Raw genomic sequence first — 72,089 nt, 5'->3', positions numbered from 1 at the left:
AGAGTGGGCCTAAGCGTGTTTCAATCAGCTCAATCTCATAGAAGGCAAGAGATTGGCAGCTATGAGCCACGAGTGCCTGTATCAAAGACGAGTGAAGAATGTTTTTGACAAAAAGGTACGCCTGCGCAGGTTCAACGAAGGGGATCTTGTCTTCAAGAAAGTATCCCAGGCCTTAAAAGACAATAGGGGAAAGTGGGCTCTAAACTACAAAGGATCATTCGTCATGAAGAAAGCATTCTCAGGAGGAGCACTGGTGCTTTCTAGCATGGACGATGAAGAGTTGCCTTCACCCGTGAACACCGATATCGCAAGCGATATTATGCTTAGCACTTAGGGCAGCTAGGGGAGTCAATACATGATTGTACTCTGAGGCTCCCTAAAGTTTTCCGGTCCTTTGTAAAATTTGATTGCAACATTTAATAAACATTGGATTGATGATTTGCATTTCAACCCTTGCATTGTGTCTGTTATTGCTTTAGAATGCATACTCTCAATCTATAGGGGTGCCACCAGCGTTTAAGTAAAACTGAACATAATAAACATTTGTTTAAAATGTTACACTTGAACTGCTTGATCATGAGCATGCATGCATATGCATTTTGATCATCCTGTGAGTCGGAGGATAAGCAAAGATTTGGTCAATACCACGCTGAGTTCAAAGCAAAGGTAAACAAAGGTAAGTGGTAGCGTAGTCATATTTTACTGCGTAATGTCATTTCTTGGCTTAGGGGCAAGTACGAGCAGGTGCTAGGCCCATGATCAACAGATCATCGTTCCGCATCCAACTCAAGACGTTAAAGAAGTGCTACTAGGAGGCAGCCAAGTAGGATAGTTAAAAAAAAAAACAAGTGCAAACCCGTAGGATAGTTAAGTTTGCAAAGAAGTTTTTTTAAAAAAAAAAAAATAATTAATGCAAAGTTAGCTCGCCTGGGCGAGCACCCTCTGCACGAAAATGATTAAAAGGGGGGAGGGTGAAGTTTTCTTCACCCAAACATCTTCCCCCTCATTTTCAAAAACACAATGCTCATGGGAACTATGAAAATTGTAGCCCCCAAGCTTCCACTGTTGAGTTTTTGCTTCCCTTTTCACGCTTTGATTCACTCCCAATAAGAAAGTACATCATTCTTTGGTTCTCTAGCTTTCCATTGATGTATTTTGGTGCTCCCAAATTGTATGTATTTGCTTGAATCTGAGAACCAATTCATCCTTGAATTTGTGCTTGTTTGGTTGAATTAGGGAGTTGTAGGGATGGCCTTAGGCCTAAGGAGTGTTCTGAAATAATGGGGCGTGACACATTGCCCCCATTTCCCTTTTGTCCATGTCTAAATGTGCACCCACCACGTGTTCGGTGAAATGCCTCAATGGCATTTGCGCATGATTTCGTGAATTTTGCTAATGGAAATGACTTGGGCATGAGTGGTTGCCATTGATGAGTTTAAGGACAACTTTTAGAAGCTAGGATAGGTGCCCACATATACCTTAGGCCTAGGAACCCAAGCTTGCGTTTTGAGTGCGAGAGTACATGAAAATGAGAGCATATTAGGTGAAGCTCCCCTTTGGGCCAGCATTTGATAGGCGCTGCACCATGACGGTTTTCTTTGTGCCTAAATGATGTGAAACACCTGTTGATAGGCGCTGCACGTATGTTCATAAATGTATCTCCTCAAGGAAATATGTGTAAATATATGTGCGTCCTAGAAAAACATGTGCATCGATGTATGAGTTTGCTCTAAATTTACATTGATATTTGTGTTTTATTGGAAAAGGGTTATATGCCGTTTTTTGTTTGATTTTATGTTAAAAGGGCATTTCCTTGTGAAGTGACTTTAAAAAATGTGTTTTTGCTGGAGATGGCCCCGAAAAAGCTTCCCGCAAAAAGGTCCAAGAAGGACACCACCGGAGAAGGCTCCAGCACTGCCTCGCAAGCTGACATGGACTTCAATCGGCACCAATTCTGGAGTGCCAAGCATCAGCAACACTTTGAGACCATCAAGGGGTGGTCATTCGTCAGAGAAAGATGGGTCCAGCTGAGCAACGATGAGTTCTCTGACTTTCAGGAGGAGATAGCCCGCAGGCACTGGGCACCACTTGTGACACCCATGGCTAAATTCGACCTGGAGATACTCATGGAGTTTTATGCCAATGCCTGGCCTACCGAGGAGGGAGTCGAAGATATGCGCTCCTGGGTAAGGGGCCAATGGATTCCCTTCGACGCAAACGCCCTTAGCCTATACCTAGGCCACCCATTGGTCTTGGCAGAGGGCCAGCAGTGTGAGTACAACCAGAGGAGGAGGCAGGTCTCTAGCTTTGATGAGGAGGCCATTGCCCAGCTATTGTGCATACCGGGGCAAGATTTCACCCAGACCATTGTAGGGAGATGGGTGTGGATCATGCGCACCAGCATGACCACCCTTACCCAGATATAGATGATGTTGCTACTCAGCAACATTCTGCCCAACGACCATAACTATGACCTCCCCCTGCCGAAGTGTCAATTGGTTTATGCCAATCTGACGTAGGTGAGTGTGCACGTGGCTCAACTGATTTCTGATGCCATTTATCCGTTTGCAGGGACGGCACCTATGAGACACCCTATGGACTCGGAGAAGTCCAACAGGGCCCTAGGGTTTCCTGCTCTGATTACAGGCCTCTATCAGTTCTACAGAGTGCCTGTCGCCCCCAGCAAGGTCATCTGGTCGCCCATTACCAGAGCCTTCATCGAGAAGTACTACACCCCAAGTAGGCGCAGGGCGAGGCACCACAGCAGCCTGGAGACGGCCAGCCGTAGGCAACCGATGCATCACCATCACCCCCGAAGTCCACCTCAGCTCACTTATGGAGGTTAGAGCATTGCATATGACATGTGGCTAGCCAGCAAGAAGCCAACCACAGGGGTCAAGTACGGCTGAACGAGAGTTTCTATCAGTACACTCTCCGCCAGTAGGGCCAAGATTCCAGCCCTTACACATGGCCTACTCCAGAGCAGTTTGAGGCTGCCATAGCATGGCCTAAAGATTGGCCCGATTTTGAGGTGCATGCAGGGCCCGCGGGGACCTTTGGAGATGGAGATGAAGCCCAACATGATGAGGACATGGCCGACCTGATAGACTTCCTCCTGTGAGGAGACGGGGCTGTACGACCAGGTCGCCGAACTTGTGATTTGTCTTCTTTCGACATTATTTCTTTTAATTATTTTGTTATTTCTATCGTGATTTGACATTATTGCTTTTAGTTTATTTTGTTATTTCCATTGTGATTTGACATTATTGCTTTTAGTTATTTTGTTATTTCCATTGTGATTTGACATTATTGCTTTAGTTATTTTGTTATTTTCGTTGTGATTTGACATTAATTCTTTTGGTTATTTCGTTATTTCCATTGTGATTTGACATTATATGCTTCCACTTATTATGTCTGTTATGTTTGGACTGAACATGTCGTTGTCGCTTTCAGTTATCTGTTACTCGTCGTGAGTATTTTTACCGCGTCTAGCATATTGTCGTATGAATTTTGCGATGGTTTGTTTGAAACGCCCTTTAGATGATAAATTGTAATCTCAGATACCAACCGTGCCTGGATTGCAAGTTGTTTTTAATCCTTTCTCTTTTTTGCTTGATGAAAATTGATTGGAAAAAATAGCTAAAAAGAAAAAAAACAAAAAATAATAATTAATCAATTAACCCAAAAGAAAAAAGAAAGGCCAACACGCTTTTGGAAAGAAATAACTGCCAGTTCTTCTTTGAAGAAAATCACCGGTCTGAACGCAAGTGGTTTTTTTTAAAGAATGTGTGTGTACAACAGAAGGGTGAATGTCGTGAAAGTTTTCCCGAATGCCTAAATGGACTTGGATGTGTGCATAAATTGATAAAAGAGCATCTTTTGGGAACACTGACATGATTTAAATAGGGAAAATGAACCATAAGCCTTAGTGTTACATGGCCACAAAGCTTGATGCTTGAGTGTCCACATGGGTGCAGGCATGATCAGTTTTGCATAATTTTCTAAATCATCATTGTTATATGCATGTCATGGAAATAATATGGGGCATTCACTTATCCCTGAACCACTTGCCAAGCAAATACCCTGACATACGCCATGTCTTGCCTTCTGCAAGCCTTTAAGCCAAAACCTCAACCCTTTGGCCATAAACCTTGATCCAGGATAAGAGTTTTTACCCTTACCCTCGGAAGAAAGAACAGGAGGTGCTCCCAAAAAGGAGTTTCATTTACTTTTAAGTTGAGAATGTGCTTCAGAAAGCAAAGGAAAAAGAGAAAATTCCCAATCAAAGATTGGAGGAAAACCAAAAGTAAAGAGAAAATTCCCAATCAAAGATTGTAGGAAAGCAAAAGAAGAGGAAAATTCCCGGTCAAAGATTGGAAGAAAGCAAAAGCAAAATATGCATAATGGTCACCAACAAGAAAGAAAAGAAAAACAACCATGACTTGGGATGCGTGAAGCAATCACCTCCTTGGTTACCAACCCAATCTTTATGCCCACGTTTCTTTCATGTCGCACCAAAAAGAAAATAGAAAAAGAAAAGGCCGAAACACCCAAAGCCATATTTCCCACCAAAATCCAGCTTCTTAAATGTCCTATTGATATATGATTTTGCATGTTATCTTTGATTTGATAGGAAATGATTGGCAAAGTCAAGTCATGACATATCTATGGTTCGGAATTAGGATGAAACACTTGCCTATGTGAGATTTATACACTTTGAGTGACTTTCCTTTATTTTCAGTTGGACCCAGTGTTTCTTCTAAGTAATCATTTAGAAATGAAATGCTAATATCCTAAATCTCATTTGTGGTTATGAGAAAATTCTATCATCATACTTTCCTTCCCCAATAGACACATTTTTTTTCTTCAAAATATATGTTGCTCTGATCAGTTGGAGGTTTGTTTCTTTGCTAAAGCGTGTTCGCATTTTAGTGAAAGAACATTGAGGCTACTTTAGTCTCTCCCATTCGTCAACCAGAGGCAAGCGAGCCTGTTGACACGCAAAGACAAATTGTGGTCATCCACCGCATTCATCATCCAGAGACGATAAAGTCCGATGACACGCAGAGACCAACATGGTCATCTGCACCCTTTGTCAAAGACTCAATGTTTATCGACCAAGACTACTTTAGTCACTTTTTTTCATCAACTAGAGGCAAGCGAGCCCGTTGACACCCAGAGACCGACATGGTCATCAGCGCCCTTTGTCGAAGACTCAATGTCTATCAACTAAGACTACTGCGGTGTCCATTACGCCATCCAGAGACGATCAAGTCTGATGACACATAGAGACCGACATGGTTGTCTGTGCCCTTTGTCGAAGACTCAATGTCTATCAACTGAGGCTACTTTAGTCTCCCCTTCGTCAACCAGAGGCAAGTGAGCCCGTTGACATATAAAGACCAAATAAAATCATTTTTTCCTTTTCGGAGACCGCAGTGCCTTTTGACCGAGGCTACTACGGTCTCCATTACGTCATCCAGAGACTATCAAGTCTGATGGCATGCGAAGACCATGATGATCACTCGCTGTCGTTGCTCCGAGACTATCAAAGTCCCCTTATCATCTAGAAACAAGCAGGTCCGATGGTATGCGGGGACGATGATGGTCATCCATTTCTAATTGTTTATTGAGATTGTTGCAATTCCTTTTGCTATCTAGAGACTATCAAGTCTGATGGCATACAGAGATAAACATAGTCATCTATTTCCCTTGTCGAGAGACCCAATGTCTGTTGACCAAAGCTACTGAAGTCTCCCCTGCTATCTCAAACAAGTGAGTCTGATAGCATGTGGAGACCATCATGGTTATCCGTTTTTGTCACCTTCAAGGCACCAAGGCTTTTGTTGATGCACCTGATGTCTTTTATGCTCTTTCTTTTGATAGGTTTCGTTGATTGAGCAGATCGTTAGTCAGGAGGGAATTTAGCTTGAATGAAATTAGTGTCATCTCTTTACTTCCTTTTTATCTCCAATAAAAGATAAGTAAAAAAGGGCAATTGTCATACCCTAATTTCGTCCAGGGATAATTGTTTTTCGACATACGGATTTTTGCCGGTCATGTTGAGCTGCTTAAAGCCAATTGTCGCGTGATCCGTAAGGTTTCGTGATGTTTCAGAAGGAAATAAGCCAAAAAAAACTCAAAATGGGGGTGAACTAATCAATTTAGGAGGTGTTCTTCAGCCCTGGACCCATCAGGAATCTTCTGGAGGAAGCAACATGCTCGCCTAGGCGAGCTGTTGCTTCAAGCTTAAGCCACCAGCTCGCCTGGGCAAGTTGGGCGGCAAGCTCCTCCTCCATTTTTCCTATAAATGGCATTGGGGGCTTAGGGGAAGGGGTTCATCCCCTTTGGCAATCAGATTTCACTTAAAAGTAGTGAGGATAAGAAGAAAGAAGGAGAAAATCAAGGCCGAGGCGCTTCCGTAATGCTTCCATGACATTTTCGTAATCAATTACGTGAACGTTCTTCGTCATTCTTCATTCGTTCTTCGTCGTTCGTCAATCTTCAACCGGTTAGTTTTTTATTTCGAAGCTTTGAATTCATTCTATGCACCCTTAGGGGGCCATTCGTGCATTATATGGTTTCATCTTCATCTCGTCTACTTTCAGTATTCTTTTTCTTTGTTTTAAGCGAGTTTCGACCGATCGTTTAAGCCGTAACCTCACTTAATCAATGTTAAAATGAATTTCGACCAGTCGTTTGCATAGTAATCTCATTTAATTGCATTTAAAATAAAATTCAACTAATCGTTCATGTTGTAACCTCGGTTAATCATCAAAAAAGACAAGTTTCAACCGGACATTTACTTTGAAAGTTCTCTCTAAATGAGTTTAGATATAACCAAGTGAAATTAAGGCTAAAATTAACTCATAAATCAAGCTTTTGGCCGCAAAAAGGTCATTTAAAACTATTTCAAGGTCCAACACCTTAACAGTCCTGTTTACTTTTATCAGTTAAAACGAACCGTTTAAAAGTCTAAAATCAACACTCTGCATAACTTTCTTGTTTTTCAAAGAACTACGTAGGTCTGAGTTCCTCATCGTAATTGAGGATACATAGGAGCAAAAGCTCTGCTTTTGTCAACCCCAAAAGATAAAAAAAAACATAAAAAAGGGGAAACAAAAATAAGTTAAAAGTCATGATTTCACACATTTGATTAAAGGTTGTCGTCCCCTGTGACGGACGCGTGGGGTGCTAATACCTTCCCCGTGCGTAAAAACAACTCCCGAACCTTTTATTCTCAAAGTTTGTAGACCCGCTTTCGGTTTTTTCTAACATTATCCTCAAATAAATGTTGATGGCGACTCCTCGCGTTTTCCTTGGAAGACGCACCCGTGAGCCTCGAGTCGCCCTCCTGCCGAAGGGTAGGTTGCGACAAGGCCCAAGATGAATGGGACAATTGAGGCTGCCAATAAGAACATCAAGAAGATCGTTCAGAAGATGACCATATCAAACAAGGATTGACACAAGATGTTCCCCTTCGCACTGCATGGTTATCGAACTTCTATATGCACATCTACTGGGGCAACCCCGTTCTCTTTGGTGTATGGGATGGAAGTTGTGCTCCTGTTTGAGGTGGAAATTCCTTCTTTAAGAATCCTAGCAGAGTCGGGATTCGAAGAAGCAGAGTGGGCCTAGGCACGCTTTGATCAATTAAATCTTATCGAGGGTAAGAGATTGGCTGCCATGAGCCATAGGCGACTATATCAGAGTAGAATGAAAATTGCTTTTGACAAAAGAGTGTGCCCATGTAAGTTCAGCGAGGGGGATCTTGTCCTGAAGAAAGTGTCACAGGTTCATCCGTTGTTGCTCACGAACATGGATGATGAAGAGTTGCCTTCGCCTGTGAATTCTGACATCATCAAACGATATTACGCGTGATACTTGGGGCATTTCAAAGGCTTAATGACCTATTACAGAAGTGGCTCCCCTGGTCACTAATAATGGCTCTAGGCACACCAAACCTGCAAAAAAAAGTTAGATCTCATAAAATTCACAACAACTTTAGAATCATTAGTTCTGGAGGCCTTAGCTTCAACCCACCTAGAAACATAACCAACAACAAGATATATGAAAAACCATGAGAAACACGAAAAGAACCCAAAAAATCAATACCCCCAAACATAAAAAATCTCACAAAAGATAATGGGTTGTTGGGGCATCTCATGCCTATGTGTAATGGTCCCTCCCACTCTTTGACACTGCTCACAAGTGGTGGAAAAATGATGAGCATCTCTAAAAAAGGTGGGCCAATAAAACCCATAGTCTAAAATCCTTATAGTAGTCCGTTGAGGACCAAAATGATCGTCGGTAGGTATGCCATGACAAAACTATAGAATAGACTGAATCTCATAATCGGGCACGCACCTGCGGATCACTTGGTCACTACCAAACCTCCACAAATAAGGATCTTCCCACACTTAGTATTTGGCATCACTCTTAAGTTCATTTATTTGAGACCTAAATGCATATGGTGGGACAACAGATGCAACAATGAAATTCAGAATATCAGCAAACTAAGGTGTGACATGTGATGGATGCAACTGCATCAAATGCTTGTCAGGGAGGTTATCCCTAATAGGGAGGGAATCAATAGGTCCCTTGATCCTACTCAAATGATCAGCCACCATGTTTTTTGCACCACTCCTATCTATGATCTCAATATCAAACTCCTGAAGAAAAAGCATCCACCTAATCAATCTAGGTTTAGCATCAGGCTTCTTTAACAGGTACCTCAAGGCTACACGGTCATTATAGACAGTAATTTGGGAGACAAGCAAATAAGATCTAAATATATCTAATGCAAAATCTATATCTAAATGCTCTTTTCAGTGGTGGTGTAGTTGACTTGGGCTGCATCAAGAGTGCGTGAGGCGTAAGCAATGAAATGTGATAGTCTATCAACTCTCTACGACAAAACAACCCCAAGTGCATAATTTGAGGCATCACATATGAACTCAAATGGAAGCTCCCAATCTGGTGGCTGCATGATGGGAGAGGTGGTAAGCCTCCTCCTCGGCTCCTCAAATGCCTCTCTACAAGGTTGGTCAAGCACGGAATCTATGTCCTTCTGAAAAAGCTTGGACAATGGCAGCACAATCATGCTAAAATCTTGGATGAACCTCCTATAAAAACCTGCATGTCCAAAAAAAGAGCATACTTCCTGATGCAATCCTTCCAAGGAGGGGACCCATCACCAGAGCCATGGCTAGGAGACTCCAAGAAGATTGAGCCAAAGATGCAGGATAAAGCCCTAGGGTTCTCATAAGCCTTAGGGAAGATTTTGCGCCAATGGGCTAAGTATGAGCCCACTTATCTATGTATATATTTGATTAGGGTTTCATTAATTTTGGATCTTATATTTAGGGCTCCATAGTGTAGGTAGGGTACCCTAGTAATGTAGGATTATTTTAGGGTGCCTAGACTAGTTTTTGTATTGGGGGTAGTTTTGTAATTTCACATGCATTAAGTGCACTATTTGATATGTGTGTTGGGAGAGAAATTTAATTGAATTGGGAAAACCCCAATCCAATTAAATTTTGGACCAGCCTAAGGGGGAGGTGAACATTGCTTGCTACACCCCATTGTCACATCATATAGTCACACTTTGTGCATGTCCTTCATGCTTTACATGCCTCATGACACCTAAGCACACTTAGTGGAGAATCTTGGACTTGATCTTGGATTAGTAAGCTGAACCACAGCTGAAATTCACTAATCATAATTAGTGAAATTTTGGCTCCAAATTTGGCTCCACAAATTCAAATTCATATTCAAGTGAAATTTGAATAGAAATTCAAATTTTCCTCCAATTTTGTGTGACACTTAGACTATAAATAGAGGCCTTGTGTGTGAATTTTTCAACTTTTATCATTTTATAAATTAGACTTCAAAGTTTAGACCTCATTTGAGGCATAAATTTTGTGCCCCTCCCTCTCCCTCTCCCTCCACTCATCTTCTCCTACCTTCAAGCTCTTATATGTGGCTTCCTATGTTAGTGAGCTTGTTCTTGACTCATCTTCTCCTTAAAGTGGCATCTCCAATCACCTTTCCTCCTTATCCATTCCATTACCATTGATCTTCAATAAGCAAAGGACTCTCCATTAATGAAGAAGATCCAAGGCCTACAAGCTCTACATGAAGCTACATCATGTGGTATCAGAGCATCTTCCTCTAGGTGATGTTTTGTTGCTTCCTCTATCTTTTTTGTTTAGTTAATTCACTTTAATTCCTTGTTCTTTATCTTCTTCTCCATGTATCTCCTCCATTGTCTTGTGGTTTGGTGTTGTTTAGAGTAGATTCAAAAAAATAAACTGATTAAATCTTAGAGCTACACTTGTTCTTGCATTTCTATGGTTCAAATTTTATAGATCTACTCTTGAATCATGATTGGTGTTGATTTTAGGTTCTATCTTTTTTTAGTCATAATCTTCTTGTGATGAACCTTTATATCTCAATTTTCTTGCAAAATATTGATTAGAAAATAAAACACAAAAATCTAAGTGTAAATTACTTCATTCATGTTGTCTTAGAGTCATGTTTAGTCAAAATAATTGTCACATTATGTTCTAAGTTTGTGTTGAATGTTGATTTTGTTGATTGAATTCTAGATACATTTGTTCCTGTATTCTTGCAATTCTTAGCCTATCATTATAATTTTGAGTCTAATTCATGCATGTTATTTCGTTCATAACGTGTTCTAAATCATTTCCTAGAAGTAGTCTTGTTGTTGAACTTTTTTTTTTTGTTTTCTAAGTTTCCTATATGATGCCTATAAAGAAATTGAGTTGTGGTATTGAGTTGTGGCTGGATTTGTGAATCAAAATAAGTCTTAAGCTCTTTTGAATTGTGGTATCCAAGACAATTGAGCATAAGAAAACACAAATTGTAACTTTCCAAGCCTTAAGCAACATAAACACTACTTTTGATTTCTAGGTTGAAATTATGGTTGCTGTCAGTTTTGGCACACTGTCTTCTTAACTCCACTATGGCTTGAATACTTCTATTTTTGAGCTGAAATTTTAACTAGATAAAATATACATCTGGAAAAAAACAATGGAAAAATAATGAACAAAAACGAAAAATAAATTAGCAACAAAAGGTGATAAAGATTAATGTCAAAATACACGTCCAGAACATCAAAAAAATGTGTATGCTTGATTTGCTTGAAAATTGTTCATTATTTTGAGTTGTATTACAAGCCTATTTGACTTCTTGGGGTTGTTCATCTTTTATATGTGTTTCCAAATTGACATAACTAGAATTTTGCTTTGAATCTTGTTTTTAATTTGTTAAGCTAATCTAGTGCCACTCTAGGACTTCCTTTGTGTTCCACCTTGGCTTGTGGTGCTGTCCTTTTGCTTTATTTTTCCTTGAATCTCATTGAATTAATCTCATGTTAAATTTCCTTTTGGTTTAGATTTCATTTCATCTTTTGGTTTCTTGTTTGTCTTTTTTCTGTTTAAGTGTTGCTTACAATAAGGATTAGAAGAGGAAATTGGTGCATTGCTTGAAGGAAGATTTTTTAGTCTTGGAGGTTAACCATCCTAGGAGCACCATTGGATTTGAAGCAACCAAAGCCTCACCAAATTTTGATTGAAACACTTAAGAAAACAAACTAGCATTGAAGACAAATTTGAAGACCTTATTTGCTTTGTTAAATTTGTTGTGATAGAACAATTAAATGCTGAATTTTTTATATTGCAATTCCTTGTATTTGGACATTCTTCGAGGGTGTATTGGGAGTCTCCAAGAGACCACCCAAACCTCTATTTGCATGTAATAACTTAGTGTAAACCGTGTAGACTAAGTGAAGATCCAATTGGGACCTCCAAAGGGTCATCCAAGCCTTCACATAGGAATCCATCTAGCTTGCTTTAAATTTCCTTTACCTTCCATTGTCAAACCGCCTAGATAGCTTGCTTTTTACCAATTAGTTTTTACCTTATCTTTCACACCTATTTTAGTGTTTATTTTGGCTCATTTCAACCATAGTTTCTTTTACCTTTTGTTTTCAAAGACCCAAAAAGAAAGAACCACAACCTAGGAACCAACATGAGTCTTCATTCTTCATCTAGTGTTAATGGTGAGGGTTCTACTCCTAAGGACCCCTTGTATAGGATATTAGATAATTGAGATCCCTTAAATGTGGAAAGAAAAACAAGAGAGAAAAGAAAAGGAAAAAAAGGGTGGAAGAAATAAGTCAAGATGAAAGAGAGAAAATAAGAGAGGAAGAAAGAAGAAAAATAATGTAATAAATGAAAAGAGAAAAACATGCCTCCTATAGTAGTCATGACTCTTGCAAGATTTTAAGTGAAGAACATAGCAAGGACTATAGAGAAATCCACCCTTTCTTTCAAGAAAGGACCAAGCCCAAGGAATTTTAGGAGCTACACCTTCAAAACCCAAGGAAGATAAGGGTAAGACCATAGAGAAATCCACCCCTAAGACTAGTTCCCAAGCAAGGACTAGCAACATTAAATGCTTCAAATGTATTGGGAGAGGTCACATTACCTATCAATTCCCCACAAAAAAAAACCATGATTATGAGGGGTCAAGACATTTATAGCAGTGAAGAGGAGACTACTTCTTCCCCTTCCTCTAGTGGAAGTGGATATGAAGTAATGGGTGAAGAGTCTAGTGAAGAAGTCTACCCCCATGAATAAGGTGACCGCCTAAAGGTTAAGAGGCTCTTTGGAGGTCAATCTTGTGATCTATCCCAATCCCAAAGAGAGAACATCTTTCATACAAGATGCAAAATTTTAGATAAAACTTGTTCTCTCATTATGGATAGTGGATCTTGTTGCAATTGCTGTAGCACAAGATTAGTTTCCAAGTTGAACCTCACTATCATTCCCCACCCAAAACCTTATAAACTTCAATGGCTCAATGAGCAAGGGGAAATGGTAGTCAACCTACAAGTGAAGGTACCTTTCTCCATTGGGACATATAAGGATTAAGTTAATTGTGATATAGTTCCCATGGTGGTAGGGCATATTCTTTTAGAAAGGCCATGTCAATTTGATAAGAAGATCATTTATAATATTCTTTTAGGGCACCTAGACAAGTTTTTTATTAGGAGTAGTTTTGTAATTTCACACGCATTAAGTGCACTATTTGATGTGTGTGTTGGGAGAGAAATTTAATTGAATTGGGAAAAGCCCAATCCAATTAAATTTTGGACCAGCCTATGAGGGAGGTGAGCATTTGCTTGCTACACCCCATTGACACATCATATAGTCACACTTTGTGCATGTCCTTCATGTTTTACATGCCTCATGACACCTAAGCACACTTAGTGGAGAATCTTGGACTTGATCTTGGATTAGTGGGCTGAACCATAGCTGAAATTCAGTAATCATAATTAGTGAAATTTTGGCTCCACAAGTTCAAATTCAAATTCAAGTGAAATTTGAATAGAAATTCAAATTTCCCTCCAATTTTGTGTGACATGTGTGCATTTTTTCAACTTTGATCATTTGAGAAATTAGACTTCAAAGTTCAGACCTCATTTGAGGCATAAATCCCGTGCCCCCCTCTCTCCCTCTCCCTACACTCATCTTCTCCTATCTTTAAGCTCTTATCCATGGCTTCCTATGGTGGTGAGCTTGTTCTTGACTCATCTTCTCCTTGAAGTGGCATCTCCAATCACCTTTTGATGCAATCCTACCCCCACAAGGGCATTGGATAGAAGACTCCAAGTAGATTGGGCCAGAGATCCAAGGGAAGACCCTAGGGTTCTCATGAGCCTTAGGGTAGATTTCGAGCCCTTGGGCTAAGTATGAGCCCGATTATCTTTGTAAATATTAGAATAGGTTTTTCCTTCTTTTGGGCCTTGTATTTTGGCCATTCTAGTAGTATAGGGTTTTAGCCTTGTATTTCGAGGCATTTTGAGTACTCTTTGTAGTAAGGACTTTTTTTTGTATTTTCATGTTTTTTGGCATAGGGTTGAGCTTAGCTATTATAGGAGGTGTGTAGCTAAGCTCTAGCTTTTCATCTCAAGGAGGTGAGCTTAGCTATTAGAGAGGTGTGTGTAGCTAAGCTCTAGCTTCTTTAGGAATCTTCTTAAGCAAGCTTCTCAAGGAGGTGAGCTTAGTTATGAGAGGGTGTGTGTAACTAAGCTCTAGCTTCTCAAGGAAGTTTTCTCAAAGAAGCTTCTCAAGGAAGTTTTCTCAAGAAAGCTTCTCAAGGAAGTTTTCTCAAGAAAGCTTCTCAAGGAAGCTACCTAGTCTATAAATAGAAGCATGTGTTACACTTGTTGTAACTTTGATGAATGAGAGTCTTGTGAGACACAACTCAAAGTTCAACTTCTCTCCCTTTTTCTTCCTTCAATTTCGTGCTCCCCCCTCTCCCTTTCTCTCCCTCTTTCTTTTCCTCCATTCAAGCATCTTCTCCTAGCATCTTCTCCTAGCTTCTTATCCAAGGCTCATCTTGGTGGTGAAGCTCCTTCTTCCATGGCTTATTCCCTAGTGGATGGCGCCTCCTCTCACCTCTTCTCCTTTGTCTTCCGCTGCATCTCCATGGTGGAAATTCACCATTAAAGGACCTCATTGAAGCTCAAAGATACAGCCTCCATAGAAGCCCCACAAGCAAGCTTCCATCAAGTGGTAATCAGAGCACAAGAGCTTCAAGTAGGTGCTCCTTAAACCTCCATTATTTTTTTTGCTTTACCTTCTCTTCCATTGTTGTTTCTTCATTTTTTCTCCATGTATATCCTCACATGTCTTGTGCTAAATGTTGTTAACATGATTCTTTAGAGTTTCCACCAATTAAACTTGCTATAGAAGGTAGACTTGATTTTCTATGGTTCAAATTTCTTGTTCTTGTTCTTGAACCATGAATTGTGTTGAGTTTAGGTTCCTTTGAGTTTTGTCTTGTTATTTTTTTGTGGCTGAAACCTAAACCATAAAATTCTTACAAAAATATTAAAGTATAAGAAAACCTCAAAAATCTAGAGTGACTTGTTCACCTATTGTAGTTTTGTCATAGAAGTCATGTCTAGTCATGAAACTTGTCACATAAGATTTCTTATGTTGTGCTGAATTTTATTTTCTTGTTTCTTTGTCTAACTCATTTGTTCATGAGTGTATGAAATTCTTTTAGCCTATTATTTGATTTGAGTCAAATCTTTCATGTTAATTAGTCCTTAACATGTTCATGCAAAATTCTTAGAGAGTCTTTGATTGTGAACCTTTTCTTGAACTTTTAGGTTTCCTTATGATTGTGTCTATTGTGAATTTGAGTTTTGGTGATTGAATTGCTGGCTGAAATGTTGATCCTAAGTGAATATTGAACTCCTAAAACTGTGGTAAGCAATACTATTGAGTTCAACATACATAGGAAGGTTGAAAGTAAGCCCAAGGAAATCAATATACCATGCTTAAAAAAATCGCTTGGACATACAAACTTGTAAAAATTACTGAGAATTGGTTACTTCGAATTTTGAGCTGAAATTTTTACTGAATTTTCTAGACATCTGGAAAAAGTTAGAAAAACAGAAACAAGTGATTTGGATAAAAGTAAAAAATAATAAAAATCACACAAGTTGGTAGGAAAATCAGTATCCAGAAAAAAAAAGTGAAAGGGAAGTGTGCTTGTTGTTTTGGCTCAAAATTTATTCTATAATTGGTGTCTATGTTATACCAATCTTAGTTCCGAAATTTCAATTGAAAATTGCTGTGAAAACAAGTGCCAAAGCTAGAGGTTTGTTGAGTCTTTTTTTATATTTTTTTTACTCTACTCTAGAGCCATTCTAAGTTTCTCTTAGAGTCCTAGCTTGATTCTATGTCCTTTTCATTGCTTTAATTGTTGAATAATCCTTGAAAAATTGTCTTGTTAAAAATCCATTGGTTTAGCTTTCATTTCATTTTTTTGTTCTTTGGTTATTGCTTGTCTCTTTGTTTCCTTGTTTGTGGGTTGCCATATATGGAATTGGAAAGAGGATTGGTGCCATCCCTTGAAGAATTTGAGTCACAAAGAAAGGGGCCAACCACCTTAAGAGCTATTGGACTAAGAAGCATTCCAAATTGAGTGAATCACCAAAGAGAGAACAACCACCAAAATTGAGGACCATTTTGTAATTTTGTAATTTGCAATTTACTTACCTTCATTGCTTTCAAATTTTGTAACAAAAAGGCCTTTCATTGGAAGTGTGTTGGGAGCCTCCAATAGGTTACCAAACTTCTATTTGTGTGTGATAATTTTAGGCAATTTTTCCTTAGGATAGTGAGTGTTTTGTTGGGAACCTTGAATGTGGTGATCCAAACACTCTTAGGATTCACCTAGTTTACATTTCTTGCTTACTTTCATAGCTTATTTCCTTTACCTTCCATTGTCAAACCGCCTAGATAGCTTTCCTTTTACCAATTAGTTTATTTACCTTATCTTTCACACCTCTTTTAGTGTTTATTTTGGCTAGTTTCAACCATAGTTTCTTTTACCTTTTGTTTTCAAACCTCCAACAAGAAAGAACCACAACTTAGGAACCAACATGAGTCATCATTCATCTAGTGTTAATGGCGAGGGTACTAGTCATAAAGACCCTTTATCTAGAATCTTAGATGAGTTTAGTTCCCTCATGTTATGGAAAGAAAAACAAGAGAGAAAAGAAAAAGGAAAAAAAAGTGGAAGAAATAAGTCAAGATGAAAGACAGAAAATAAGAGAGGAAGAAAGAAGAAAAATAATGAAAGAAATGAAAAGAGAAAAATATGCCTCCTATAGTAGTCATAACTCTTGCAAGAGCCTAAGTGAAGAACTTCGTGACTATTACGAAGGAAGGCATAGGTCACATCTTAGACCTCACTCCCATAGGAGAGAAAAGTAAAGAAAGCCTCAAGAGGCTAACATTAACCTCCCATACTTCCATAGGAAGGACAATGTAGAGGCTAACTTAGATTGGGAAATAAGGGTAGAGCAACAACTTAAAAGAAGTCTATGTCAAAATCTTATGGCTCTTACTCTTATCCAAAGAAAGACCAAGGTCAAGGCATCTTAGGGGTGACACCTTCTAAGCCCAAAGATGATAAGGGGAAGACAATAGAAAAGCAAGACCCTAAGGCTAGTATGCAAGAGAAAACTAGCTCCATAAAGTGCTTTAAATGTCTTGGAAGAGGACACATTACTTCTCAATGCCCCACCACAAAAACCATGATTATGAGGGGCCAAGACATTTATAGTAGCCAAGATAAGGCTACTACTTCACCTTCCTCTAGTGAAACTGAAGAAGCAAAAGGGGAAGAATCTAGTGAAGAAATCTACCCCCAAGAAGAAGGACAACCATTAGTGGTTAAAGAGAAGTGTAAGGAGGTAAGTGTTTCCTCCAAGAGTTTAGCTAAGAAGGAAACTCATTTTACAATAAAGACAAACATTAAAGAAACTTCCCCTCTTTTGTAAAATCACTCGTACACCTAACATAGGTGGTATGATGAATGTTTTGAGTGGTGCAACCCTCTTTTGTAAAATCACTCGTACACCTAACATCTTCATGGTGTGTGTACATAGGGACCCATTAGGTAGGTTTGTTCTTATTTTTAGTTTCAATACAAACTTAGGTACTCATATGGGACACCTTAGGTTTGTCATACTTTTTGGGGGAAATAATCAATATGAAAATACAGAAAAAGGTATGTTTTATTGCGTTACTTTTCTTAATTTTTCAAATAGTGATGAAGGGGTTCCCATTAACCCTAAGAGAATAAAGGTCATTCCTGAGTGGCTCACTCCACCAAGTATAAGAAAAATTTGGGGCTTCCATGACTTTACAAACTTTTACAAAAGGTTTGTCCCATATTTTTCTATACTTGTAGCACCACTCATTGAGTTGGTGATGAACCATGTTCCTTCATGGGAAGATGCCCGGGAAATGTGTTTTCAGACCTTACCTTACTTCAACATACCAAACACTACTAATACATATGTTTTTGTTCTTTTTACAGGTGTCGAGGGAAGGAGCCCAGAGTATGAAGAACCTCGGGATTTGAGGTCAAATCTTTTCCAAGGTGGAGGGAATGATGTAATCCTACCCCACAAGGGCATTGGATAGAAGACTCCAAGTAGATTGTGCCAGAGATCCAAGGGAAGGCCCTAGGGTTCTCATGAGCCTTAGGGTAGATTTCGAGCCCATGGGCTAAGTATGAGCCTATGGGCTAAGTATGAGCCCGCTTATCTTTGTAAATATTAAAATAGGTTTTTCCTTCGTTTGGGCCTTGTATTTTGGCCATTCTAGTAGTATAGGGTTTTAGCCTTGTATTTCGGGGCATTTTGAGTAGTCTTTGTAGTAAGGAATTTTTTTGTATGTTCATGTTTTTTGGCATAGGGGTGAGCTTAGCTATTATAGGAGGTGTGTAGCAAAGCTCTAGCTTTTCATCTCAAGGAGGTGAGCTTAGCTATTAGAGAGGTGTGTGTAGCTAAGCTCTAGCTTCTCAAGGAAGTTTTCACAAAGAAGCTTCTCAAGGAAGTTTTCTCAAGAAAGCTTCTCAAGGAAGCTACCTAGTCTATAAATAGAAGCATGTGTAACACTTGTTGTAACTTTGATGAATGAGAGTCTTGTGAGACACAACTTAAAGTTCAACTTCTCTCCCTTTTTCTTCCTTCAATTTCGTGCTCCCCCCTCTCTCTTTCTCTCCCTCTTTTTTTTCCTCCATTGAAGCATCCTCTCCAAGCTTCTTATCCAAGGCTCATCTTGGTGGTGAAGCTCCTTCTTCCATGGCTTATTCCCTAGTGGATGGCGCCTCCTCTCACCTCTTCTCCTTTGTCTTTTGCTGCATCTCTGTGGTGGAAAATCACCATTAAAGGACCTCATTGAAGCTCAAAGATCCAGCCTCCATAGAAGCCCCACAAGAAAGCTTCCATCACCTTTCCTCCTTCTTTATTCTGCTGCCATTGATCTTCAAGAAACGAAGGACTCCATTGGTGAAGAAGATCTAAGGCCTACAAGCTCTACATGGAGCTACATCATTTCCCGCACAGAAGTAAGGTAAGGAAGAGAAGTAATAACATCGATCTCGGCCTTATCAACCTCAACACCTTTACTAGAGACCAAATGCCCTAAGACTATACCTTCATGGACCATAGAATGACATTTTTCAAAGTTAAGAACAGGGTTAGTCTCAATGAGTCGGTCAAGAACTTTAGAGAGGCTATCCAAACATGCATCAAAGGAAGAATCATAAACAGTGAAATCATCCATAAACAGCTCCAGGCAACTCCCTAATAAATCAAAAAAGATACTCGCCACACACCTTTTGAAGGTGCCAGGAGCGTTGCATAGGCCAAGAGGCATCCTGGTGTAGGCAAATGTGACAAATGGACAGGTGAATGTGGTCTTGTGCTAGTCCTCTAGTGCAATATGAATTTGCATGTAACCTAAAAAACCATCAAGAAAGCAATAATGTGATTTACCTGCTGATGAGGACATGACCAAGAGCAAGGGCAAGGATCCACTTGAAGGACTTGGAGGACCTATGACAAGGGCTAGAGCAAGGAAAGCCAAGGAAGCTCTTCAACAAGTGATGTCCATACTATTTGAATACAAGCCTAAGTTTCAAGGAGATAAGTCCAAGGTTGTGAGTTGTATCATGGCCCAAATGGAGGAGGACTAAATGGCACCACTTTGTCTCAATTTTAGAGTGTTTAGTTTGTCTAAATAATGGCCCAATCCTTGTAAAGTTGGCTGACCAAAAATATGTTTTGGGTTAATCAACTAAAAGGGCTTTAGTTAGATTTAGTTCAAGTTGTAATAAGGGCCCAATTGGCAACCTAGGCATCAGCCTTTTGGGAGACCAAATGGTGGCTGACTTGTTGGCTGTTGGGGGTGACTTTTGGTTGCCACAATTTCAGTTACACTCAGCCATTAAGTTCTTTTAATTCCCTAGGTTAATGGCATTAAGTTATTTTTAATTCTAGGTTAGTGGGTCATTACTAAAATCTGCTGTAAAACTCCTAAATTCTTGAGTGATTCAAGAACACCCTGGCTGTATCAAAGGACTTTCACAACCTTTGTGTGTTGCCGTCACTGGAAAAAGTGATTCTTTCCTTCCTTTCATCTTCAACCTTGTTCTTTCAAATCATAATTCCAGAAAACTCACTTCTTCCCAGAATTATCTCGTGGCCATAACTTCCGTTTTACGCACTCAAATTAAGTGATTCTTGAGCCTAAATTGAATTTCAAGACGAGACCTTTCACCTCGTCTTGGAATCACCTCATTTGGAGCCCTGTAGCTTGAGTTATTGCCATTTCTATATTTTTGTCCAGCCACCACTTAACCTACGTTTTCTCATCTCATTATTCCATTTTATGCCAAGAACCACCGTATTAAGACCCACGAAATTAACCACCTTATTTTCCATCCTTTCCTTAATCAATTTCTGCATTTTCCATCAAGGTTCATATCATTTGGTAATCGGAGCTCTGGTTCTAGGGTCAACACTTCCTTTGCTGGAAATATTGGGTAACATGCTTCTTTATTCTCTTTGCCATTTATATTATCTTTTTATTCTTTTTTTTTTAGGATGAACCATTGCAAAAGTTAAGCCTTTTGATCTCTTTGTTAAAAAAAATCTGAATTTCGTATAAGCAAAATTAAAAAAAAAATTGTGCTGAATGGTTCATGCTTGAAGAACTTTAAAAAATCTCTTTAAGGTAATATATTGGTTGCATGAAGGATTGTTACTTGAATTCCTAAATTCTGAATTTTATTTCCTTCATTTGTGCCTAAAAACATTGTTAGCCTTTTCTTGGTTAATCTTTTCCTTGTCTCTCTAGTCTTACCTTACACATATTGGTGAACTGTTCTTTGTTGTGGCCATAATCTCTTGAATTGCCTAAGAACTCTAGGGGAATTAGAGTGGTAAAAGGCAAGAGTGTTTCATTAGAGAAAAGCCATAATTGTGTGATACATTTGAGTGGGTGAGGTATTCAAACAGCAACTATAATTGTCTTGTTAAGTTTGATTTGTTTGTTTGATATGTCAGGTACTAATCCTAATGATGGAGTGGGGCTTTCGCAATTCCAAATGCAAGCTTTGATGCAACATTTGGAGAGGTTAATGAAACAACGAGATGATGCGCTCCATGAGAAGTTGGATCAAATGGAGAATAGAGATCATAATGAAGAAGAAAGGAGGAGAAGAGGGAATGAGGGGTTCCTAGACAAAACCAAATTGATGGTATTAAACTCAACATTCCTCCCTTTAAAGGAAAGAATGATCCAGAGGCCTACTTGGAGTGGGAGATGAAAATAGAGCATGCTTTCTCATGCAACAACTATGAGGAGGACCAAAAGGTGAAGCTTGCCGCCACGGAGTTTTCCGACTATGCTCTTGTGTGGTGGAACAAGCTACAAAAGGAGAGAGCAAGAAATGAAGAGCCAATGGTTGATACATGGACGGAGATGAAAAAGATCATGAGGAAGCGGTATGTGCCGGCTAGTTACTCAAGGGACTTGAAATTCAAGCTCCAAAAACTAACCCAAGGCAACAAGGGGGTTGAGGAGTATTTCAAGGAAATGGATGTGCTCATGATTCAAGCAAAGATTGAAGAAGATGAGGAGGTAACTATGGCTCAATTTCTTAATGGTTTGACCAATGATATCCGTGATATTGTTGAGCTGCAGGAGTTTGTTGAAATGGATGATTTGCTTCACAAAGCAATCCAAGTAGAGCAACAATTAAAACGGAAAGGAGTGGCTAAGAGGAGTTTTACCAACTTTGGTTCTTCTAGTTGGAAAGACAAAGGTAAGAAAGATGGGGCTGCTACTTCTAGTAGTTCCACACCTACCCCATCAAAAACTCGCTCAAAGTCCCAAGAGGAACCCTCTAAAAGGAGTAGAGATGTGAAGTGTTTCAAGTGCCAAGGCCTAGGACACTATGCTTATGAGTGCCCTAACAAAAGGTCCATGGTTCTTAGAGATGGAGAATATATAAGTGAATCCGATGTTGAAGAGGAAGAGGAGAGTGAGTATGTAGAGGAAGAGGAGACTCCGGAGGGAGATTTGTTGATGATTAGACGGTTACTTGGTGGTCAATTGAAGCATGAGGAGGAGAGCCAAAGAGAAAACATCTTTTCACACTAGATGTTTAATCAATGGCAAGGTGTGCATGGTGATCATTGATGGAGGTAGCTGCACCAATGTGGCTAGTGCTAGATTAGTGTCAAAGGCTAAATTTAGCTACTAAACCACATCCTAGGCCATACAAACTTCAATGGCTTAGTAAGGATGGGGAGGTGCAAGTGAGGCAGCAAGTTGAAGTGGACGTTTCCATTGGGAAATACAATGATAAGGTACTTTGTGATGTTGTTCCTATGGAGGCCAGTCACTTACTTTTGGGGAGACCATGGCAATTTGATAAAAGAGCTAATCATGACGGTTACACCAACAAGATCTCTTTCATGCACCAAGACAAAAAGATTGTGCTCAAGCCATTGAGTCCACAAGAAGTGTGTGAGGATCAAAAGAAAATGAGAGAAAAACTTCTTCAAGAGAAAAGAGAAAAAGAAAAAATGAGCAAAACACTTGAGAGTGAGAAAAAAAGGGAAACACTTGAGAGGAAAAAGAGTGAACAAAAGAAGAGTGAAACACTTGAAGTGAGGGAGAGCTATTTCGCCACAAAAAGTGAGGTCAAGAGGTTGTTTTGTGCTAAACAGTCACTATATATCCTCTTTTGCAAAAATCAGATTTTGACCACTAACACTTTTGATGATTTTGAAGTGCCTTCTAGTGTTAAAACTCTTTTCCAGGATTTTCAAGACATGTTTCCACCAAATGTGCCAAGTGGACTACCACCTTTGAGGGGAATTGAGCATCAAATTGATCTCATTTCGGGAGCTTCTTTGCCCAATAGGTCAGCCTATAGAAGTAATCCACAAGAAACCAAAGAGATTCAAAGACAAGTGGATGAACTCATTAGCAAAAGTTGGGTAAGAGATAGTATGAGTCCTTGTGTTGTCCCAGTGATTTTGGTCCCTAAAAAGGATGGGACATGGCGAATATGTTTCGATTGTAAAGCCCTTAATAACATCACCATTAAATATAGGCATCCTATACCTAGGCTTGATGATTTGCTTGATGAATTGCATGGTGCATGTTACTTCTCTAAAATTGATTTAAAAAGTGGATACAATCAAATTAGGATTAGAGAAAGGGATGAATGGAAAACTGCTTTTAAAACAAAATATGGTTTGTATGGATGGTTGGTTATGCCTTTTGGCCTAACTAACGCTCCTAGCATTTTCATGAAATTAATGAACCATATCTTGAGAGAGTTCATAGGAAAGTTCGTTGTGGTGTACTTTGATGATATTCTTATCTATAGCACTTCACTTTATTTGCATATTGATCATTTAAAATATGTCTTGACTGTGCTTAGAGAAGAACAATTGTATGCCAATCTTGAAAAATGCATCTTTTGTACTAACCATGTTGTGTTTCTTGGTTTTGTTGTGAGTTCAAAAGGAGTGCAAGTTGATGAGGAGAAGGTTAGGGCTATTCAAGAATGGCCTACACCTAAGTTTGTGACCAATGTGAGGAGTTTTCATGGCTTAGCAAGTTTTTATAGATGATTTGTGAAGGATTTTAGCACATTGGCAGCACCTCTCAATGAAGTGCTCAAGAAAAATGTTTGTTTCAAATGGGGAGAGAAACAAGAAGAAGCTTTCAATGTTCTTAAGCAAAAGCTAACTAATGCCCCCATACTTGCGTTGCCAAACTTTCAAAAATCTTTTGAAATTGAGTGTGATGCTTCAAATGTTGGGATTGGGGCTGTGTTGATGCAAGAAGGCCATCCAATTGCTTATTTTAGTGAAAATTTAAGTGGTCCTACCCTTAACTATTCAACTTATGATAAGGAGTTGTATGTCTTAGTACGAGCTTTGAAAACATGGCAACACTACCTTTATCCCAAGGAATTTGTCATTCATAGTGACCATGAGTCCCTCAAATATATCAAGGGGCAAGGCAAGCTTAACAAAAGGCATGCGAAGTGGGTGGAATTCCTAGAGCAATTCCCTTATGTTATCAAACATAAAAAGGGAAAAGGTAATATTGTAGCCGATGCTCTTTCTCAGCGTCATGCATTACTTTCTATGCTTGAAACAAAATTGATTTGTCTTGAATGTTTGAAAAACATGTATGAAAATGATGAAACTTTTGGAGAAATTTTTAAAAATTGTGAAAAATTTTCAGAAAATGGTTTCTTTAGACATGAAGGCTTTCTTTTCAAAGAAAACAAATTGTGTGTGCCTAAATGTTCTACTAGAAATTTGCTTGTTTGTGAAGCACATGAAGGAGGTTTAATGGGGCATTTTAGGGTCCAAAAGACTCTAGAAACATTACAAGAACATTTTTATTGGCCTCATATGAAAAAGGATGTGCAGAAATTTTGTGAACATTGCATTGTATGTAAAAAGACAAAGTCTAAGGTAAAGCCTCATGGATTGTATACTCCATTGCCAATTCCGGAGTATCCTTGGATTGATTTATCCATGGACTTTGTTTTGGGGCTGCCAAAAACAAGCAATGGTAGAGATTCCATTTTTGTGGTTGTTGATAGGTTTTCTAAAATGGCTCATTTTATTCCATGTAAAAAAGTTAATGATGTTTCCCATGTGGCTGATTTGTTTTTCAAGGAGATTGTGAGACTCCATGGTCTGCCAAGGGACTCTAAGTTCCTAAGCCATTTTTGGAGGACTTTGTGGAGCAAGTTGGGCACTAAATTTTTATTTTCAACCACTTGTCACCCACAAACCGATGGGCAAACGGAAGTTGTTAATAGGACTTTGGGAACTTTGCTTAGGATAGTTTTGAGGAAGAACTTAAAACCTTGGGAAGCTTGTTTACCCCATGTTGAATTTGCTTACAATAGAGTTGTTCATAGCACCACTAATTGTTCTCCTTTTGAAGTTGTTAATGGTTTTAACCCACTAACTCCTCTTGATCTTTTGCCTATGCCTAATGTTTCTGTTTTTAAGCATAAAGAAGGTCAAGCAAAGGCGGACTATGTGAAGAAGCTTCATGAGAGAGTCAAAGATCAAATTGAGAGGAAAAATAAAAGCTATGCTAAACAAGCCAACAAAGGGAGAAAGAAGGTTGTCTTCGAACCCAGAGATTGGGTTTGGGTGCACATGAGAAAAGAAAGGTTTCCGGAACAAAGGAAATCAAAGCTTCAACCAAGGGGAGATGGACCATTTCAAGTGCTAGAAAGAATCAATGACAATGATTACAAAGTTGAGCTTCCCGGTGAGTATAATGTTAGTTCCACCTTCAATGTCTCTAACTTATCTCTTTTTGATGCAGATGGAGAATCCGATTTGAGGACAAATCCTTCTCAAGAGGGAGAGAATGATGAGGACATGACCAAGAGCAAGGGCAAGGATCCACTTGAATGACTTGGAGGACCTATGACAAGGGCTAGAGCAAGGAAAGCCAAGGAAGCTCTTCAACAAGTATTGTCCATACTATTTGAATACAAGCCTAAGTTTCAAGGAGATAAGTCCAAGGTTGTGAGTTGTATCATGGCCCAAATGGAGGAGGACTAAATGGCACCACTTTGTCTCAATTTTAGAGTGTTTAGTTTGTCTAAATAATGGCCCAATCCTTGTAAAGTTTGCTGACCAAAAATATGTTTTGGGTTAATCAACTAAAAGGGCTTTAGTTAGGTTTAGTTAAAGTTGTAATAAGGGCCCAATTGGCAACCTAGGCATCTGCCTTTTGGGAGACCAAATGGTGGCTGACTTGTTGGCTGTTGGGGGTGACTTTTGGTTGCCACAATTTCAGTTACACTCAGCCATTAAGTTCTTTTAATTCCCTAGGTTAATGGCATTAAGTTATTTTTAATTCTAGGTTAGTGGGTCATTACTAAAATCTGTTGTAAAACTTCTATATAAGCTGAACCATTTTATCAATAAACACAAGTTGAGTTTTATTCATAAAATTAGAGTTTATCTCTTTTATCTTAGTGAGAGTGATTCTCCTAAATTCTTGAGTGATTCAAGAACACCCTGGCTGTATCAAAGGACTTTCACAACCTTTGTGTGTTGCCCTCGCCAGAAAGAGTGATTCTTTCCTTCCTTTCATCTTCAACCTTGTTCTTTCAAACCACAATTCCAGAAAACCCACTTCTGCCCAGAATTATCTCGTGGCCATAACTTTACGCACTCAAATTAAGTGATTCTTGAGCCTAAATTGAATTTTAAGACGAGACCTTTCACCTCGTTTTGGAATCACCTCATTTGGAGCCTTGTAGCTTGAGTTATTGCCATTTCTATATTTTTGTCCAGCCACCACTTAACCTACGTTTTCTCATCTCATTATTCCATTTTAAGCCAAGAACCACCTTATTAAGACCCACGAAATTAACCACCTTATTTTCCATCCTTTCCTTAATCAATTTCCGCATTTTCCATCAAGGTTCATATCACCTGCCAACATCTCCAGAACCTGATCAATGAATAGGAGATGGAAGTGAGCCTTACGAGTTGCTTGGTTCAGTCTCTTATAATCAATGCAAATTTGCCAACTGTTGGCCACTTTAGTCGAGATCAACCTCCTTTGTGGCTACCTTACAGGCCTGGAATCATCCTCCAAAAGTAGTTGATGCATGCATATGGAAGGATTTATTCTAAGCCTTTTTGTGATTCTCCCTAGGTCAGCAAGTGTCCACCCAATGGCCTTTTTGTGGCCTCTCAAAACATGCAGCAACTTATCCTCGTGCTCAAGTGAAAGGCTGCTAAATATGATGACTGGAAGCTTCTAAGAATCATCTAAATATGCATACTTAAGGTGCTTAGGTAGCGGTTTCAACTCCAAGGAAGGTGGCAGAAAGGTGGAAGGCAAGGGATGGTTGACGGCTGGTGAAAGAGAACTAGGAGGATCAGAACTTGCACCTGCATAACAATCAAAATGAATTGAAAAAGAAATATTTGCACAAATACTAAATACAATAGCAGACTCAACAGAATCATCACAGGTACAATCAAAAGAACCAAGATCAAAATCAGAAAGTAAATTTGTAAAATATCTACACTATCTACTACATCATTAATAATATCTTCAAGGAAAACAGAATGCTCCTCTGCTGGATGTCCCATGGCCTCAAAAATCTTGAAATGCACAACATAATCACCAAACTCCATGGAAAGAGTCCCTGCATGCAAATGAATTTTGGTCCTGGCTATAAAAAATGGTCTCCCTAGGATCAATGTGGACCATGGCTAGAAGACTCATTCTCCATATCCAAAATGTAAAAATCTACTGGAAAAATCAAATCCTTAACTCGCACCAACACATCTTCAATGACTCTAAGTGGAATCACAACACTCCGGTTGGCTAGATGGATGACAACACCAACAGGTTTTAAATCACCCAGATGTAATGATATGTAAATTGATGTGGCCATGACATCTATGAAAGTGCAATCTCCAATGGTACAAGGGACAGTAAAACTGCCAGGATCTTTGCACTTTTGTGGCAAGGTGGATGGTGGAATGGCAGCAACACTTTTGCTATGTATAAGTGCGGAAACATTCTACCCAACTTCACTTGCTCATTTCCCTTCAACTTCCTCTTATGAGTGCACAAATCCTTCAAGAACTTTGCATACTTTAGAATTTGTTCAATAGCATCTAAGAAGGGAATATTGACTTCCACCCTTCTGAAAGTCTCAAGAAGATCAAAATCAAGTTGTACTTTCTTTGCAGGAATGGATCTAGAAGGAAATGGTAGAGGAATCTGTTTTGGTACTATCATCAATTTTGGCACCAACATCTGTTGGCTTTGGAAGCTCTCTACCACTCCTCAACTTCACTTGCTCATTTCCCTTCAACTTCCTCTTATGAGTGCACAAATCCTTCAAGAACTTTGCATACTTTGGAATTTGTTTAATAGCATCCAAGAGGAGAATATTGACTTCCACCCTCCTGAAAGTCTCAAGAAGATTAGAATGAAGCTCCACTTTCTTTGTAGGAATGGATCTAGAAGGAAATGGCAGAGGAATATGTTTTGGTGCACAATCTATTTTGGTACTATCATCAATTTTGGCACTAGCATTTGTTGGCTTTGGAAGCTCTCTACCACTCCTCAAGATAATAGCACTCACATTCCCCTTTGGATTGATAATTGGTTGTGTGGGAATGTTGCAAAACCCTATTGTTGCAATTGGTTGGCAGTTGTAGCAAACTATCCAATCTGAGTCTACAAGTCTTGGATGGTGGTGCTCACATTCTGTTGAAACTGAATGTTGTTGGTGTCCATTTGCTTCATCACCTCCTCTAAGGAAGGTCCAGAAACAAGTTGTATAGGTGGAGGTGTAAACTATTAGAATTGTTGTGGTTGTTGTCTGAAAGGAGAAGCTTGATATTTGCTAGTGGAGAGTTGAAATTGTTGTTGTCTAAATGGTTGTTGTTGTTGTGTGTTGTTGTTGCTATTGTGGACCAAAACCATACCTCAACTTCAGATGATCTCTCCAACCAAGATTATAGGTGTTGGAGTAAGGATTATATTCTCGTTGTTGAGGTCTGAATGGGTGTCCAAGTTGCATGGCAGAAACATCAGCAGCTTGTTCTATTTCCTGGAGTGTGGGACATGCATCTGTTGGATGATCAGGAGCACAACATATACCACATAGCCTTGGTTGTTTGGCTGCCATCACATTTTATTGTTGACCAATGGCTAGCTGCCTCACAAAGGATGTCAACTCTGTAAGCTTATTCTCCAACCTCTAATTATTAGCCACCATAGAAATAGAAACTTCACTTGCAACAATTCTAGATGGTGTAGCAACTCTAGTACCAAATTGCTGATAATTTATTGCCATGTTGGAAATCAATTGTCTGACAGCAATAGGAGCCTTGTCCATTAAAGCACCTCCACTGGTTGTATCAATCATACTTTTGACCATTAACATCAGCCCCTCATAGAAATATTGGAATAACAATTGCTCACTAATTTGATGGTGAGGACAGGAAGCACACAGTTTGTTGAATCTCTCCCAGTACTCATAATGTCTCTCCAGGTTGTTGCCTTATGCCACAAGTTTCTTTCCGGATAGATGTTGTTCTTGATGCAGGGAAGAATTTCTCTAAGAATCTTCTCTTCACATCTGTCAAGGTGTTGATGGTATCTAGTTGAAGGTACAACCAGTCCTTAGCCACACCATCTTGAGAGAATGGAAATTCCTTCATCTTCACATAATCTTCATGAATGTCATGTGATCGCATGGTGGAACACACTACATGAAACTCCTTAAGATGCTTGTGTGGATCGTCACCTGCAAGACCATGAAACTTTGGCAACAGATGGATTAGTCCAGACTTTAGCTCATAACTAACCTTAGTCTCAGGATATTGAATATACCAAGGTTGATACACAACATCTGGTGTAGCCAATTCCTTAAGAGTTCAGTTATTGTCAACCAATATACCAACATTATTTTTTTTAGAATCAGAAGCAATAAAAATAGGCTCAGAAACAAAATCAGAAATATAGTCATCAATGAGTTCAGTATGCACTACACTACTATCCACAATTACACTATCATGCACAGTTACACTATCATGCACAACTACACTTCTACTCCTATTATTTCAATTCTGCCTATGAAATGTCTTATCTATCTCAGGATCATATGGATGCAAGTAACCTGATTCGGACCTAGTCATGCATAGATAAGCTCATAGATAGAAATACAGACAACTACCCTACACATAACATTATTCACAGTATATGTTGAAATGCTACAAAAAATGGAAAACTGCCACAAAAAAATTTAAAAAAAAAATCCAAAACACCATTATAAATGTCTAAAAATCATTTTTGATTTTTGGTTATTTTTAAAAATCATGAAAATAGAAAAAAAATCAAAAAGTGGTCCAGATCAATGAATTTGGCCAAAATGACCCCCAATGCCCGTCTTTGATCCTCACAGGGCACCTTTTTGTATGAATTTTTTCTACATTCTAGAAAAGTTTCAGCCCATTTGATGTAAGCTCCATTGGAGCTTGTAGGCCTAGGATCTTTTTCATCAATGGATTCCTTTGCTTCTTGGAAGATGAATGGCAGCGGAATGGAGAAGGAAGAGAGAGAGGAGACGCCACTTCAAGGAGAAGATGAGTCTAGAAGAAGCTCACCACCATAGGAGGCCATGGATAAGAGCTTAGAGGAAGAAGGAGATGAATGAAAGGAGAGGAAGAGAAGGAGCAAGAAATTTAGTTCCTCAAAAGAGGTCTGAACTTTGAAGTTTAATTTTCAAATGATCAAAGTTGAAAAAATGCACAAACATGGCCTCTATTTATAGCCTAAGTGTCACACAAAATTGGAGGGAAATTTGAATTTCTATTCAAATTTCACTTGAATTTGAAATTGAATTTGTGGAGCCAAATTTTGGAGCCAAAATTTCACTAATTATGATTAGTGAATTTTAGCTATGGTTCAGCCCACTAATCCAAGATCAAGTCCAAGATTCTCCACTAAGTGTGCTTAAGTGTCATGAGGCATGTAAAGCATGAAAGACATGCACAAAGTGTGACTATATGATGTGGCAATGGGGTGTAGCAAGCAAATGCTAACCTCCCCCTCTAAAATTTAATTGGATTGGGCTTCTTGCAATTCAATTAAATTCATTTCCAACCACACACATCAAATATTCACTTAATGCATATGAAATTACAAAACTACCCCTAATACAAAACACTAGTCTAGGTGCCCTAAAATACAAAGGCTGAAAAATCTTACATTTCTAGGGTACCTTACGTATATTATGGAGCCCTAAATACAAGGCCCAAAAATAATGAAGCCTTAATCTAATATGCACAAAGATAAGTGGGTTCATACTTAGCCCATGGGCCTGAAATCTACCCTAATGCTCATGAGAACCCTAGGGCCTTCTCTTGCATCTCTGGCCCAATCTTCTTGGAGTCTTCTATCCAATGCCCTTGCGGTATAGGATTGCATCATTCCCTCCCCCTTGAAAAGGATTTGACCTCAAATCCTGAGGTTCTTGAAACTCTGGGCTTTTTTTCCTCAACACCTGTAAAAAGAACAAAAACATATATATTAGTGGTGTTTGGTATATTGAAGTAAGGTAAGGTCTGAAAACCCATTTCCTGGGCATCTTCCCATGAAGGAACATGGTTCCTCACCAACTCAATGAGTGGTGCTACAAGTATAGAAAAATATGGGATAAACCTTTTGTAAAAGTTTGTCAAGTCATGGAAGCCTCAAATCTTTCTTATACTTGGTGGAGTGGGCCACTCCGGAATGACCTTTATTCTCTTAGGGTTCATGGGAACCCCTTGATCACTCTTTAAAAAATTAAGAAAAGTAATGCAATAAAACATACCTTTTTGTGTATATTCATGTTGATTATTCCTACCAAAAAGTATGACAAACCTAAGGTGTTCCATATGAGTACCTAAGTTTGTATTGAAACTAAAAATAAGAACAAACCTACCTAATGAGTCCCTATGTACACAAATGATGAAGATGTTGGGTGCACGAGTGATTTTACAAAAGAGTGTTGCACCACTCAAAACATTCATCATACCACCTATTTTACGGATTTGGTGCCTAATAATACCTATTTTGGGCACCAACAAAGCACAAGGATTTAAGCTCTTGCAAACCAAACCCTCATCCAACAACTCCTTTACTTGAGGAATAAACTCAAGCCTAAGAGGTGTGGCGTTTTACAAAGGAGAAAATGTGGAGATTGTCTAAGAGGGCAAATTTCTTTAATATTTGTCTTTATTTCAAAATGTCTTTCCTTCTTAGCTAACCTCTTGGAGGAGACACTTACCTCCTTACAGTCCTCCTTAACCATTAAAGGTTGTCCTTCTTCTTGGGGGTAGATCTCTTTACTAGATTCTTCCCCTTTTTCTTTTTCACTTTCATAAGAGGAAGGTGAAGTAGTAGCCTCATCTTGACTACTATAAATTTCTTGGCCCCTCATAATCATGGTTTTCTTGGTGGGGCATTGAGAAGTAATGTGTCCTCTTCTAAGAAATTTAAAGCACTTCATGGAGCTAGTCTTCTCTTGCATACTAGCCTTAAGGGGTTGCTTTTCTATTGTCTTCCCCTTATCATCTTTGGGATTAGAAGTTGTCACCCCTAAGATGCCTTGACCTTGGTCTTTCTTTGGATAAGAGTGAGAGCCATAAGATTTTGAAGTAAACTTTCTTTTAAGTTGTTGCTCTACCCTTATTTCCCTATCTAAGTTAGCCTCTACATTGTCCTTCTCATGGAAGTATGGGAGGTTAATGTTAGCCTCTTGAGGCTTTCTTTCCTTTTCTCTCCAATGGGAGTGAGGTCTAAGATGTGACCTATGCCTTCCTTCATAATAGTCACGAAATTCTTCACTTAGGCTCTTGCAAGAGTTATGACTACTATAGGAGGCATGCTTTTCTTTTCTTAACTTTCTTAGTATTTTCCTTCTTTCTTCTTCCCTTGTTTTCTCTTTTTCATCTTGACTTATTTCTTCCACTCTTTCTTTTCCTTTTTCTTTTCTCTCTTGTTTTTCTTTCCACAACTTAAGGGATCTCAACTCATCTAATATCTTATACAAGGGGTCCTTAGGAGTAGAACCCTCACCATTAATACTAGATGAAGAATGAAGACTCATGTTGGTTTATAAGTTGGAGTTCTTGCTTGTTGGGGGTTTGAAAACAAAAGGTAAAAGAAACTATGGTTGAAACTAGCCAAAGTAAACACTAAAAGAGGTGTGAAAGATAAGGTAAAAACTAATTGGTAAAAGGAAAGCTATCTAGGCGGTTTGACAATGGAAGGTAAAGGAAATAAGCTATGAAAGTAAGCAAGAAATGTAAACTAGGTGAATCCTAAGAGTGTTTAGATGACCACATTTAAGGTTCCCAACAAAACACTCACAATCCTAAGGAAAAATTGCCTAAAATTATTACATACAAATGAAAGTAGGGTGACCTATTGGAGGCTCCCAACTTACTTCCAATTAAAGGCCTTTTTGTTACAAAATTAGAAAGCAATGAAAGTAAGTAAATTGTCAATTACAAAATTACCAAAAGGTCCTCAATTTTGGTGGTTGTTCTCTCTTTGGTGATTCACTTAATATGGAGTGCTTCTTAGTCGAATAGCTCTTAAGGTGGTTTTCCCCTTACTTCTTGACTCAAGGGATGGCACCAATCCTCCTTTCCAATTCCCTATATGGCAACTCACAAACAAGGAAACAAAGAGACAAGCAATAACCAAAGACCAAAAAAATGAAATGAAAGCTAAACCAATAGAGTTTTAACAAGACAAATTTTCAAGGATTATTCAACAATTAAAGCAATGAAAAGCACATAAAAGCAAGCAAGGACTCAAAGAGAAACTTAGAATGGCTCTAAAGTATAGTAAAAAAAACTAAAAAAAAAAGACTCAAGAAACCTCTAGTTTTTGAACTTGCATTCACAGTAATTTTCAATTGAAATTTCAGAAATAGGATTGGTATAAAATAGGCACCAATTATAGAACAAATTTCGTGCCAAAACAACAAGCACACTTCCCTTTCACTTTTTTTTTCATGGACACTGATTTTTCTGCCAACTTGTGTGATTTTTATTATTTTTTCCTTTAATCCAAATCGCTTGGTTCTTTTTTCATAATTTTAATCCAGATGTCTATAAAATTCATTAAAAATTTAAGCTCAAAAAAAGTAGTGACCAATTCCTAGTAATTTATATAAGTTTGTATGTTCAAGCTGCCAGCACCAGCGATTTCAACCTAGAAATCAAGAGTAGTGTTTATGTTGCTTAAGGCTTGGATAGTTACAATTTGTGTTTGCTTATGATCAATTATATTGAATAACACAATTCAAGAGAGCTTAAGACTTATTTGATTCACAAATCCAGCCACAACTCAGCACCACAACTCAACTTCATCATAGGCATCATGTAGGAATCTTACAAAACAAAAAAAGAGTTCAACAACAAGACTACTTCTAGGAATTGATTTAGAACATGTTATGAACTAAATAACATGCATGAATTACACTCAAAATTCAAAAGATAGGCTAAGAATGACAATAATACATGAAAAAATGTATCTAGAATTCAATAAACAAGATAAAAATTCAACACAAACTTAGAGCATAATGTGACAATTACTATGACTAAACATGACTCTAAGACAACATGGATTAAGTGATTTACACTTAGATTTTTTTGTTTTTTTTTCTAATCAATATTTTGGAAGAAAATTTAGATCTAAAGGTTCAGCACAAGAATATTATGAATGAAAAATGATAGAACCTAAAATCAACACAAAAACATGATTCAGGAGTAGATCTACAAAATTTGAACCATTGAAATGCAAGAACAAGTGTAGATCTAAGATTTAATCGGTTTATTTTTTTTTTAATCTACTTTAAAGAGCACCAAACTACAAGACAATGGAGGATGTACATGGAGAATAAGATGAAGAACAAGGAATTAAAGATAATTCACCGAACAAAAAGATAGAGGAAGCAAAAGAACATCACCTAGATGAAGATGCTCTTGATACCACATTATGTAAGCTCCATTGGAGCTTGTAGGCCTAGGATCTTCTTCATCAATGGATTCCTTTGCTTCTTGGAAGATGAATGGCAACAGAATTGAGAAAAAAGAGAGAGATGAGACGCCGCTTCAAGGAGAAGATGAGTCTAGAAGAAGCTCACCACCACAGGAGGCCATGGATAAGAGCTTGGAGGAAGAATGAGATGAATAAAGGGAGAGGGAGAGAAGAGCCCGAAATTTTGTGCTCTAAGAGAGCTTTGAAATCTGAAGTTTAATTTTCAAATGATCAAAGTTCCAAAAAATGCACAGACATGACCTCTATTTATAGCCTAAGTGTCATACAAAATTGGAGGGAAATTTGAATTTCAATTCAAATTTCACTTGAATTTGAAATTGAATTTGTGGAGCCAAACTTTTGAGCCAATATTTTAATAATTATGATTAGTGAATTTTAGTTATGGTTCAGCCCACTAATCCAAGATCAATTCCAATATTCTCCACTAAGTGTGCTTAGGTGTCATGAGACATGTAAAGCATGAAGGACATACACAAAATGTGACTATATGATGTGGCAATGGTGTGTAGTAAGCAAATGCTCACCTCCCCCTCTAAAATTTAATTGGATTGGGTTTCTTCCAATTCAATTAAATTTATTTCCAACCACACACATCAAATATTCACTTAGTGCATGTGAAATTACAAAACTGCCCCTAATACAAAACACTAGTCTAGGTGCCCTAAAATACAAGGGCTGAAAAATCTTACATTTCTAGGGTACCTTACCTATATTATGGAGTCGTAAATACAAGGCCCAAAAATAATGAAACCTTAATCTAATGTGTACAAAGATAAGTGGGCTCATACTTAGCCCATGGGCCTGAAATCTATCCTAAGGCTCATGAGAACCCTAGGGCCTTCTCTTGCATCTCTGGCCCAATCTTCTTGGAGTCTTCTATCCAATGCCCTTGCGGGGTCGGATTGCATCACCATTCTGAGATAGTTGCTATGAAATGATCAAATTGCTCTTATCAGTAAGACTTAGTTACATGAAGAATTTTCCAATTTTAACCCAAACAAAACCCCAAAGGAGTTATTTTTGCTCAAAATAGGGGATAAACTTTGGACACCAAGTTTCTCAAACAAACTCCATAGAACAGATCACATTGGCGACACAAATATATCACATCCCATTAGTTAAAAACATAGTTTTTCTTGAAAACCAGCATGCATAGGGATAGACATACATCCCCATAATTGGATTCCCTAATCCCAACTATGGTATCAAAAGCTGTAAACAAACGATAAACTCCCCTTACCTATCTATATCTCTTTATTTTTTCCTTGCGGTGTTGTTCTGAGATCTCTTAGATTCATGTCCGTTCATCTAAACAAAGAGGTCTATATACCAAATTGAAGATAATTTAGTATAGATTTCAAAGACAAGGTTAATATAAAATTTTGGGGTCAAATACCCATTCAATTTTAAAAGGAGCTAAAGGGGTGATTTGAGATCCACATCAAAGATATGTCATTTTGAAATTCTGACCACACCACTATGACCAGGGTTCAATGAAAGTTACAAAAACAAAGTCTATTTTATAAAAAGGCAACTTTTACAACGTCTCATTTTCAAGGATTTTTCAAATGAAGTGTAAAAACATCCAATAATGGTACCCAAGTCACAAGAGATACATAGACTCAAACTAACTAGGAGAAGGCTTAGAAATCACAATTACTTGAAAGAAACCATGAAGGGAGGATTGGAGGCTCTTTTCTTTAAAGAATACTCGTGTTGAGTTTTAAAGATTCTGCTCTGATTAAAGAGTTCCTTTCTGTGCAATGGTCTTGCGGCAAGCAACACAGCTCGTGGCAATCACCGATGGTTGGTGGCGGTGGAGGAGGAGATTGGGGGTGTTGGGTGAGGGTTTGGGGAAGAAGATGGAAGCAAAATGGTTGTTTTACGCTATTGGACGTATTTGTGGTTTGCAAAACTCACTCAAGAAAAGTGTTGCTCGCATAGGCGAGCTAATCCAACTAAGACTTGCTTGGGCAAAATTTTGCTCGCCTAGCAAAATTCTACTCCAACAAGCTTTACTACTTCGGTGAAAATATCATATCTCATACTCCATATTTTATTTTGAAAATTCCAATGGTCTAAACGTGCAGTGGTCTTGCGACAAGTAACCACAACTCGTGGCAGTCACCGATGGTCGGTGGCGGTGGAGGAGGAGGTTGGGGGTGTTGGGTGAGGGTTTGGGGAAGAAGATGGAAGCAAAATGGTTTTTTAATGCTGCTGGATGAATTTGTGGTCTACAAGACTCACTCAGGAAAAGTGTTGCTCGCATGGGCAAGCTGATCCAACTAAGACTCGCTTGGGCAAAATTTTGCTCGCCTAAGCGAATTCTACTCCAACAAACTTTACTGCTTTGGTGAAAATATCATATCTCATACACCAGATTTTATTTTCAAAATTCCAATTGTTCTCTGATGGTTACTGTTATGGCTCAAAATGTTATGGATACTGTTAATTTGATTGTTGAGATATAAGGTGAATGTCATGTTCAATGCTGAGATTGATGGTATGTGTGTCTGATTATTATTGGTATACTTTAAGTGAATATATTGCTTGCTAGTGTGACTACTAAGATATGAATGGACAATGAAATTTTATTGTTGCTTATGAATGCCTAAGACCGAGAGAGTATGAACTTCGACACTTGTATTTGTAGTGTGTGATTTATATTTCTGCAATATATTGATATTCACCAGTACACATTTTGGTTTGAGTCCGGGGGTTTCTGACCCTTGACAAATTGCTTGTTATAAATTTTAGGATGTTGTAAATATAGTTGTTATGATTCCAAATTTTTGGTAGATTTGTGTGAAAAATGATTTCTATCACTTTAGAGGCCTAGAATGGTTCCCAGAGAGAAGTACATAGGCTTGGGCCTCATATCTCTTTGTGTGTGTATGAATGTTTATTTTGTGTGATGTACGCAGCATGAGAGCTATGCACACAATGTAGTGGAAAGATGCAAGAAGATTGAAGAAGAGTAAGGAACCATTAGTTTTGCCTCATCTATGAGATGTTGTGTTTTGTTATTAGGTTTCATCTGTGAGATGGTGTAGTTATGGTTAGATTCTGTCTATGAGATTGTGAGGTATATGATTATGATCCATCTATGAGATGGTGAGGTTCATTTTGAGAAATGGATGGTTTACAAGGTATAGTGGGTAGAGAGGTTCGAAGAACCTAGGGGAATTAGCAAGTGGTGACTACCTAGCATTTGGTGCACTCATTTGGCACAGGGAACTCTCAGGCCTCACTTTGCTACTCTTGATGGGTTTTGAGACTATACTTTTTGGAGTTGGGAGCTTGGAGATCAATATACGTTGTACCGGTATGTGGCTATCACTCCTTACTGTCATCCATATGGTTGTGTAAGACCACCAATACCTGGGAGGCTTGGTGGCATTGTTGGGCCCTATTATGTGTCAAGTGTGACAGTCAATTTTTTCTAGTGTTATTATCAATGATGTCAAGTGTAGTATTTAATTGTGTCAAGAGTGATAGTCAATGGTGCTAAGTATTTAGTCATTTATGTCAAGTATGATAGTTATGCACTCTAGGGCATCAAAAGTGTTGTTTGCCTAGAAAAACCATACACCATGATTATGTAAGTTGTATGCTTTGTGTGTTGTTTGAGGAGCAGAGAATTCACCCCTACAACCAAAAACTTTCAGGTGCCGACGTCAGAGGCGACCATGATGATCTCATGCTTGCAGAGATAGATGAGTGCAAATAGTTGTTGTGGTAGTTAGAGCCTTTATCTAAGGAGGATGAGGATGATCCTTCCAAGGATCCGCCTTAGATACATTTTGGTACCTTGGGTCGGGTAGATGTTAGCTCTGAGACCTAGGTTTTCTTTTGGATGTATCTATTTTAAAGTTGGGTGTACCCATGTTCAGATAGTCATATTTGTTATAGATTTACATGTTAAACTTACTTTTAGACATTTATAGGTTGTAATCACATTTTATTTTCCTATGACATAGTACTATGGTATTTTTTATTATTATGTACAAAGACTATGTTATTTCACCCTTGTATTTGATTATTCTATTGCAAGGTTCATATCTTTCCAAAGGTTGTGATTATTGTAAATTTGTTACAAATTTATTTTTAATTGTATTGACTTTCAAGAAATGATGTTAATCTGCTTTTATACATTTTAATAGAATTTATTTACACAAGTTTTACGAATAAAGTTTATCCGCATATTATATATATATATATATATATATATATATATATATATATATATATATATATATATATATATATATATATATATATATATATATATATATATATATATACTCGAGTTTTGAAGAAAATATTAGTTTATTGACATGTATTTCAAGAATAAAAAGAATTAATGAGAATGAGAGTTTTCCAAGAAATGTTTTGAACTAGAATCTGGGGTGTTACAATACATCTTGGGAGGAATGGATGAATTGAAGGGTACTTGCCACCTTAAGGACAAGGAAGGTTTGGAAGGGGAGAGTAATGATAACACACTTGTATTGAATGAATATAAGGTATACTAGAGACCCTGTATTTTAGCATGTGATTGATAATGATTAGGGGGTTGTAATGGTTTATAAAATCAAGAGGGAAAGTGGCAAATACCTAAGAGAGTGGTAAGGAGACAACGTGATTAGGATGATTTCATTCACTAGGATCAGAGGTTTATCAACAGGTGTTGTTAAGGACATGTTATTTGTTAAACTTGGTATGCTTAATTGTCATTTGTATAGCATATTAAACATATACAAAGTTTGAAAATGGAATAAAAAGGAGAAAAGTTTGAAAAAGTTCTCATACTCTATCTACCTTTCTGGAGGTGGCCCTGTCCTTTAATTCTGAGAATTCTAACACATACGCCTATATCTTAGAGATTGTAATTCACACATACCCCTAGCATAGAAACTATAAGTTATTTTGTATAAATTAATGTCTATGCTCTGTTGGAATAACCAGGAATCTAGAAAGGAGCAGTTGAATATATTCTTTGCAAAATATTTACCTAATCATTATTTAGATTCAATTAAGCCATATCCCCCATTGTAATCAAGGTTTTATCAAAAACTTGTAAAAGATTTTCAATCAATGAAAACAATGAATACACAAACAAATGAAAAATAGAGTTTTATGGCCATTTCATATCAATTCCATTACCAAGATTGATTAATAAAACAAAGGTTTAGAGAGAGAGACAATCACACTAGAATTTATATTGGTTCAGTCCTTAAGAGAACCTACATCTAGTTGTTCTAAGACCCCTTAGAGCTTCCACTAATAGAAAACCAAGTACAAACACTATGCACATGCAATTCCCTAAAATTCTACAATTCCCTTGAACCCTACAAGAGAAGGATCTAGAGTTGAAACCCTATCATTTCACACAAACCCTTGATAACCCTAATCAAGGTTAGAATCTAAAAAAATCAAAATTAGATTGAATACACCTTGATTTGCAGATCATGACATCTTTAGGTTCTTCCTTTGATTATCAAACCATGATGAAGAATGAATGAATCTTGATCAACATGAATCTCTTGTTGAAATGCATATTGATTCCCTTAGATGACTTTCAGAAAGTGATTCTTAAAATCTAATGTGGTAATCGATTAATTTGTTCGAATCCCTCTTGTTTTGCATTTCCAGAAATGTGGTAATTGATTTTCTTGTTTCTCAGAGAACTTCTCAAGCTTTTATGGTTATGGAATAATGATTATCAAACATGGTAATCAATTATTTCGACACATAGAGAGCTCTTAAAGTTCCAAGACATAATCTAATCGATTACTAAATGTGGTAATCAATTATCTCAAGTAACAAAGACATCCTTCTACTGAAATTGGCTAATGTAATCAATTACTGAAAATGGTAATCGATTAATTCGATGATTCTTGTCAAATTTCAAGAGAAGTGAGTTTTGTTGCTTGTTCTAACATTTTGTAATTGATTACTAAATTTGATAATCGATTACACTGTGTCGAACTTATTGCTTCTAAGAATCTTTGAGATTAATACAATTATCTTATCATGTTTGATTTCTACTAAACATGGATAATAAAAATAAGTCTAAAATATTTGGCATGCCTAATCTAAAAACATTCAATACAAGTGTCACATATTTACAAACTTATTTGGCACTATCAAATTATTAAAACCAAAAGATCCTAAGACTAATATTCAAATCTTCAATCTCTTTGATTTAACATGCTCAAAATCATAGAATTCTCTTAGTCCTTAACTTGTAGAATATAATAGCAAGTACGGGATTCCAATGGATATTTTGCACAATCTCTAACCATACATAAAGTTTTAACATAGGTACATATAAATAATATGTACAATGTGCATTAGTTAAAATACAATTATTCAAATTCAGACACATGGGACATGGCCTAATTGAACAACTACTAACAAATACATGCACAATTTTCTCGACTCCTAAATCATCCCTACATTGCGAAGCCACCTTTTCTATGCAATAACACGGTTGTTCTTGGGCACTCTTGAAAGCCACAACAACAAATGTATAGAAGACACTTATCTTCTTAGCCCTGTTCAGATAAATATTCCATAAGGTCTTACAAAAAAAAAAATTAAATGTAAACCAAATTAAGTTTCTTTCATAAGTTAAAAATAATTTATGCACTTTAACTTATATACAAGTTCTTCCATCGAACTTTTCCAAAAGTTGAAGTGAAATGTTGATTTTAACTCATGGGAGAAACTCAATTTATTTTACTTTCTTATTTTCTTCTCCTATAAATACTTATGAAAAATATTATCTAAACAAACAGTTTTAGGAGAAATTCATCTAAACATAACCTTAGTCAAATTATACATTATACATTTTTCCATTCTTCAATCAGCTAGAAAACACCCTGAGACGATTGGTGATCCTCTGACGACATATCGGACAATCGGTTAACCTAGATCCACAGTCTCTACAAGTCTGCATTTCAAAAATTGTTAAAAATAATAAAGTAAACTATCCAACAACAGAATAGAAAGAGACCATGAATTTAATGAAGCTCACCATGTGACCACATCCAAAGGCCAAATCTTTTTTATTTGTTAGACAAATAGCACATGCCTACAAAATTTCATTGGATAAAAGCACAAGAAATAGTGTTATTAATCAACTTCAAACTCGATAGAAAAGGAAACCTTGTTCCACCAATAACCCTATACTAGAGCAAAAATCATAGAGTAATAGTACCTATAATTGCTAAGTTGCTAAATTCTCATTTTGTAGTTAATAAGCCTAAAATCATAACTAAATTAAGCACTAGAATTGCTAAATTCTATTAGCTTTGCTTAATTTAGTTATGGTTTTAGGCTTATTAACCACAATTAAAATTGTCGCTTTAACAATTTTTCACTTGAACTCAAAATTCATAGATTTAGTGACATGAAAAAGTCTAAGGAGCAAGTTGAGAAAGTGTTAAAACTATAGGGGTGTATCCCAAAATATGTTGTTCTTTTTACACAATTTTACTTATTAGGAAGTGCTAAAGGAGAATATATATAATGAATCACTCTAACTTTCAATCATATATATATGTACCATTTGATTTCTTTCATCATCCATGAAAGTTGGCGTATTGCTCAGAACACGAGCTGGTGGCACAAGCTGGGAATATGGTGCTGGAGGAGGTCTTGGAACTATTTTATTTGATCTTCCTGTTGCACGACTTTTGTCCAAAAAACAAAGAAAAAAATCATCAAATAGAAAGTTGTAACAAATAGTCGTCTGAAGGAAACCACATTATGGACACAAAATTTATTGCATATATTTTTTCTAACACCTCATTTTTCGTAAAATAAATTAAAAAGAATTTTATTAAAAATAAATAGAGATTTAGGAAAATAATGAGATTTTTTGTAATTGAATAAATAAGGAGAAATAGTTTTATTAATTAAAATAATGGTTTTGATAAATAAAATAAATATATGTTCTTAGAAAATAAAAAATGATGTTTTATTTATTCATTTGATAGGGAGTAAAATAGAGTTTCTTTTTATAAAATAATAAAATAACAAAAAATAAAATAAATAATAAGCTGAGAGTATCCTAGTTATAAATAGAGATATATTAGATCAATTTTTACATTTATGATATGTCTCTATACTCTCTTCTTCTCAAATTCGTTTTCCCTTTTTCCTCTCCCAAAACTCTATCTTTTTCCCGCATACACCCAAAGCCATCCTAATAAAACTACGCCTCCAAACTCATTAACCGTTGAATCGTTGTGAAATTTGAACATCAGGTTCGGAACTCATTTTTGCATATCCCTACCATTGGGATTTGCAAAATAATGTTTGTGGAGAGAAAAATTTCCCTCGCACGCAGAAAGTGAAAGGCTCCAATCCATTTTCCTTCTCTCTAACGCTTGGAAACCCTAGTAGAGCAACTAGAGGAAAAACTTGAGGAATCTTAGGGAACCACTAGAGACGCTACTATCGCTGTCAGACTACACACATGAGCCGCTTGGAGGTAAGAGATGAGTTTATCGCAATGGGGGTTAGAATGAACATATGTAGGGATCATTAGAGAATCAAATTAGGGTTTATTTTAGGATGTTTATTGTATTTTAATTCTTCCTTTATGAGTATAATTGCAATATTGTTGTTGTGTTTGACAAACCAATTGATGCCCTAATGCAAATTGGTTGATAAAATTGAGTACTCTTGATGTTTTCGTGTTTTTGACCTATGATTTTGATTCTTTTGATTTTAATATGATTATGTGAAATTTTTTTAGGGGTGGGTGTTACTCCCCATGTTGTGAGAAGCACTTTTGTATAATTTGTTAGTATTTTGGACAAAATTTACTAGATTAACGTGATAAATTGTTATATTGAAATCATAAAATTATGATTGAAATTGTATGTAAGAGATATATTGAGCATATGTTAATATGTGGGATACACGTGAACAAGTGATGGTGGATTATGACATTGTTAGATGTTAAATTGTGGACATGGGATATGGTTGTGAATAAGTGTGTGGTTAACACTTGATGTGACAATTACTTGTGTTGTGAGTTGTGAATTATACAATAACCCGACTGATGTTTACCTTTAGAAAAGTGTCTATGCCCAAGGTGTTAAAAGAAAAGTGTAGGGTTCCAAGTTAGAAACTCGAGGTGTTAAATTATAGCGTAATGCCCAAGGTGTTAAAAGGAAAGTGTAGGGTTTCAAGTTAGGAACCTGAGGTGTTAAATTGTAGCGCAATGTGTTAAACGTGTTTGAAAACAAGTGTGAGTTCATTGGTATTGTATAATTCATGAGCAGTATGTGCGTGCAAAAGTTGTTTTAGGGGTTGGACCTGAATCAGGAAGGTGGGACCCTAACGAATTCTTCGGTGTCTAGGCCTCGGGGGTAAGTACGCTCGGTTTGAGAGCTTCTTTAAGCCTATGTTGATCTCATATGGTTGGAGCATTCTAGAAAAATAGAATGACCCTAACTGGTCACCTTATGATTTTACTTAGTGAGAGTGACCTAACATACCCATTGTGTGACGTGTCTTGTTATGTACTTCTAAGCGTCCTGGTGTTGTTTTTCACTGACATGGTACCACATTGCATATACGCTTGAGTCTTAGTATATTTGATTCATAACGCCTATGAATTTTTTATTATGAAATTGGTGTTGTTACGTCTTGAATCGAGTGTGTGATTCATGTGTAATGTAATTGATGATTGAAAAATGAGTTTTAAATGATAAAGTGATGAAGTGACGTGAATTGTATTAAGTTGAACTATGTGATAAATATTTTTATAATGTATTTTGCTTATGTATTTGTTTATCTATATTTTATTTAAAAATATGATAACTCACTCCCTACGTGTTGTTTGTGTTTAGATTTTGTGATGATCTCGAACCTTGTTTTCATGGGAGCAGATGACTAGGTGGACGACTTTAAAGAACCTCGTGCTAGAGGACGCTGTGACATAATGCTCTGATAGGATGTGACATTGGGGCATGAGATTCTGTTTTAATTGCATAATGTTCTGAACATGTTATTTTACTTTATTTTATTTCACTGCTTAATTTGTTTCCTTTTGTAAACTTGGACAACCTTATTTTGAGCCAAAGATGTTTTAATAAGTTTTATTTGATAACAGTGAAGTGAATGTGACCATGTTATCCACGTGGATTTGTTTATGTGATTTGAATAAAATTGATTTAATTAAATTTCATATTTTTATATATTTTTCTTATTTATATGTATGTTGGGATAGATGGTGTCACATTTTTCACTTTTCATCTAATGAAACATAAGCCTGTGTATAAGGAACCAACCCAAGTAGTCCAAGTTCAGTGGCTGCTTTATATTGGAAGGGTATCTCCATTAGAGCAGCCAGAGCAAAAGCAGCTTCTTTTTCTGAGGGGCTTGATTTCTTAGCCATTATGTCAGTGAAGTTAACAAACTGCAAAAAGGGAAAGAGAAGCTTTTACTATAACAAACAAAGAAATAACAAAGAATGCAAATAGGTAATGTCATTCAAAGCATTCTTTTATTGTAGCCATACCTGAAAATTGTCAAAGTCGCGAGCTGGTATCTTGTCATCAAACTTCTTCATGTCTTCCCAAGGTCCATCACCAACTCCAACCAGAATAATAGAAAGGGGATATGAACTGGCAGCAGAAAAAGTAGAATACAGAAAATTAATGGTTGATTAAGCAACTGCGTGTTTTGTTTTAATCTAACTGTTGTGGAATAGGATGGTGTAAAAAGACCAGAAAGATCTCTATCAAATAAGCCACAACAATCCACATAACTAAACTTATCCCCACATTTAACCAAGGAGTATTAGGTTTGTAAGTCCTTTTCACTTCTATGTTGCTCAACATATCCATCTCTTTCTAATGTGAGACTTCTTAATCACACTTGCACTCTAACACTAATATTGGAGACAATATTATTATATTTCTCATATAGTTGAAGCTAACTTCTAATGTGGTACTTTGTTTGATATTCGTTGAGTTTTTTTCAGAGGGTTTCATTTTATAATAACAAACAATTAATCTTGATAAGCGTCTAGGGTTGCTTTGATGATTAATTTGTCATATGTACCTTGCATCAGCTATTGCTTTGATTGTCCTTGCTTCTTGTGGACTGAGTTCTCCATCCTCAGACGCAGCACTTGTTGTTACCTTCAAATTGAACAAAATTATACAAACATGAGAATCGCATCACATGCATACATACACAAAAGTAACATTATGTACCTGGCCATCTGCAACAATAACTAACACATGGAATTGGCCATGGCTTTTCTCAACTATATCTATTGCGGCCTCAATCACTGGAGCATAAGATGTTGGTCCTTAAAACAAAATACAAATATTTCTTCAGTCATGGCTCTAGTCTTAAGTTTACTAATGTTATGTTTGATATATCTGATTAATGATGATTCCATTCTACGATTTATTCCACCCTTTTTAACGGAATTAAAATGTACAACTTTTTAACCTCGTGTTTATTATGCTCTTTTTTTCAAAATGAACTAAATGTAATAGAACTCATGTTATATTATGATTTGTTCCAATGTGTCTACTAAATTGCTACCTATGTTTTATGGAATGAAATTCAGTTTATTTCCCTAGCGTATCCTCATATATTATAATAAATGAGGACTGTTACTTTTTTTAATTTATCCTTTCTAACTCTGAAAAATATATAAAAATTATCATAATATTGTAGTGTGCAGAATGCAATCACTATTCAAACTGTCACTAAGAAAATATGTAATCATTCATGCATGGAGTATCTGATCCAAAACATTGTACACACTTCATCTTTTTTTTCACAAACAAAATAACAACACTTCATCAAAGCCAAGATATTACCAAACACTTCAATTATAAGCTAAGATGAAAATTACCTGACAGTCTCAAGTTTGGAACAATTTTTTGATAGCAAGCTAAAACTTCCTCAAAACCATGGCAAGGTGAATTATCACTGTGAAAGCTAAACACTTCTTGATCATGAGTGGTGGCTGTTTATTTAGACACAGAAGTTGGACCATTTTAATATTGGAAAAACTAACTTTCTTCTATACATTTTCAGCTATGAGGATTAGGCCTTACCATCACCAAAGCCAAAACAAGGAATCAAGTTGTCATCATCAAAAGGAGCCAGAGTCTTGCCAATAATAGAGATGGCTTTCTCATAGGGGTTAGGTGTACTTCCAATAGCATGCAGGCTTCTATTGTTGAATGAGACACTTCCTTCAATAACAATATGGATGCATTGGCTTTGTAGGCAAACAGTCAAAAAGCAATCATTTCAAAAGGAAATGATAAAAATCACATACTTCATGTAAAACCAGAAATCATTTTCATGCCAATTTAAGCTCTCAATTATGGCTTCATTTCATCTTTATACGGATTGCATTGGATGTGGATCATAGAATTACTCAGTTACTTTTTGCTTTATGTACTACTTACCAGTCCATTCATTGCTTTTTGTGAAATCAATTCCAAGGACAAGATTTGATGATTCTAAACCTTCCTTCCTCAAGGCAATTGTAACCTGTATGTAAAGAAACATCAAAATTTTCAATGGACACGCTTACAAATAGCTTAGGGTAGTCACATACCGAAATTCACTAATAAATACTACAAGGATGTAAAATTTCTTTATGCAATATCTAGAATTTATACAAGATCGATGTTTCTATAAGGTATTTTGTATCCTAATTGTTCGATTGTTACCAAATTAATTTCACAAAAAATTTTAAATCACAACACATTTGACTTAAACATTATTTTAGTCCATGAAAGATATGAGGTCAATCAGATTTAGTCTCTAAGAAATAAAAATTGCTAATTTTCTATCTAAAGGATGGAAATGTTAATAACTTTAATCATTTTAGAGAACTAAATTAAGATCAAGAAAAAAATTAAGATCGAATATTTATACGTGTGCATTTAAAAAATACAGTGCACATCAGCATGTACATTAAATTTTAAATAATTTAAATATATATTATAATGACAAAATATCAAAAAATTCATTTCTGCACAATTTTAATTTTCAATTCAATTGAGAAAATATAGGCAAGATATCAAATTTGAAAATTTTAAATCATGCTTCAAAGTTTTAAATCATGAAATCTAATTATTTAAAAACTTTACGAAATAAAAAAAAATATATAGATTCATGTTCCAATGTTCGATATACTTCTTCCGTATTTTTTTAAAAGATCTTTTCAATCAATTTATATTTTTTTAAGAAAATTTATTAATTTAGTGAGTGAAATTAAATTTATTAAAAATTTGTAATGTTTCTTTTAAAACTATCTTTAATTTTTTTAAAGTAATCATCTTTCTTTCTAGTTAATTACTTTTTACATTGCTAATCATTTTTTTAATCTAAATAAGAGAGAGTTTATCTCATTAATTTTTAATATTTATTATGTTAGGATTAAAGTATTTGTTAATTTAGGATACTTGAAAAACATTAATACAACAAACAATTAAAAAAGAGTCTCATAAAAGAAATAAAAATATAATCTTATGAAAGATATATCTTTTATAATTTAGATGCTCGAGAATGGATGACAAAATAGACTCGGATCTTATTAATACTTGCAAAAGTATTCACAAACTCGGAGGGTAATTACTCATGTATTGGGACTGAAGATAGAAACAAGTATTTATCCACAAAATGTTGTGGGGATGGGTGCTGGTATGGATACTATAATACCTATCCCACCCCGCAAGTGCAGGTCATATATTATATATTAATGTAATTAAATTGTGTTAGTTATGTAAATAATTTATATTATACATGTATTTTTTTAAAAAAATTATATTTTTCTAATTCAATTGGTATTTTAAAGACACATTCCAAGTTTATGCTTTTCAATTCCAATGTTGATATCATAATTGGAGTAATTAAGGATTTGTTATTAATTTTATTTCATGCAAGTACTTTTTATGTTGAGATAGTGGTATATCACCATAGTTTTGGTTTTGGATTGACTTTAAAATCTCAAATATTGTTTTGTGTAGGTAGTAAGATGATATTAAATTTAGCATATCTTATATTTACTTCACTCTATTTAAGAATAATAAATTTATGTATAACATCATCATATATGATGTCTAAGTTTAATTAGAGATTTTGTTAAGTGATTGGAATATTAACTTTAATAATTGTTATATTGGATTATTATTTTTTTAATGTTGTTTATATCTATGACTTAAGTTTGAAAAATTCAATGTTATGTTTGTTTATTTTAATATTGTTTTGTGGATGCTTAGATTATTTAAGAATGAATTTTCAATTTATTTGTAGTAATTTTTTTAGTTAATATATTTTTATTGATTTATTAACTTTATATGAGTAAAATACAGGTTATGGGTACAAATATGAATGCATACAGCTAATACAAAGATAAAGATTAAAATTAGTATTCGGGCATGTATGTAAATTAAATATAAATATTTTTTAAAATATGGATATGAAAATAAATATCATAGGACTTTATTCAAACTCAATCTAGTGTGATCCTGTGGGTATTGAGACCACCACACCTGGCCCAAAAATCTTAAAAAGTGTCACATTTTCATGTGAGCAGATAAGTCACCAATAAATATAACTATTCACATTAAAACTTTATCATATGTCCTTTCTACAATATCCATTTTTTGTTTGGATTTAATGAAAAAGCCAAAAATTCTTTATTTATTTGAATAAATGATTAATTTAATTTTTAAGTTTATATTTCAATGTTATTTTAATCGTAAGTTTTTAATTTTTTTTCATTTTGATTCCTAATCTAGTGACGTAAGTAGCAATAATAACATCAGTTTTGGAAGTAATAAACGATTTATTTAATTTCATAGTCATTAACAAACGATTTTAGATTAAAAAAATGAAGAAATATTTATTAATAATTTATTTAGACTAAAATCATCATTACAACTAAACAATTAGTATTATGCAGTTTTATTTTAATCTTATACTTCTCAACAGTACTTTGCAGTCCATATATTATACATAGATGAAAACGCGTTTTCGACACCCGTGCTCCCCTCCCCCTCTTGATAAACATGTTCAGCCAGTGGATATTAAGAATAATTTACTTTTTCATAAAACTTTTAGGTGCAGATATTACTTTTATTTTTAAATATAACACTCTTTTACTAGTATTTTTGAGAAAATTAATTAATTTAATTAATAATATTAAATTTTTAATAAATTATTTTTTTTTTCAAAATTATTAGAACTCATCATTTTTTTATTTAATTATTTTTTACCTAATCAATTAATGTGTGTTATTCTTCTTTTCTAATATTTATAAGAGAGAATATATTTATTTTTTAATTCCTAATATTTATGGTAAAGTAATTAAAAATATTTTAATAAAAAATAATGAATACAAAAGAAAACTAAAAAGTCTTATTAAAATAGATGAATAAGAATTTTATATTTAAGGACGAAGGTAGTGTTTTAAAAAAATAAGACTTAGATATGATTTTTTAAATGTTTTTTATTGTTTTTAATTATAAATTTAGACTTGGCATTCCATTCTGACAATATACATAAATTAATGTTTACATTAAATATAAATTCTTGAAATTAAAATTTTAATTCTAATATCTGATTAGATAATAATATTGAAAATATTCAAGAAACTGTAACTAATTTTTTTTTCTTTTTAATAACTATATTATATTTAAGAATTATATTTTTTTTAAAAAATTATATCATTAACTATTAAAAATGATTATAGGTGTTTTTTAGTCATTGTAACTAATAAATGTATGTTTTAAAATATTTAAAATTCAAAATATTTATTATATTTATTAATTTATGATTAAATGATAATGTAAATTATTTTGTATCATACAATATTTTATCTATATCTAATATAATATTTAAAAGTTCAATTGCAAAAACTAAATACTTTTAAGACATAAAAATATTATATTCTCAAACTAATTGAAAATCCTGTTTTAAAACGAGTGAAAGAAAACGTTGAACTACTTATATTAAATGCCAATTAAACATCCAACTATACTGACACTGACACTACAGTCTTAAAATAAAGGTTTTGCTTCTGCTGAAGCAGGCCCACTGAGTTAGTGTACAATGGAAGGTGGGGCTATTAATGCACACAATGCATCAGGTGGTACAATTGGTGGCACGGGCGTTCACGAACAAACCAAATCGAAGTGAAAATAAAAAAATCACAAATTGCTCAAAATTAAAATTTATTGAAATATGTTTGATTTTTATTTTTCTGAAATCGCGCATGATTTAGGATTTATGAACCAAACCAAATCGTTTAAGCACTATAAGTGTGTGTTTTTTAAATTTTTTATGCACAGTATACAAAATGCCGGTGCTTATTTGCATTTTGTGTAATTTGTACACAACTTGTGACAAATTCCAAAAGCTTTTTATTAATATATCAGTTTTTTCCCTATGCAAAAAGAAAATATGTTTTTCAATCAATGGTTTTATAAAGATTTTGTTTATATTAACCAGTGTTAATATTAAGTTGCCTTTCTATTCTAAGAAGCTTTTACTTTTATAAGTGAGTTGTATCTTGACTATCTTATAGTTTTATGTAGTATTTTTTTTCAAAAATTCTGTTTATACCAGTTGAACGAGTTATTATTAAGATTTGTCCATTTACATTGAATTAATAACAAAAAAATTTATCATTTTTTTATTTATTTCAATACTTACTAGTAAAATTTTAAAACCATAAAAATTAAACCTAACCAAATCACAAAAGATTAATTTAGTTTGATTTGAATTTCATAATTCATTTAAATTTAACCACTATACTTGCACTTAATTTTTTTTATTTGATTTAGAGTATTTTAAAGCATAAATCACACCATGAACACCCCTGATTACTCGAGTAAGCCTTTAAGGATGGTTTGTATAGGTAAAACTTTTTTTTTAACTGGTATACTTTGCAAAGTTGATTTTAAATTAAATTAATTTTGTAAAACAGATTATGATTATAAATAATTTTAAAGTTAAATAATTCATGTTTAAACATTTTATTCTTAAAGATGATAGTTTATTAAAAAAATCCTTCTCGAAATTACATTCTTTTAGATTATATAAACGAGTCTTAGTTTATTTGTGCATATATCAGGTTAAATCATAAATGTATAATTGTACTAATTTATTTGTGAATAATAACTTTTATAATATTTTAAATTTTCAAGAAAAACTAAATGAAAACGATAATTTTAGGTAATATTAAACATGTTTATTTTATTAAATATTACCTCAAAAATATTAAATACATTAAAAATATATAATATTGTTATTCTTAAAAATTAGAAGTGGACTACCTTTACACTGCTCGACGCCCAGTAGGTTTCTTTTCTTTTCTTTTTCTTTTTCTTTTTCAACAGCAGGGCCCATTAGCATTATTTGTATCTTCAATCTCAAGGAAATAATTATTATTATCAAAAGATGCGATGTGACCTTGCATAGCTGTTGTGTAACTTTATTTAATTTTTTGGATGGGCGTTGTCTGACTTGAATCCAGTGTACTAAAAAAATCATCAGAATCACTTTTTTCGCGGCCGTCCCAAGCTGAGGTTAAGGAGAAGAGTTCTGTTACATCTTCGGCGGCCACCATAAAATTAGCCGTTATAATTAACATGGATTATAGCTAAATAATATTTCTTAAACTTTGATGTTTAACCAACAATATTATGTGATTTATATATCCAACCTCATTTAGTAAAATAAGATTTTGTTGATATTATTGTTGTATCAGTATCACACTTTTTATAACATACTTTCCGCTATAACGTACTTTGCTGTTGTTGTATCCAACCTCACTTTTTATTTAACATATTTTATTTTAGATTTTAAATTTTTTAATAAATTTTAACTAATAAAAAATACATATTAAAAAATATGTTAATATCATTCCTTTTCTTTTTTAACTTTTGGTAAATATTAATAGGAACTATAAAATAAAAATAACGTATTAATATTTTTTTTCTTCTCATTTCTCTCATATTTCATTTTGGGTGAGTATATCTCAACCTGAACTATTTATTTCATATGTTATAAGATTAATTTTGATGAGTTTAAGTTTTGAAATTTTATTTGATACATTTTTTTAAGGATGATTTTTAAATATATTTTAGGTCATCCCAATCTGATTTAGTATTTTACATTCTCTTGAAAATGATTTTTTTCAAACAATTATGTACTGATAATATACTTTTTTATTTAAAAGATGATATATTATATTTATAATAATATTATTTATTAACAAAAAAAAATAATTTAACTATTCATAATATTATAATAATATATAGTATTGAAAAAACCAAATTGACTCGATTAAATCAGATTGAGTCAGTTTTGATTCATGTATTTTAAGTCTCCATCAAATATGGTTCGAGTTTTAGGAGGAAAAAAAAATCCAATCAAACTTTTAGACAAGATAGTGAGAAAGATAATCTCTTCCTAACTTTTCTCCTTGCTCATCCACTCATCCATCCTCCCCACTCAAACAAAAGAAAGAAAAATATCTATTATTAACCTTTTTAGTCAACGCCGCAATTTGAGCCTAATTCACGCAGCTTCAAAGTCTATCCCAAAATTCCATTTAAGAAAATTCAGAAAGAGAACTAACCAATACCAAGAGAAACAGCCTGATTTTAGTTTTTTATTTTTTTTTATTTTTTTTGGCTACGTGAGCAGCAAGATGTTGAACACATAAACAAGACAAGCATATAATTTGAATCTATTAATTACAAAATTCAATAGCAAAAAGAGGAAGAGTAAGCTGAACAAACCTGTTCTAGGGTGGTGAAGTTATCGGGAATCAGAGCATATTTCTCTTTGGCAGACAGTTTCCCCGAACCCTTATTCAAAGACATAGCTGCTGCTGGTGGTGGTTCTCGTGGTAGTGGTGGTTCTAGCGACGGTGACGGCGACAAGGTTTTGTTTTTCGGAGAGGGAACTCTCCCTTCAACAACGTTTCTGGAAAATTGAGTGTCACGCTTTTTAGCATGCGAGTTTCCCATCGCAGCTTCATTCAACTTGGGGTTCGCAAAAATTGATCACATATAATAATTTCAAACATTAAAGCTAAAACAAAATTTTATATAAAAAAAGGTGAAAAATGAACGAGTAGGTACTAGGGACTGTAAAATAGAAATAAAATAATGGAAAACAAGGATAGCTCTGGAAGATGAGAAAAATAAATTGGAATTAGATTCTCACTGCTTTGATTTCTTCATTTCTTGGCTAACACAATTATGATGTATTGAAGAGTAGACTTTATGGTAATGGCAAGGAGATAATGTGGTATAGACATAGTTGGATAAATATTGAAGAGTTGACGGTGGAGACCCACCAATGAGTAATGAATGACCGGTAATAGAAGGTGATTTCGGTAAACTAAATTTCTCATTTTGCATTGATGGGTCTATGAATATACTATTAATAATAAAATCCGGGGATGAGGATTTTTTTTTTATTTGTATCTCAACATTTTCCACCAAGTTCTCCCACACAAATGAAAAAGTCTCTATTCCTTGAAATCTCTAAAAAAATCGGCGCCCATCTTACTAGGCATGGCAACTAGGCCTGAACCCATGAGATCGTCCCGGATCCACCCCGATTTTGACAAGAAAAACTCAAGTTGACTGTGGTCAGGGTCAAAGTCGGGTTTTCCCCAATATCCAAAGTCAGGGTTAGGGTCGGGATGAGATTATTAATACCCGTCCCCGCCCCCAAATTTGTCCCGCTAATAATTAATTTACATAAATATCATTATATATATGTATATATATATATATATATATATATATATATATATATATATATATATATATATATATAACTTAAAACATGAAACTATTAGATTTAATTTTATGCTAGTGTTGGATTGGATTTTATGGTGTCATGTATAATCTAAAAATATGTTATGGTTGCTATTTAAAATTATATTTTTCATTTTATAAAAATTATATAATTTTTTTTATAAAATTTTATAAGTATACCGGGGGCGAGGCGGGGTGGGGAAAACCCGACCCCCATCGGAGGTGGGGATGGGGTAAATATACACCCCCGTTGGGTTTCAAGGGCGGGGACGGGGAGAGAAATGGGGAGTCGGGGGCGGGGGTAGGGTAAGTAAAACCCGACCTTGACCCGCTCCGTTGCCATGCCTACATCTTACCACCAGTGCCAAATGTTTTTTTTTTTTTTTTGCAATGAATAGAATCAGTTTATAAATATGGAATAGGGCCTCCAAAATTGTGTACTCTTGAGTAAGGGGTGTTGCTAGGTGCACCCAACACCATTACTTATGCATTCAGTAATTTAAGTGAAGTGGCAAAAATGTCCTTCACTTAAATGTTAAAAAGGGGCTCCTTTGTTTCAGTCCGTACGACGCCGCCACAAACCAAGCTTCTTCCTCCTTCATCTGTGTCTGTTCTCTACCATGTTGTCGTCATCCTCAGCTTCCATTGCTGCCGTTCAGGCCATCTCCACCACCGTTGTGTCATTTCCATCGTCGAGGTAAGCCTTTTTGTTTCCATCGTGCTGTTTGCCATTTGATATGTCGCATTTCGAATCTGTATAAGCCATACAGATTTAGTAATTCGTATGAGTTATACATATTGATTAATCTGTATAACTCATATGAATTACCTAATCCATATGAGTTATATGGATTAATCAATCCGTATAATCCATATAACTCATACTTATTAGCTAATTAATATATTTTATTTTTTTAATTATTAATATATTAATTTTATTTTTGTTTTTTCATAGTTAATATTTTTTATTTATAAACATATTATTTTTATTTTTATTTTTAAATAGTTATTTTTGTTAAATATAAATATATTATTTTGATTTTTGTTTTTAAATAGTTATTGTTTATTTTTTAAATAAAAATAGATTATTTTGAATTATGTTTTTAAATAGTTATTCTTTTTTAATTGTAAATATATTAATTTATTTTTTGTTTTGAAATAGTTATTTTTTTTAAATAGTTATTGTTTATTTTTTAAATAAAAATAGATTATTTTGAATTATGTTTTTAAATAGTTATTCTTTTTTAATTGTAAATATAAATAGTTATTTCTTTTTTAATTATAAATATATTTATAATTATTATATATTAGTTTTTTTTTGTAAAAAAATAGGCAAGGAGACATATTTTTTGTTATTTAATTTAATTAATTAATTATAGTATTTTTTAAGTTGCTTTTTAATAAAGAAGCTATTTTGATTACATAAAATTAATTAAAAATAGATTTTGAAAATATATATAAAAACTAATTTTTTATTTATGAATTATTAAATAGTAATTGATTGAAGTATTATTTGAATTTTGACATAAACTATTATGATGGTTTAAACGTGCAGATTATGGTTAGAACTAAAGGTTTGGATCAGGCTTTAGACAGGATTATAGGAAGAGCCATAGGGAGAAAGGATAATCGTGATTCAAATGAAGCTCTCCAGCGACGAAGGCCCATAGCATTTACACGTAGGCAACGGGAAGTTGTCCCTGTTGCTGAGGATGTTCATCATGTGGATGACGCAGCTGACGAGGTCTTCCAACAGCCTTAAAAAGCAATTGTTGATGATGAAGTTGTTGATGCCCAAGGTTTTTCAGGCAGACCGCATGACAATTAGTTCTGATTAGCTATGTTGATCATGTTGCAGTCATTGTTGGAATGGAGAGGTATTTCTATTTTTAAATAAATTATATTTCAATAAGTATTTGTTATTATTGTTAAAATTATTTTTTTAGGAACATCCTAAATTGAAGCTATCCTCCTATGGAAGGAAGGTTCAGAAATTCAGGAGGCCTGCTGCAAAGATTGAAGGGTTAATTGTTTCCACAGGATTAAGTCCTCTGATCGCATGTTCCTTGGACACTGGCAATCGAGGACTTATATTGACTTTTGCAGAGAGGTGGCATAAGGAAACTAGCAGTTTCCATCTTCCTGTAGGAGAGGAAACCATCACCCTCGATGATGTGGCCTCTTTGCTTCATCTGCCCATCACAGGCGCCTTCTATAGCTTTGAGACTCTTCATGTTGAGGAAGTAGTGTTGCTGTTAGTGGAATTACTTGAAGTGAGTGCAGATGAAGCGAGAGTTGAGACAGTACAGTGTCATGGGACATATGTACAACTATCATGGTTACGAGACATTTATCGTAGTAAATGTGATGTCACACACTGGACTATAGCAGCTCGAGCTTATCTGTCATAGCAAAATGATTGCCATACACATGGCCGATACATATTACGCGATGCACAAAATAATCTGTTGGTGGTTGATTTCTAAGAGGAAAAAATGTCATGCTTAGTTGGAGAGACAAAGAAACAAGGATGGCATTATACCATGATGCAATGACATATCCCATGTCGATTATATTCATCCACTTATCCATGGTAACCTGCATGTTACATTTTTATGATTACATTTATTTAAACTAAATTTTAAATTAAAAAATAACATAAATTACATACCATGGATAATCCATCAACAAGTAGGGACCGCTTTAATTCCTCAAATTTGTCTATGCAACCAGGAGGTTGATATACTCATAAGACTATTTGGCAAGTTCTTTAAGCAAATGGTTGCGCACCAAAGACCATGAATTTTCACCCATACCTAATAAGGCAGCAATTGCACAATATCCACAATTACTGTCAACTTTGACATCGACAATGTTTTCAATGGAATCATGAATGCACGGATGAAATTGATCCAACATCGGCATAGTTCTTCTTGGAATTTCTTGGTCAGATGATGATGCACTACTTTTGACTAAAGAATTACTATTTTGCACAAAATATAAAGCATCAACATACTCTCAGTCAGACGGATTATGCTTTGTTGATCTTTGATGTTTGGTCATCGGTTTCTTCTGAGCACCTTTGGTGTTGACCTTTTCTGGAAGAGGACACATAGAGTTTAGATCAGGGTAGGCAATTTCCTAGAGTTTACTCTTTAGAGTAACTTTGCCACAAACATTAAGCTCTTCAAATCGCTTGGATATGGTTTCCATCTCTTCGATTATGCTCACTTGGGGCTCAGATAACCCTTGGTTTGAAAAACTTAGCCTCTGCCAAAGCATATGGATTATCTCAAGTGGTATGGTACATACAACATATTTGGATAGCTCACATGCACATGGAAGATCGTGAATAGTTCTCATGGCACATCCACAACGAGAAGGGGTTTTGCTAGCATAATGTACATGCTCAAACTCAGCAACAATCTGATTTAAAACATACCTTGATACCATGCCAAGTAGTCTCTTGTATAAGGTAACTTTAAAAATATGTCCAACCACATGTGTACTTGTCTCAAAAGATGTATTAATTTCAATGTGTTGCAGAGTGATCATGTTGTCCATGGATTCCTGGCTTCCTGTTAGTCGATGAATAGGGCTAACTTTTATGTATAAAACCTGTGTAAAGTGTATCAAACTCCTCCAATTTATGGTTATTTTGTAGTGCTGTAATTACTTTTTGAATAAAGATAGGTAATAAATATTTAGTACTCCCATTTTGTGTATTTAATAATCATTTCCTCTCAATTTTAGGTTAATTAGGCAAGTTTGTGAAGTGTTGATTTTCATCTGCTCACTAAGCCAATCTGCTGGCTTAGCAAGCCATCCGCTGAGCGCACCATTCCCTTGGCCGAGCGCAAGGAAGAATCTGGAAGAAGGATGAGCTGTGCATGTTCGTTGAGCGAGGGTTCATCCCGCTTAGTGCACTGCTTGAGTCCATCCGCTGAGTGAGAAGACGCACGCTAAGCCGAAATTCACTAATGCGCGCTAAGCAGTTCAGAGTTGCGCTAAGCGTGCAAGCACCAACAAGGCCACCTATTTAAGCCTGAAATCAGATTTTGGAGTGGATTTTGGCCATTTTCTTAAAGAGCTTCTGCATGTGAGAGATTTTAGAGAGAGAAGGGTTTGAATCTAGAGAGTTTTGAGAGATTTTGTTGTGCGAAGACCTGCAGAGAATGGAGCTTGAAGAGGAAGTCGTCCTGAGAGCTTAAGATGAGTTTGTGAGTGATTGTGAGGTTCTAGAGGTGGAGGAGACATCCTCACCACTTGCATTTCTTCAATCTTTCATTTTTCTCTTCTCTTTGTTGTAAAGGAAGCTTCCCAGTTATGGCGAGCCAAATCCTCTGTTGGTTCTTCCTAGTAGGTACTTGATATAAATACCTGCACATCTATTTAATGATGTTTTATGTGTTCTTTGAGCTATCAGTACGTCATTTCAGTGTGTTTTTGCCTTGATCACGTAGATGCATGCTTTGTTAGGGTCATTCAACAGTGGAAACTGGTCTGATTCTTAGAACTTGATAGGATAAGGCTAGTTTATCGTATTATCATGAGGGATCGAGGTACGGTAACCTAGTTGTTTGTATGTTTGCCTTAATGTGGTTCTACTTGAGTTTAGTCCAACAAGAGGAATCCGAGGATGATGCTTGATCGGGATTAGGCTAGACTATCATGAGGAATCGGGGTTTAGCATTTCAGGAGACACCATAGAACACATGAGCATTGTTAAGTAGAGAATATCCTTTTAACATCAGGCACCTAATAGGAAGACCAACATGTTTGTTGGTTCAAGTGGCCTCAGAATAATTAAGAAGGGGGGATTGAGTTAATTATTAACGTGTCTTGACTAATTAAAAATCTATCCTTCTTAATGTTACTAGATTCAATTAGGCTTTTACTACTAAGTTAAGAAAGTAAAGAACAGAAATAGAAACTTAACCAAAAGTAAAAGCGGTAATTAAAAGTACACAGTGGAAATTAAAGAGTGTAGGGAAGAAGAAGATAAACACAAGATTTATATTGGTTCGGCCACAACCCGTGCCTACGTCCAGTCCCCAAGCAACCAACCGGTTCTTGAGATTTCTTTCAACCTTGTAAAATCCTTTACAAGCCAAAGATCCACAAGGGATGTACCCTCCCTTGTTCTCTTTGAATAACCAAATGGATGAACCCTCCACTTGAACTGATCCACAAGAGATGTACCCTCTCTTGTTCTTAGTATAACAATCCCCAAGTAGATGTACCCTCTACTTGTACCACAAAGGATGTACCCTTCAATGTGTTGGGACAAAGAATTCTCAAGCGGTTAGTCCTTTGAATCTTTGTAAGGGGAAACAAAAGATATATCAGGTGGTTAGTCCTTTGAGATCTTTTGTTTAAGGGGAAGGGAAGAATCAAAAGAATTCTCAGGCAGTTAGTCCTTTGAATCTTTTGGAAGAGAGAAGGGAGACACAAAAGAATTCAGGTAGTTAGTCCTTCTATTCTTTTGGCAAATGGAGAAGAGAATGAAAAAGAATAGCACAAGTTTTTGATCAAAGAACTTTTCTTGAAAGAGAAAGGATTGAACAAAAACTTTTAGAAAGATGAAGAGAAATGAATCAGAAAGATCTGTAGAGAACTTGTTATGAAACTTGTTGAAAGATTATGAGAAATGAGTTAGAAAGTTCTGTAGAAAGTGTTGAAAGATATGTTTTGAAATTCATGTCATGGTCACATATTTATAATCTCTTGATGACTCAAGTTAAAGTTTATGACTCTTGGTAATTTCTTTAAAACTAGTCACCTTTTAAAAGTTGTGACTCTTTTGAAAACTAGTCACTTAAAAAGTTGTGACTTTTGAAAAAATATTCAGAAACAAGTCACTTTAAGAATTGTGACTTTTGGAAATTTATTTTTCGAAATCAGTCACTGGTAATCGATTACCATCAAGGTGTAATCAATTACACATCAATAGATGTGACTCTTCATGTTTAAATTTGAAAATCAAAACGTTTAGAAATACTGGTAATCGATTACAAGTATTGTGTAATCGATTACACAAGTTTAAAATGATTTGAAAATGTTTAAACACAAATTGTGACTCTTGAAATTTGAAATCTAACGTTTTAAAACACTGGTAATCGATTACATGCTCATGGTAATCGATTACAGCTTTGTAAATCAGTTTTGAAAACAATGTTGGCTACTGGTAATCGATTACTATCTTCTGGTAATCGATTACCAGAGAGTAAAACTCTTTGGTAATGATTTTGTGAAAACTTCTTGTGCTACTCAATGTTTTGAAAAACATTTTTAGTACTTATCTTGATTGAGTCTTCTCTTGATTCTTGAATCTTGAGTCTTGAATCTTGATCTTGATTATTCTTGAATCTTGATTCTTGAAACTTGATTCTTGAATCTTTGGAATTTGCTTAACTCTTGATTCTTTGGCATCATCAAAATAATCTTGGAAGGCATTGCTTCCACAATGTTGTCTATGTGTCTTTACACATCATTTCTCATGTGATTTTCCTCTTAATAGTTAATTTACATACCTGTTCATAGTCCACACATCTCTTTTCATATTAGACACCTATTCACTGAATATAGCTTTATCAAGTAACACAAGTTCCCCGAGAGTTTGATACTCGATTCTTACCATTTTATACTACTTGCGCGATCTAGTGCACTTGCCGGGTTCGAACAAGTTTTTGGCGCCATTGTCGGGGAACTTCTTTCTATTTGGAGAGTTAGTTCAGTCCTAGGTGTCTATTCTTTATTCTTTGATAAACTGTGAATATTTACTTTCTATTCATATTTGTTTTCCTCTTGAACTGGATAATCGTTGTTTCTGTTAGTGTTTTGTATGTATAGAATCTCCTACAGGTAGCCTAGTTATTCCAAAGAAATACAATCTCCTACCGTTGTATCATGAAGATTGTTATCTCTATTCCACTAATAAATAGTGATTTTGTTGGAGGAGAACATTACCAGGACAATTATTATTTCTATTCTATAAATAAATCCGACTGGAGACAGGAGTCGACCATGTACAATTATCATGAAAAAGGAAGAGCTCCTGATCTTGAAAGTGTATTGGCAGACTTCATGACATATCAATCTAGCTCTAAAGGTGATGGCTATTCAATGCAACAACAGGAAACTCAGTTTGAAAAGGACTATTTGATGGAAGCTTGCTTGTGGGGCTTCTATGGAGGCTGGATCTTTGAGCTTCAATGAGGTCCTTTAATGGTGATTTTCTACCATGGAGATGCAGCGGAAGACAAAGGAGAAGAGGTGAGAGGAGGCACCATCCACTAGGGAATAAGCCATGGAAGAAGGAGCTTCACCACCAAGATAAGCCTTGGATAAGAAGCTTGGAGAGGATGCTTCAATGGAGGAAAAGAAAGAGGGAGAGAAAGAGAGAGTGGGGAGCACGAAATTGAAGGAAGAAAAAGGGAGAGAAGTTGAACTTTGAGTTGTGTCTCACAAGACTCTCATTCATCAAAGTTACAACAAGTGTTACACATGTTTCTATTTATAAACTAGGTAGCTTCCTTGAGAGGCTTTCTTGAGAAAACTTCCTTGAGAAGCTTCTTTGAGAAAACTTCCTTGAGAAGCTAGAGCTTAGCTACACACACCCTTCTCATAACTAAGCTCACCTCCTTGAGAAGCTTCCTTAAGAAGATTCCTAAAGAAGCTAGAGCTTAGCTACACATACCTTTCTAATAGCTAAGCTCACCTCCTTGAGATAAGAAGCTAGAGCTTAGCTACACACCCCCTATAATAGCTAAGCTCACCCCCATGACAAAAAACATGAAAATACAAAAAAAAAGTCCTTACTACAAAGACTACTCAAAATGCCCCGAAATACAAGGCTAAAACCCTATACTACTAGAATGGCCAAAATACAAGGCCCAGATGAAGGAAAAACCTATTCTAATGTTTACAAAGATAAGCGGGCTCATACTTAGCCCATGGGCTCGAAATCTACCCTAAGGCTCATGAGAACCCTAGGGCCTTCCCTTGGATCTCTAGCCCAATCTACTTGGAGTCTTCTACCCAATGCCCTTGCGGGGTAGGATTGCATCGTTCCCTCCACCTTGGAAAGGATTTGACCTCAAATCCTGAGGTTCTTCATACCTTGGGCTCCTTCCCTCAACACCTGTAAAAAGAACAAAAACATATGTATTAGTGGTGTTTGGTATGTTGCAGTAAGGTAAGGTCTGAAAACCCATTTCCTGGGCATCTTCCCATGAAGGAACATGGTTTCTCACCAACTCAATGAGTGGTGGTACAAGTATAGAAAAATATGGGACAAACCTTTTGTAAAAGTTTGTTAAGTCATTGAAGCCCCAAATTTTTCTTATACTTGGTGGAGTGGGCCACTCAGGAATGACCTTTATTCTCTTAGGGTTCATGGGAACCCCTTGATCACTATTTGAAAAATTAAGAAAAGTAACGCAATAAAACATACCTTTTTATGTATTTTCATATTGATTATTAAAAAGTATGACAAACCTAAGGTGTCCCATATGAGTACCTAAGTTTGTATTGAAACTAAAAATAAGAACAAACCTACCTAATGGGTCCCTATGTACACACACCATGAAGATGTTAGGTGTACGAGTGATTTTACAAAAGAGGGTTGCACCACTCAAAGCATTCATCATACCACCTATTTTAGGGACTTGGTGCCTAATAATATCTATTTTGGGCACCAACAAAGCACAAGGATTTAAGCTCTTGCGAACCAAACCCTCATCCAACAACTTCTTTTCTTGAGGAATAAACTCAAGCCCAAGAGGTATGGCAATGCTAGCAAGATGAGGCTACTACTTCACCTTCCTCTAGTGAAAGTGTTTATTTTGGCTAGTTTCAACCAAAGTTTCTTTAATGTTTTTCTTTATTGTAAAATGAGTTTCCTTCTTAGCTAAACTCTTGGAGGAGACACTTACCTCCTTACACTTCTCTTTAACCACTAATGGTTGTCCTTCTTCTTGGGGGTAGATTTCTTCACTAGATTCTTCCCCTTTTGCTTCTTCACTTTCACTAGAGGAAGGTGAAGTAGTAGCCTCATCTTGGCTACTATAAATGTCTTGGCCCTTCATAATCATGGTTTTTGTGGTGGGGCATTGAGAAGTAATGTGTCCTCTTCCAAGACATTTAAAACACTTTATAGAGCTAGTTTTCTCTTGCATACTAGCCTTAGGGGCTTGCTTTTCTATTGCCTTCCCCTTATCATCTTTGGGCTTAGAAGGTGTCACCCCTAAGATGCCTTAACCTTGGTCTTTCTTTGGATAAGAGTAAGAGCCATAAGATTTTGAAGTAGACTTCTTTTTAAGTTGTTGCTCTACCCTTATTTCCCAATCTAAGTTAGCCTCTACATTGTCCTTCCCATGGAAGTATGAGAGGTTAATGTTAGACTCTTGAGGCTTTCTTTCCTTTTCTCTTCTATGGGAGTGAGGTCTAAGATGTGACCTATGCCTTCCTTCGTAATAGTTACGAAGTTCTTCACTTAGGCTCTTGCAAGAGTTATGACTACTATAGGAGGCATGTTTTTCTCTTTTCATTTCTTTCATTATTTTTCTTCTTTCTTCCTCTCTTATTTTATTTCTTTCATGTTGACTTATTTCTTCCACTCTTTTTTTTCCTTTTTCTTTTCTCTCTTGTTTTTCTTTCCATAACTTGAGGGAACTCAACTCATCTAAGATTCTAGATAAAGGGTCTTTATGACTAGTACCCTCGCCATTAACACTAGATGAATGATGACTCATGTTGGTTCCTAAGTTGTGGTTCTTTCTTGTTGGAGGTTTGAAAACAAAAGGTAAAAGAAACTATGGTTGAAACTAGCCAAAATAAACACTAAAAGAGGTGTGAAAGATAAGGGAAAAAACTAATTGATATAATGCAAGCTATCTAGGCGGTTTGACAATGGAAGGTAAAGGAAATAAGCTATGAAAGTAAGCAAGAAAAGTAAACTAGGTGAATCCTAAGAGTGTATGGAAGACCAAATTCAAGGTTTCCAACAAAAAACTCACTATCCTAAGGAAAAATTGCCTAAAATTATTACACACAACTGGAATTTTGGTAACCTATTGGAGGCTCCCAACACACTTCCAATGAAAGACCTTTTTGTTACAAAACTTGAAAGCAATGAAGGTAAGTAAATTGCAAATTAAAAATTACAAAATGTCCTCAATTTTGGTGTTTTTTATCACTTTGGTAATTCACTCAATTTGGAGTACTTCTTAGTCCAATAGCTCTTAAGGGGGTTGGCCCCTTGCTTCTTGACTCAAATTCTTCAAGGGATGACACCAATCCTCCTTTCCAATTCCCTATATGGCAACTCACAAACAAGGAAACAAAGTGACAAGCAATAACCAAAGACAAAAAAAAATGAAATGAAAGCTAAACCAATGGAGTTTTAACAAGACAATTTTTCAAGGATTATTCAACAATTAAAGTAATGAAAAGGACATAGAAGCAAGCTAGGACTAAAAGAGAAACTTAGAATGGCTCTAGAGTACAGTAAAAAAAACTAAAAAAAAGACTCAACAAACCTCTATCTTTGGCACTTGTCTTCACACTAATTTTCAATTGAAATTTCCAATTATAGAATAAATTTTGAGCCAAAACAACAAGCACACTTCCCTTTAACCCTTTTTTTTTTTCTGGATACTGATTTTCCTACCAACTTGTGTGATTTTTCGTATTTTTTCCTTTTCTCCAAATCACTTCTTTCTTTTTTTCTAACTTTTTTACAGATGCATAGAAAATTCAGAAAAAATTTAAGCTCAAAATTCGAAGTAACCAATTCTCAGTAATTTTTACGTTTGTATGTCCAAGCTGCCAGCACCAACGATTTTTTTTAAGCATGGTATATTGATTGCCTTGGGCTTACTTTCAACCTTCCTATGTATGTTGAACTCATTAGTATTGTTTACCACAGTTTTAGGAGTTCAATATTCACTTAGGATCAACATTTCAGCCAGCAATTCAATCACCAAAACTCAAATTCACAATAGACACAATCATAAGGAAACCTAAAAGTTCAAGAAAAGGTTCACAATCAAAGACTCTAAGAATTTTGCATGAACATGTTAAGGACTAATTAACATGAAAGATTTGACTCAAATCAAATAATAGGCTAAAATAATTTCATACACTCATGAACAAATGAGTTAGACAAAGAAACAAGAAAATAAAATTCAGCACAACATAAGAAATCTCATGTGACAAGTTTCATGACTAGACATGACTTCTATGACAAAACTACAATAGGTGAACAAGTCACTCTAGATTTTTGAGGTTTTCTTCTACTTTAATATTTTTGTAAGAATTTTATGGTTTAGGTTTCAGCCACAAAAAAATAACAAGACAAAACTCAAAGGAACCTAAACTCAACACAATTCATGGGTCAAGAACAAGAACAAGAAATTTGAACCATAGAAAATCAAATCTACCTTCTATAGCAAGTTTAATCAGTGGAAACTCTAAAGAATCATGTTAACAACATTTAGCACAAGACATGTGAGGATATACATGGAGAAAAAATGAAGAAACAACAATGGAAGAGAAGGTAAAGAAAAAAATAATAATGGAGGTTTAAGGAGCACCTACTTGAAGCTCTTGTGCTCTAATTACCACTTGATGGAAGCTTGCTTGTGGGGCTTCTATGGAGGCTGGATCTTTGAGCTTCAATGAGGTCCTTTAATGGTGATTTTCCACCATGGAGATGAAGCGGAAGACAAAGGAGAAGAGGTGAGAGGAGGCGCCATCCACTAGGGAATAAGCCATGGAAGAAGGAGCTTCACCACCAAGATGAGCCTTGGATAAGAAGCTTGGAGAGGATGCTTCAATGGAAGAAAAGAAAGAGGGGGAGAAAGAGAGAGTGGGGAGCACGAAATTGAAGGAAGAAAAAGGGAGAGAAGTTGAACTTTGAGTTGTGTCTCACAAGACTCTCATTCATCAAAGTTACAACAAGTGTTACACATGCTTCTATTTATAGACTAGGTAGCTTCCTTGAGAAGCTTTCTTGAGAAAACTTCCTTGAGAAGCTTCTTTGAGAAAACTTCCTTGAGAAGCTAGAGCTTAGCTACATACACCCCTCTCATAACTAAGCTCACCTCCTTGAGAAGTTTCCTTAAGAAGATTCCTAAAGAAGCTAGAGCTTAGCTACACATACCTTTCTAATAGCTAAGCTCACCTCCTTGAGATGAGAAGCTAGAGCTTAGCTACACACCCCCTATAATAGCTAAGCTCACCCCATGACAAAAAACATGAAAATACAAAAAAAAAGTCCTTACTACAAAGACTACTCAAAATGCCCCGAAATACAAGGCTAAAACCCTATACTACTAGAATGGCCAAAATACAAGGCCCAGATGAAGGAAAAACCTATTCTAATGTTTACAAAGATAAGCGGGCTCATACTTAGCCCATGGGCTCGAAATCTACCCTAAGGCTCATGAGAACCCTAGGGCCTTCCCTTGGATCTCTAGCCCAATCTACTTGGAGTCTTCTACCCAATGCCCTTGCGGGGTAGGATTGCATCACTATTCTTTTACAGATTATCAATGGGAGTCAGAATGGAAACCTTATTATCACAATGAAGCATAAGGGTTGTCAAATCTGGATGACCTGTTAATGCAATTCAATGGTATAGTATATTTAATGCAACAAGCATTTAAAAGAGCTGAGACTCGGATTGGTAAGTTGGTGGACGACATGATTAAAGTTGTGGTCAGAAGAGAAGAAGGGTATGCAGAGATTGAAACACATCAAGAAAACATTCTTCAAGTTAAAACAATACATCATCAATTGATCACCAAAGAAGAAAAGGATGAAGTCTCCATTATTCCAAAATATCCCTACATGGAAACTACTAGATATGTTGTAGGCAAAGATAAAGGTCCATTGGAACTGATATGAACCTTCATTGCACAAAGGCTGACTTAGGATCGTCTAGGATTAAACCTTGATGGAAAATGCAGAAATTGATTAAGGAAAGGATGGAAAATTGGAAAGATCTAAGGGTTGGGCGGTGGCTAATTTCGTGGGCCTTAATAAGGTGGTTCTTGGCATAAAATGGAAGAATGAGATGATAAAACATAGGTTAAGTGGTGGCTAGACAAAAATATAGAAATGGCAATAACTCAAGCTACAGGGCTCCAAATGAGGTGATTCCAAAATAAGGTGAAAGATCTTGTTTTGAAATTCAATTTAGGCTCAAGAATCACTTAATTTGAGCACGTAAAACGAGAGTCATGGCCACGAGATAATTCTGGGCAGAAGTGGATTTTCTGGAATTGTGGTTTGAAAGAAAAAGGTTGAAGGTGAAAGGAAGGAAAGAATCACTCTTTCCAGCGAGGGCAACACACAAAGGTTGTGAAAGTCCTTTGATATAGTCAGGATGTTCTTGAATCACTCAAGAGCTTAGGAGAATCACTCTCACTAAGATAAAAGAGATAAACTCTAATTTTCTGAATAAAACTCAACTTGTGTTTCTTGATAAAATGGTTTAGCTTATATAGAAGCTTTACATCAGATTTTAGTAATGATCCACTAACCTAGAATTAAAATAACTTAATGCCATTAACCTAGGGAATTAAAAGAACTTAATGGCTGAGTGTAACTGAAATTGTGGCAACCAAAAGTCACCCCCAACAGCCATCAAGCCAGCCACCATTTGGTCTCCCAAAAGGCTGATGCCTAGGTTGCCAATTGGGCCCTTATTACAACTTGAACTAAACCAAACTAAAGACCTTTTAGTTGATTAACCTAAAACATATTTTTGGTCAGCCAACTTTACAATGATTGGGCCATTATTTAGACATACTTAACACTCTAAAATTGAGACAAAGTGGTGCCATTTAGTCCTCCTCCATTTGGGCCATGATACAACTCACAACCTTGGACTTTTTTCCTTGAAACTTGGGCTTGTATTCAAATAGTACGGACAACACTTGTTGAAGAGCTTCCTTGGCTTTCCTTGCTCTAGCCCTTGTCATAGGTCCTCCAAGTCCTTCAAGTGGATCCTTGCCCTTGCTCTTGGTCATGTCCTCATCAGGAACTCAGTGTAGAGGATCAGAAAATCTCCCTTGACCTCTTTGAAGCAATGAAATGCTTGTTTTGAAGAAGAAGAGGTGGAGCAGGAGATATCATTATCAGCTTCAACCATGGTACTACAGTTCCCTTTGGAAAAATAACCTAATTATGTGACAGACTGCCTCGTTTGTGATGAAGAGCTTGATGATCCAAAAGACAACTCTGTTGGTCATGTGGTTCTTGAAGAATTAGAAAAAATTAGACCAACAGAAAAGCCCAAAGGAGAATTGAAGACCCTTCTAGTGCAATTAAAGTATGTATTCTTGAAGGATAATGAGACCAAACCCGTTATAATTAGCAGCTCCTTGCAGAAGGAAGAAGAGGATCAACTGGTGCAGATTCTAAAACATCGTAAAGCTGCTATTGGTTGGCACATCTTTGATTTAAAAGGAATTAGTCCATCATATTGTATGCACAACATCAATTTGGAAGCTGATTACAAGCCCGTGAGACAACCTCAAAGAAGATTGAATCCTATAATGAAAAAAGAAGTAAGAAAAGAAGTGCTCAAGTTGCTAGAGGCAGGGCTCATCTATCCAATTTTAGATAGTTCATGGGTTAGTCCTGTTCAAGTTGTCCCGAAAAAAGGAGGTATGACAGTGGTCAAGAATGATAGAGATGAGCTGATTCCTACAAGAACAATCACCGGATGGAGAATGTGTATTGATTACAGGAAGCTCAATGAAGCCACAAGGAAAAACCATTACCTGCTTCCCTTCGTGGACCAAATGCTTGAGAGACTTGCAGGGCAATCTTTCTACTGTTTCTTGGATGGATACTCGGGCTACAATCAGATTGCAGTAGATCCTCAGGACCAAGAAAAGACAACTTTCACATGTCCCTTCGGTGTATTTGCTTATCACCGCATGTCGATCGGTTTATGTAATGCCCCAGCTACTTTCCAGAGATGTATGAAGGCAATTTTTGCTGACATGGTAGAGAAATTTATTGAAGTCTTTATGGACGATTTTTCGGTCTTTGGTGCATCTTTTTGAAATTGTCTAGCAAATTTAGAGAAAGTTTTACAACGCTGTGAAGAATCTAATTTGGTGCTCAACTGGGAGAAATGTCACTTTATGGTTCAAGAAGGTATTGTGCTGGGACACAAGATTTCTAAAAAAGGAATTGAGGTGGATAAAGCCAAACTAGATGTTATTGATAGACTTCCACCTCCAGTTAATGTGAAAGGCATATAGAGTTTTTTAGGTCATGCTGGATTTTATTGGTGATTCATTAAAGACTTCTCCAAAATTGCTAAACCCCTAAGTAATATGCTGAATAAGGATGTTGTGTTTGTGTTTAATGAAGAATGTTTAGAAGCCTTTAACACTCTCAAAGCCAATTTGGTCTCTACTCCTGTGATTACAACACCAGACTGGGGATAAGAGTTTGAATTGATGTGTGATGCAAGTGATTATGTAGTAGGTGCTGTGCTGGGGCAACGGAAGGGTAGAATGTTTCATACTATCTATTATGCTAGCAAAGTTTTGAATGATGCTCAGATTAACTATGCCACCACTGAGAAAGAATTGCTGGCAATCATTTATGCACTTGAGAAATTTCGATCTTATCTGGTGGGATCAAAGATAGTGATTTACACTGACCACGCATCAATTAAATGTTTGTTGTGCAAAGCTGACTCCAAGCCATGATTGATCAAATGGATACTGTTGCTTCAAGAATTTGATTTAGCCATCAAGGACAAGAAAGGTTCTGAAAATGTGGTAGTAGACAACCTATCTATATTAGTGAATGAAGAGGTCACTTTAAAGGAGGCTGAAATAAAAGATAAATTTCCTGATGAATCTGTTTTTGATTGCAGGGAGACCTTGGTTTGCTGATATGGCTAATTTCAAGGCAGCCGGTGTCATTCCCAAATACCTCAATTGGCAGCAGAGAAAGAAATTCTTTCATGATGCCCGATATTATATTTGGGATGATCCACACTTGTTCAAAGTAGGTGCAGATAATCTTCTTCGAAGATGCGTGACAAGTGAGGAGGCCAAGGGCATATTGAGGCATTGTCACAATTCACCATGTGGCAGACATTATGGCGAAGACAAAACAACAACTAAGGTTTTACAGTCAAGATTTTTCTAGCCAACACTCTTTAAAGACGCCCATCACCATGTCTTACAGTGTGACCAATGTCAAAGAATGGGGGGAATTTCCCGAAGGAATGAGATGCCTCTGCAAAACATTATGGAAGTTAAAGTTTTGATTGTTGGGGTATTGATTTCATGGTCCATTTCCTTCATCTGCAGGAAATGAATACATTTTGGTAGCTATAGCCACTTCAAGAAATGATGCTAAGACTGTGGTGAAGTTTATCAAGAAGAATATTTTTGCTCGATTTGGGGTACCTCGAATCTTAATAGTGATGGTGGTTCACATTTTTGTAATACTCAACTTCAAAAGGTGTTAAGTCAATATCATGTAAATCATAGAGTGGCATCCCCCTACCACCCTCAAACTAATGGGCAAGTCGAAGTATCCAACAGAGAATTAAAGAAAATACTAGAGAAAACAGTGGCGTCAACCAGAAAAGATTGGTCAGCCAAATTGGAAGATGCACTATGGGCGTACAGAATTGCATACAAAACTCCAATTGGTTTGTCTCCTTTTCAACTGGTGTATGGAAAATCATGTCATTTACCAATTGAAATAGAACACAAGGCATATTGGGCTCTGAAATTTCTGAACTTTGATGAGAAGGCATCCAGGGAGCACAAAAAGATCCAATTGTTGGAGCTAAAAGAAATGCAATTAACAGCTTATGAATCTTCAAGACTTTACAAAGAAAAAGTCAAGACCTATCATGACAAAAAACTATTGAAGAAAGACTTCAAACCGGGACAACATGTACTGCTTTTTAATTTAAGATTGAAATTATTTCCCAGTAAGCTGAAATCCAAATGGTATGGACCCTTTGTTATCAAGAAAGTTCGATCTTATGGTGCAATAAAGCTATATGACCCACAATCTCATAATCCTAACAGAATATGGGTAGTAAATGGCCAGAGGTTGAAACTGTACCATGGTGAAGAATTTACACGGGCACACAACACAGTACATTTGCTCACTTATTGAGGTAAAAGCGTCAAGCTAACGACGTTAAAGAAGCGCTTCCTGGGAGGCAACCCAGTTCTAATTTCTGCTTTCCTTTTCTTTTATGCATTTCTTAATGTGGAACTTGCTTCATAATCAGTACATTGGAGTATATCAGCTTGTTTTTGAATGATAGATATAAGGGTTTCAATTTCTTGAGGAAGGGACTGATAAATAACTTAGAATTTTTTTTTTTCTGAAAAACAATCCTTTCGCTAAGTGCAAGCCTCGCGCTAAGCACATATTTGGTCATGTGCTAAGCCAAGAGTCTCTAGCGCTTAGCGCTCAACCCTTGCATCTTAAGCTGACTTGGTCCGCTAAGCTGGCCAAGGCAGAGCTAAGCCCATTTCAATTTAGTTTGAATTGGGCTAAGCGATGGTTTTCCCACTAAGCGCTTTGTATTCGCTGGCTAAGCGCGACATATCGCCGCTAAGCCCATTTCGATGTGGCCTAAATTGGGGTTCATTGAGCTAAG

At 35.9% G+C, this 72,089-nt stretch overlaps 1 protein-coding gene across 9 annotated transcripts; it reads right to left on the bottom strand.

Moving 5' to 3' along the window:
* Positions 1-40,872: 40,872 nt before the first annotated feature.
* LOC100803177 (E3 ubiquitin-protein ligase RGLG4) lies at positions 40,873-53,968 on the bottom strand. Of its 9 annotated transcripts, none has more exons than XM_014768126.3 (13): positions 53,817-53,968; positions 53,387-53,573; positions 47,036-47,120; positions 46,676-46,816; positions 46,471-46,584; positions 45,815-45,912; positions 45,660-45,739; positions 45,115-45,220; positions 44,885-45,012; positions 42,145-42,271; positions 41,614-41,670; positions 41,403-41,529; positions 40,873-41,131 (listed from the first exon to the last, which is right to left on the bottom strand). In XM_014768126.3, exons 1-12 carry the CDS (start codon positions 53,831-53,833, stop codon positions 41,443-41,445), a joined length of 1,227 nt encoding a protein of 408 aa, XP_014623612.1. In that variant the 5' UTR covers positions 53,834-53,968; the 3' UTR covers positions 40,873-41,131; positions 41,403-41,442. The 9 variants fall into 9 exon arrangements, with proteins under 9 accessions (XP_014623612.1, XP_040866077.1, XP_006598024.1 ...); XM_041010143.1 differs by having other exon boundaries at positions 41,419-41,529; XM_006597961.4 differs by having other exon boundaries at positions 41,426-41,529.
* Between the last annotated feature and the right edge of the window lie 18,121 nt (positions 53,969-72,089).

Source organism: Glycine max, chromosome 15 (assembly GCF_000004515.6).
Source record: "Glycine max cultivar Williams 82 chromosome 15, Glycine_max_v4.0, whole genome shotgun sequence".
NCBI classification, from domain to species: Eukaryota; Viridiplantae; Streptophyta; class Magnoliopsida; order Fabales; family Fabaceae; genus Glycine; species Glycine max.
This window is presented reverse-complemented; position numbering and strand designations above follow the sequence as displayed.

Bases quoted from the DNA above. Each gene is read 5' to 3' on its own strand.
- LOC100803177 (XM_014768127.3), bottom strand. From the start codon at position 53,617: ATGGGAAACTCGCATGCTAAAAAGCGTGACACTCAATTTTCCAGAAAC. The intron at 46,585-46,675 runs GTAAGGCCTAAT...CTAAATAAACAG, and splicing joins TTGTTTTGGCTTTGGTGATG to CCACCACTCATGATCAAGAA. The intron at 45,913-46,470 runs GTAATTTTCATC...TTTTGTTTTAAG, and splicing joins TCCAAACTTGAGACTGTCAG to GACCAACATCTTATGCTCCA.